We start from the raw sequence: 72089 nt of genomic DNA, 5'->3' as shown, positions 1-72089 counted from the left end.
GATATGTTCAAACGTTTTACAAGTGTCCTAATTATTTACATGATACATTGATTAGAAAAACAGAGGATCGTCTGACAAGTTATATAATTAACCGTTAACAGTTTGTACAAATAATCCGTACTCAAGGATCAATTTTAGGTCCAAAAATATTCTTTCTGTATAATAATGACATTTGAAAAGTATCTAATATGTTATTATATATTTTGTTCATGTGTGAATTTGCAGGTGATCAAGAGGAACTGAATATATTTAAAAACTGTACAAAATAAATAAATGGTCTTTAAGTTTGAATTAAACTCATTTTATGGTGTTTAGAAATAAGAGAATGATTGATAACATAAACGTGGGAGGAATAAACAGAAATAAATTCATCACAGAATATGTGGAAAGTATGTAGAGATCACAGAAAAATAAACTAAAATTTATAGATATGATTCAGTTTAAAACAGTAAAATTATCTGCAGAGGCAGAAATGTTTTACTTTCTGGTAAAATAAATGATTGAAAATGCAGCGTCAGAACCACTTTATAACAGGATATCAGGGGTTAATTATAGAACAATTTAACAGATAAATTAAGCAAAAGTAGAAATTTATACTACTTTAAAAGCGGGTACGAAATATCCATTTTAAATGGCTATAAGCATAAAGAACAGACGTTTAATCCAGGATGGAAATGATGGCGTTAAAGCCAGAAAGACCTGGTTTGTGGATAAATCTGTTCTTGTGTGATTAGTTAGAAAATGGGAATAAAATGAGTTGTGTTATAATAATTAGGAAGAAACATTTAGGTTCATAAAATGTTGGAAGATGTTTAAACTAAACAGTCCAACAGCATCTAATATTTTGTAGAAATAAATGATCACCTGCTTTTTATTCAGGCTTGCATCTGTTACCTGTGCTGGTTAAACGGCTTTACTTTAATCCGAGTTCTGCTGTTAATGGAGGAGACAAATAAACGAAGAACGAAATGACATCAGGCCTGACTGGATGTAAACATGTAGGAGCATGCAGACCACCATGCAGGCCATGCAGAGTGCACACGGTCACATGGTCAGCTGCCAGACCAATCAGAAGAATCCATCTTCCAAAGACACACACACACAAAACACACTACGCTGTCCATCGCCATGGAGACAGAGACAGACTGACAGACGCATGGTAGGAAAGACATGAGGGCACTGTTGGCCTGGAACTCTACTTGAGACAGGAAGTGGGCGGGACAATGTGGTGCAAATGAAATGTAGGAAGAGGTTGTTTTTTTTTTTACTAAGGGTGGACTGTGGGGGTGTGGCTTCACCCAACCTGACACACCTTCGTGGCTGGGTTGGTTGTCGAGGTGAGGTGAGGTGAGGTGAAGTGGGTGGGTGTCGGGGGCTCGGGGTGTTGCTGGTATTTGGCGAAGAGAGGACTCTCCTCAACTACGCGTATTCTTAAGCAATAACAACGTGATCCGTATTATCCACCCAAGAATACCCGTCACCGAAGAGAGTCTTTCATTTAACACAGGGAGCTAAGCCAGAAACCACGCGAGCAGCGCCACTGCCATTGCATCATCATCACCATCATCATCATCGCCACCATGGCCATCCTCCGCCATCAGCAGCCCCCCTTCATGCTCCAGAGGCAAACAGACACATACGTATAGAGAGAGGGGCGGTTGCATTGATTGAAGACACCTTGCTGCAGAGTGAGGCAAGGCTCCATCAATGGCTCCTCTGCACAGGAGAAAATTGACAACGGTGGCATTTTCAATCCCAGCCAGCAGCGTGTGTCAAAGGAGAAACAGAAAAACAACAGAAAAGAGGGGGTGTAAAAGCTTGCCTCTGTACACAAACTGTGAGGGTGACAGGGGGTGAGGGGGGGGGGGGCGTGGTGCAACTTGGAACCCCACAGCAAGCTCCTTACCTGGGCCTGGCAGCTCTGGTGCGTCTCCTTGAAGACCCGGTCCAGCGGCGACGGGCAGCTTCTCACCGCTGTCGCTGCTCCTGTTCAGATGATATGAAATCTGGGAGGGAGGGTGGGACGGGATGGGGGGTTGGCGTGCACACACAGCGAAGACAGAGGGTTAAGGAGGTCAGGTCGGTGTGACAATAGCCCTGTACACTCCATTACCGACACCACCAACTCTAGCTGCCCTCCCCACCCCTGCAACACAACCACAGACATCAACTCATAGATTATACCACAGGAGGGGGGGGTGGAGCACATGCAGACAAATCTTTTCTTTCATCATATTTATTTTAAACAAGGCGTTTGTTCTATTTTTCCAGCACATCTTCCCTCATGCATCCCTGCAGTTAATTAATCTTGAACCTTGTAAATATACGAGAAATCTCCAATTCAGAAACACAGGCTGTGGCCCATGACATTTAATCCATCTCATCTCACCTTAAAATCCGTTTTATACTCATTCCTAAATGTTAATTTAATGATTAATAGTACAAAGTTCTTTTTCGTTATTTTAAATTAAAACAAGGAGTTTAAATGCTGAGGTGAGGCCATGAATTATGCATGAAAAGTTCAGGCAAATTTATTCTGTCCTGTTCTGGTAGGACTAACCGGCTGAAACCAAGAGCACGCTCCAGCTAAGCTCATCCAAAATCACTCCATCGATTCCTCGTCTCAGATCAATATTTACAATTACTCTCTGGGTGGTTTGGTAAAAAAGGGGAAAAAATCACACACGTTCATCAAAAAGATTAACGGTGAAAAAAACTGGATTTATGATGTGAAACATTGAACAAACCAGAGAAAGAATGAAGCAGAACTAACATCCACATTCAGGGTGGAGGAAAAACAGATGAGACAGGAAGAGAAGAAGGAAGGCAGTGAGTCACAAATCTACACGTTTTCTTTTCTTCTACTCATCCATCGCTCAGCCCGTCGGCCCGGGAGACACCTCATCCAAAACCAGGAAGACCCCCACCCGTCCACCCGCCCATCCATCCCCCGAGCTGCAGAGAGCCGGGATTTACCACCCGCAGCCAAACCCCCCAACCCCCCCCACGGCCAGCTCGGCCGGCCCAGCCCAGGGAGAGAAAAGACCACCACACACACACACATCCACACACACCAGCCCAGCATCATTGATTGTTCAGTGGATTCACCCCCGAGATGCATCCCATTCCTCCCACACCTGGACTTTCCTCTGCTTTCTCCCAAACTTCCACACTGCAGGTGGTCGGGAAAGGAAAGAAATGATGAAGACTGTCTCGTTCTTTTCATTTCATTCCCAACTACAGCTGATAAATGTGACAAGGAATTTGGAAAAGAAAAGAAAGAGGAAAAGAAAGTTTAGTAATTTGGGTGAAAATGGAAATTAAAATCTTTTGGAAGTAGTAAAAGAGAGGAGAGGAAAAGCAGCCAGCGTGCCTGGTGGCTTCTTACCCTCATCTCCTCTTCCTCTCTGCTTCTCCTGTAACCCAGGGTGTTGCCTCCCTCTGCTCTAAAATTCACTCCCTTTCATTCCTTCTGCCGATGCCTCGCCGAGGGTCCGTAGCAAACTGGGAGGTGGTGATCGCCCTCCCCCTCCCACTTCCAGGAAGAGCTCCCAGAGGAGAAGGAGGAGGCAGATCCAGGCGGGAGTCAGACGATCCAGCAGTGGGAGCCGTGGTACTGATGCTGCAGTTTCTGCTGCCACGGAGACGCCGATGCTGAACAAAAGACCCCCTCCTGTGTCCTTCTCTTCTTCTTTACCCTGTCAGCCTCCACTTCTTTGTCATCTTTTACTCTTTCTCCCTCGCTCAACTTCGCCTCGCCTCTCCCGCCGCTGAAAGAAGCCAGTTGTTGCTCTGCTGCCGCAAAAGAACTGACAGCTGGCGACGAGCCGGCAGAGCGAATGAGAGAGCAGATGGATCGGAGAGAGAGATGGAGAGAGGGAGACTGTGTGGTGTGATGTAGCATCTGTGAGAGAGTGATAGAGAGGTGAGAGAGGGATACGGAGGTAGAGATGGCCAGGGGGCGGGAGGATGGACAAAGTAGGAAGAGGAGGAGAAAGATGGAGATAGAAAGGTGGGGTGAGGTGGTATGAAGAGGGATGAGAGAGAGGGAGCAGACATGAGGAAATAAAAAGAGATATAAAGAAACTGAAAGAAAGAGGGAGAGAAAGAAGGAGAGCTTCATTTACCAGCAGTGTAACGGACTCGTCCCTGCTACAAAGAAATCCAGAGAATAATTAGATTTCAGCTTCACACACACACACACACACACACACACACACGCCCTGGCACCCAGTAATGGTGGATTAATTGACGTGATGCAGCTTCACCAACATTTCCAGCAGCATCACCCGTTACGTTTGGCTTTCTGGAAAAAAGGGAAAAAGATGATGATGATGATGATGATGATGGGAGGGGAGAAAGACAAGAAAATGAGCTACCCCTTGGGACGAATAAAACACACAGTGAGGATGGAGGGAGGAGAAAAGGAAAGAAATCATATGCAGCGATACCAGGAACGCTTCATCATCGGCTGCAAACATGCTGGGAAGATGTGTGTGTGTGTGTGTGTGTGTGTGTGTGTGTGTGTGTGTGTGTGTGTGGTGTGTGTGTGTGGAAGGTTCACTGTGACCACATCTAATATTTATTTATCAAAAACAAAGAAGACAAAAATATGATAAACTGTTATGAGTTTTAACATTTTTTTTCATCTTTTTTTCAAACCAAAATCCTTTTAATTCAAAACTAATTCTGTTACAATCATTAAAGCAAATTAAAAATCCTCCAAAACCTCTGTCATGTTTCACTTCTTCAATCTATAAAAATCCTAAATGGTTCAACCTTCCCTTCAAGCTACAAGACGACGTTTTAAAGCCTTGAACGCCTCAAACCTGCAGCAAAACCAGCAGAAAGAAAGCGTTTGTCATCTGATGTGCAGAATCCTTTTAATGAAGCTTACACGGCTACAACGGTGTAAAAAACGACCACCTGTAGAATCTGTGAAGCGGGGAAAGAAGGTAGAGCTCGATGCCAGCCAGCTGTTGCTCCACCGCCCCGAGAAAAGGGAGGGAGAGGAAAAATGAGACCAATTTCCTCCGGGTCCATTTAAGGTGCTCCTAATGTCAACCGCTCTTAAATCTACTTTCCATCGGACCACATTTATCTGAGCTGGGAGAAAACCAGTCAGAACATTTTCCCTGCAGGTGAAAATCCTACATTTACCCAATATTATCTGTTATTGAAATGCCTCAAACCCGAGAAGCCACGCTGCGTTCAGGGACGCCCAGTGGCGCCTGGAAAACTGAGGGTCACCATGTGTGTGATAATGCTTTTATTATAGTTTGTTGTCCTTGTTTAAGTTCACCTTTCCTTCTCATAGCAGAGCTACGTTGACCAGGAGCTGACATAAAAACAGAAGAGCCAGTTCTTCTTTCAGAGGCGTCTCCATTTCAGTGAAGCAACGCAGCAATTGAGCAATTACTTTTACATTTCCGCAACTGTCTCTGACGCTCATGAATCTCCAGAGTCAAAGGAAATTAAAATCTCTCAAGAATTCTGCAGCGATCATTGTTGCGTTGAGGGCGAGTAGGCGGGTAAAATAATCAGAAATGGTTTTATTCAGGATGGAGATGGTTCCTTAATGTATAGTAGACAAAGTAGCCCGAGGAGCTTTGGCTGGTGGGGGGAGGATGGCTCTGTTTCATGGCGGTGTAGTGCCCCCTACTGGCAGCTGGCAGGGCATCAGCTGCTGCCATTGGCTCATTGTTCACACAGAGAGGGGGCTTCTAGATGTAAAACAGCAGGAGGAAAAGAGAAATATAAAAAAAAGAAATGGAGGAGAGGCAGACACACAACATTTAACTGCAGCAGAGAGAAAAGGATGACGGTTTGCCGACTGCTAAGCTCCAATTATTTCATGTCTTTTGTTAGAAAAGAGCTCGTCATGATGGGAGAAAACACACTCCTCTTTTAATAAAATCATTCAAATCATTCTTTATATTTACATAAAAACACTTGTCTGTGTTGAGATGTTCTGCAGCAACATTTATGAGCAAAAGCTGCGTTACTGATGGAGATGGAGAAAGAGGAAAGAGAGCAGGAAGGTCTGGCCAGCCGTACAACAGGCAGTAAAATGGATGTGAAGGGCCGCGAGGCCAAGCATCAGCAGGCTCACTGTAACACACACATGTGTTCACACACACACACACACACACACACAACACACACACACACAACACACACACACACATACAGCATCAGGAAAAAGAAAAATCCATAAGCTATTAGCAGTCAATTAATCCCATAAAGCAGTTTACAGAGGCAGGATGGAGGACGGGTTAAAGCTGCGTGTCCTGCCGCGCACATCAAATAAAGCTGCTGCAGGCAGTTCCCGCAAGAAGCGTGACGTGTGTCTCCTCTTCACGCAGCTGTTCCTGAAAGCCGCGCACACGCTGGACGCTGTTTGTTTTCAATAAGCAATCATTTTTTCTGCAAACTGAAGGCGGTTAATCAGAAATCTTCAGCTGATCTCGCCTCCATTAAAGAATGACGTCTTTTCGCTCCAGCGCCTCAGTTTCAGCGCGGTTGGGCTTTTAATGTAGCCGCTCATTTGTAAAAATAAAAGCAGCAAACAGCTGAAATTGTATGACTTTATTAGCATTTAGAGCAACATGCCACTTGTTCTGGTTCCACATCCACGCCGCTCTGAAGGCAGCCAGGTATCACCTGAAGAATGGACTCATTTGTCCAGTAAGATGTTTGTTTTCCATCCAGCTTCACTCATAGCTGTAAGTTTCATTCGTTTTCTGTGTGTTGGATTAATGAATGGGCAGGAAACACATTTTTACTCTGCTTTTTCATAAAAAAAAATAAAATAAAAAAAAGATAGTGTAGATAGTTTATTTCAGTATCAGCTGACAAGTTAATTATAATTTGTGCACCTTTTCAATAATTTATGGTCAATGCAGACGTGATGCAACGAAAACTTAAAGCTAAATGAAGATAATTCGTAATCATTGTCTCTGGAACCAAAGATCAGCGTCCAGCTTCAGTCAGCAAGGTTAAAACCAACAAATCAGTCCAGAAATCTTAACATGAGGAACCAGATCGGCATTTTCGCACCGGAAGAATAGATCTAGAATAAGGAGAATGATTTAGAAAATCTTCCTCATCATCTGTTTTCAGCAGACATTTACACGTCTCTAAAAAATCTCTAGCACACCTGGAACTGATCCAGATGTTGCTGCTCGTGTTCTCACAAAGACCAGAAACGGGGAACTCCAGTTCTTACATCTTTACACTGGTTCTGGTCCAGAATATAGATCTGATCTGCTATGAGCCACCGAGACCTCCAAGATCATGCGTGTTTGCTTTCTGCCCTGAAACGTCACGCTTAACATTTGTGATAACATGATGATGATGAAGATGATGATGTCAGTCCCATACTGTTTGTATTCTGTTCTTTGTTTCTGTTTTGTCACTTATTTCATTTAGTTGGTTTATTTTAATTTTAATCTACTTTTATGTTTCTTTTGTATTTTGCTGAATGGATGGATGGATGGATGGATGGATGGATGGATGGATGGATGGATGGACTGATGGATAGATGGATGGATGGGTGAATGGACTGATGGATGGATGCATGGATGCATTGATACATGGATGGATGGATGGATGGACAGGTGGATGGATGGACAGACAGGTGGATGGATGGATGGATGCATGGATAGATGGATGGATGGGTGGGTGGATGCATGGATACATGGACAGGTGGATGGGGAGACGGATGGATGGATGGATGGATGGATGGACTGATGAATAGATGAATGGGTGGGTGGGTGGATGCATGGATACATGGACAGGTGGATGGAGAAACGGATGGATGGATGCATGGATACATGGACAGGTGGATGGGGGACGGATGGATGGATGGATGGATGGATGGACTGATGAATAGATGAATGGGTGGGTGGATGGATGCATGGATACATGGACAGGTGGATGGGGAGACGGATGGATGGATGGATGGACTGATGAATTGATGGATGGGTGGGTGGGTGGATGCATGGATACATGGACAGGTGGATGGGGGGACGGATGGATGGATGGATGGATGGATGGACTGATGAATAGATGGATGGGTGGGTGGATGGATGCATGGATACATGGACAGGTGGATGGGGAGACGGATGGATGGATGGATGGATGGATGGACTGATGAATAGATGAATGGGTGGGTGGGTGGATGCATGGATACATGGACAGGTGGATGGAGAAACGGATGGATGGATGCATGGATGGATGGATGGATGGATGGATGGATGGATGGATGGATGGACTGATGAATAGATGAATGGGTGGGTGGATGGATGCATGGATACATGGACAGGTGGATGGAGAAACGGATGGATGGATGGATGGATGGATACATGGACAGGTGGATGTACAGACAGGTGGAGGGATGGATGTGAACACTGGCCTCCTCCAGTTTCTCTATCGGTGAATAAAAGGCCCCTTTAGACCAGGACATTTCAAACATGCGTTCTTATCCTTAACAGCTTATGTTTGACTGCATTACCATTTTTGCTGGATTGCTCATGGATTAATAGATTTATGAGATCCAGCACACCAGTCATTTCACAAACTGGTTTCCATTCTGTCCATTCCATTTTCGGAGCATGAAATAAGTCCTTCATGGAGAAAACTTTATCACAAGGAAATTTGGAATGTTGAGAGTGCAGAAAAATAAAGAAATGTTTTCTGTCCAGGTTGAATTCAGACCCTAAGCAGAATATCTCATTCAGACTGGTATATGACTAAATATTTGATCTGTTCTTCCCGATAAAACCCTGTTTGTCCCATAAGTTTCCCCATCAAGTTTGTCGTGCTTTTGTCTTTTCTTTGAAATAAAGTCTGAATACGAGGGAATATGAGGGAAGAGTTAGTTTAAAATGATCCATCTTTGTCCATGGGGAGAGTCATAAAGTAAAACCTAAAAGATCTGAACAGATGTGGACATTTAAACGCCCTCGGTCACACAGTAAATACAATACATAAAAATAGAACAAACTGAGTTTATTTCCAGTTAACACAAGAAAAAAGAAAGTAAAGGAAATCTAAGCGTATTATTAAATGGCTTCTATGTGGGCAGCAGCACGGTTTTAATGAGCTGGTGATTATCTAACTTCATATAGTGACCTTTTTATAACCTTTGACAGGTTGAGACAAAACTTTGAAAAATAACAAGTTGAATGTCAATGAGCTGGTTCCAGCCAGTAAACAGTCAACTTCGCTGCTCTAATCTCTGGATCACAAAGAGCCAACCACGAGGACACAGCGAAGGCGGCACAACAGACATAAAACTGCATATTTGTGTAAAACACACCTAACAAAGTCTTTTTTCCTTTCTCCCTGCTCCATCTCTCCACTAGTTTCTACATAAACTAGTTGACGAGACAATGATGACAATGAAAATGTTATACCTGTCATTGTTGAGCCGATCAGCCACATTAACGTTAGATCAGATTAATGCTCAGGTGAGATCAGCTTGGGATGCATCAGGTCTGTCGGATCCAGATTCAGGAAGTCACGGAGAAACCTTACAAAGTCCCTGCTGCCACAAAAACTAAAACCTCAATCTCAAAACCTCGAAAACGTCCAGAGAAAATTTCGTACATCAAGGTCAGATTGCTATTCTTTCTTCTTTTTTTTTAGGGAAGATTATTTTTTCTCACTCAGAAGTTTTTATTAAGATATTCTTCTTGCTTGTTACTAAGATTTTATACCTTTTTGTGTAACCCTATGCTTGAAATAGAAAAGTTAACAACCAACAAGTCTAAAATTGCTTTTCCTAAGTAAGAATTCTCCTCCCTGAGCTGTCACCTTACTGTGGTGGAGGGGTTTGCACGTCCTGATGATCCTAGGAACTATGTTGTTGGGACTTAATGCCCCTGGTAGGGTCACCCATGGCAACAGGTCTCTAGGGGAGGGACAAGACAAAGTGGGGCTCATAGACTCATATGATAAGTCAAATTAGTGTATCCAGGTTTTCCTTTCCCGGACATGGGTCACCAGGGCCCCCCTCTGGAGCCAGGTCTGAAGGTGGGGCACAGAAGTAAGCAACTGGTGGGCCGGTCCTTTGCCCATAGGGCTCGGTCGGTCTCAGCCCCAAAGGGTGACATGGGCTCACCACCTGCAGGAGGGGCCATAGGGGTCAGGTGCAGTGTGAGCTGGGCGGCTGCCAGAGGCGGGTACCCTGGCGGTCTGATCCTCAGCTGCAAAAGCTAGCTCTAGGGATGTGGAATGTCACCTCTCTGGCAGGGAAGGGAGCCTGAGCTGGTGCGCGAGGTTGAGGGTTCCAGCTAGATATAGTTAGACTTCCCTCAATGCATGGCTTGGGCTCTGGAAACCACAGTCCCTGAAAGGGACTGGACCCTCTTCCATTCTCAAGTTGCTCCAGTGAGAGACACCGAGCAGGTGTGAACATACTCATGCACCTATGAGTTGGGGTTTACCCAGTAGACGAAAGGGGACCCTCCTTTTCAGGTGGGGGGATGGGTCCTGACTGTTGTTTGTGCTTATGCACCAAAGAGCAGTTCAGAGTACCCACCCTTTCTGGAGTCCTTGGGAGGGGGTGTTGGAGAGCACTCCCTCGTTCTGCTGGGGGATTTCAGTGTTCACGTGGGCAATGACAGCAAGACTTGGAGGGCCATGATATGGAAGAATGGTCCTCCCTGATCTAAATCCCAGTGGTGTTTTGTTATTGAACATCTGTGCTTGTTATTGACTGTCCATAACAAACACCTTGTTCAGGCATTAGAGCAGGGCTACTCAATTCGGTCCTACGAGGGCCGCAATCCAGCAGGTTTTCCCATGTATCCCTGCACCAACACACCTGAGTCAAATTAGGTGGCTCTAACAGCCAATCAGGTTCTACACAATGACTCATTAATTTGACTCAGGTGTGTTGGTGCAGGGATACATGGAAAACCTGCTGGATTGCGGCCCTCGTAGGACCGAATTGAGTAGCCCTGCATTAGAGTGTCCACCATGTGCACTTGGTACAAGGACACTCTAGACCGCATTTCTTGGACACTCGGGTGAAGAGAGGGGCGGAGCTGTCAACTGATTACCACCTGGGGGTGCGTTGGCTCAGATGGTGGGGGAGGATGCCGGTCAGGCCTGGTAGACCCAAGCGTGTTGTGAGGGTCTGCTGGGACAATCTGGAGGAGTAGTCGCCTGTCAGAAAGAGAACTCCCAACTTCCAGCCGAGCTTCAACCATGTCCCGGGTGAGGCGGGGGACATTGAGTTTTAGTGGGCTGTGTTCCATGCCTTTATTGTGCAGCTGTGGCCGGTAAGGTTGTCGGTGTCTGTCGGAATACCAAAACTCGTTGGTGAACACCAGCAGTTAGGGATGCCGTCAAGCTGAAAAAGGAGTCCTATTGAGCCTTTTTGGCCTGTGGAACTCCGGAGGCAGCTGATGGGTCCACCATCCGACGGCTCAGGAGGGGAAAGCAATGCTCCATCAACACTGTGTACAAATGGAAGGCTGCTGACCTCGATTTGTGACGTTGTATGTCAGTGGAGGGAATACTTCGACGACCTCCTCAGAGTAAAGTCTCTGGGTTAGGGTTAGGGTTCCTCCTGGACACACATATGTGTGTGTGTGTGTGTACAAAATCTTTATTTAGAAGATTTGTTATTTGATTAGAAAGAGTATCTATCAATGTTTTTGTTGGATGTTGAATTGTCAAATGAATTCACTTCATATTTAGGAATTTTTAATCAAAACTTATTTCAAACGTTTGTCAAGGAAATTGTTTAAAAGGATTCAGCTTCTAGAGTAAGAGTGAAAGAGGATCTAATCAGCTTTATTTAGCAGGGCTGATGTGCTGGCAAGATATGGAGAACTGAAATGACTGAAAGCCACATGCAACAAATAAGCAGAAGCATTGAACATAAAAACAGTCCATGCATGTCTGGACGACCGTCTACAGAGCTACGAGCCCACCAGTTGATCCTGGATCAAGTCTGATATTCAGCATCAGTGCTCCAAAGCAGCTTCTGTAGACCTCATGTTAATAGGAATTCTCCATCCTGTACTACTAAGTAGCTCAGAATCTATGCTAACAAGCAGAAGCTCCACGTCCAGGCCAGGTTGCTCCTCCGCGGGTTGTCAACTGGGTGACCTCTGGCCTTGGATTTATGGAGCTTTGCGTAAGCCGAAGCTCCACCTGGACCTGTGATGCTGCTGGTGGTTCAACAGGTCAGAAGGATGAAGGAGGAGGAGGAGGAGGTGAGCAGAGCCTGAGGGACAGTCTGAGGGTGGAGACATGTCTTAGCATATCTGACGGACAACTAGTAATTTGGATGCTCCAAACAATGAAATCATATGAGCTGATGATATTATCTCCAGCAAATGGAATGTAAGATACAGTTATATGAATATTTTAAGAGACAATGAGAGCAGTTATGCATCATGAAGGATTGTTTCCACATGACTGTATGGATTCTATTTTCTGTATCTCTCTATTTGACCTTATTCTGTTTCGTTTCTTTTATTCTTTTTAATTCCTTTTATTCCTCTGTTTGATGTTTCTTTTGGCATCCTGCTAAGGCTTGTCTTGTGAACCTGCCTTGCTTTGCCTATTGATGCCTTGCAGCAACGTCACAGACGCGTTCCACTGCGTTCGAATGCTTGCCGCCGCCATATTGAGTACCTGCGCTGAGTACCTGAACCACACAGGTCGTCGGAGATGCCGTCAAAATGCTGTGCAGTTGGGTGTGACAAAAAGAAAGGAGATATAGCTTTTTATCGATTACCAAAGGAAGAAGAACGTCGTCAGAGATGGCTTTACAGCGTCAGGAGGGTTAACTGGACGCCGACTGCAAGTAGCCGTCTGTGCAGTGTACATTTCATATCAGGTGAGTTTCCATGCAAGCTAGGAAGAGCTAGCTTTAGCTAGCGGGGTTTGATGAACAAACTTTTTAGAGAAGGAAAGTGATTAGATTAAATCCGATTAGACCCTTTGTGCAACAAATGCATTTGATTAGCATTTCATATGAAGATCTTTCAACAGAGATAGCAGTTGTTAGCTTAGCTTACATATCGGTCTACAGCAACAAAAGTTAGCTTACACCACAACAAGCTAAGCTGCTAAAGGACGCTCCTCTGCAGTCTGTGCTGTCTTAATAATAACTGACGATCGGTAAAAACAGCAGCGGATATTTTAATCGTTTCCCTGTGTTTTATTTATGGCCACTTCTGAGCACTAGCAGCATTTACAGTTTTCAGTTTCTGTTAACTTCGGGTGAAGGTCAATGTTGATAGTTTATTGTGCTTAGATCAACTTAAGATATTTCATTCATCTGGTTACTTCATTGTAGCTGCCTGGAAAACAGGTGGAGTAATATTAACTGAAACCTCTGTCTCATCAGGAGCAGAAAGCCAGAACCCACTAAGTCCAGACTATGTGCCAACAATATTCCCTCATCTAAGTTCTCCCAACAAGCAGAAGAGGATTCATCAAATGGCACGAACTCAGGCCCTGAAAAGAAAAAGGGACAGGAAAAGCAGGAGAGGACAGACTGGAGGAGGACAACAGTGACCAGGAGGACCAAGGAGAGGACAGACAGGAGGAGGACAACAGCGACCAGCAGGACCAAGGAGAGGACAGACAGGAGGAGGACAACAGGGACCAGCAGAAGGAAGGGGGTGCGCAGCAGAGGACAGACAGGGAGGAGGCTGAATTGGAGATAGATGGTTCCTGTAGTAATGCAGCTTGTCAAACCTCACAATTAAGTTTAAATGAGGAATGTATGAGATTAAACACTGAAATCCGTTAAGATTAAAGGTCAATTAAATTTATTATCTTTCAATCAATAGAACATTTCCAAGGCAAAGATGAGAAAGTCCATGAGTTAACCGGTCTGCCTTCTTATTGTAAATTGTTTTCTCTTTATATCATCTTTCCTTAAAGTTAAGTCACGTCTATCACCTTTTCAGCAGCTGTTACTAACATTAATGCGTTTGAATATTTATTTATACCACACATCACTTTGTTATTCAGCCCCAGATGGACTCAGTCCATCTAGACAAAATGGTGAAAGTGTGTTTTCTGTAATCTTTGTCCTCCTGTTGTTCCACCAGAGTGACATGCAGAATGAATCATCCCAACCCACAAAGAACTGCAATTTCAATAAATCTGTGAATTTTGTTTTAACAATATGCTTGTTTCATTATTACAATATTTTAACATTTTTAAGGTTTCACCACAGAAGAGAAACAGAAGAGAAACAGAAGAAAAACATGAAGCCGTTTGTCAATTGTGATTTTAATACCATGACACATACAAAATCTAAAACAAGAAAAATAAGACATTATCACTCCTCTCCTCTTCCCACCTCATCCTTTCATTTCTTTTCCTCTAGCTCTCCTCTCACCTTCCTTCTTCTTTCATTTCCTCCTCTGCCTCTCTCACCATCCTTCCTCATCCTTTATCTCCTCCTCTCCCCCTCTTCTTCTTCCCTCCTCCCCCCCTCACTTATACTCTCCTCTTTCTCTCCTCAACTCAGTCTAGATTTCATGTAAAGTAGGTTCAGTAAGTCAGAATACCTTCATTAGAATGACTTCATTCATTCAGGAAGCTACTGTGGTGAACTGGAGGGAGAACAGAGGATGTCGTTATCTGTAAATCATAACAGTGCAGAAGAAACCTTCCACAGGTCCTGCTTGCATATGACAAAAGTCTCAAAAGTGTGGAGATGTTATGAATGCAGGAAGGTACAGAACAAATGAGACCTTCAGCTGTTATGCATCAGAATAGTAAAAAAAAAACATTTGAGAATCTTTATTTTTTATTATATTTAGCCAAGGTTACGTTTTCTAATGTTTTCATTCTAATGATTTTATTCTGACTCACTGAACCTACTTTACATGAAATCTAGACTGAGTTGAGGAGAGAAAGAGGAGAGTATAAGTGAGGGGAGGAGGGAAGAAGAAAGAGGTAGAGGATGGTCCCTGTCATTCCTCCGCTGCGCATCCCCTTCCTCCTGCTGGTCCCTGTTGTCCTCCTCCTGTCTGTCCTCTCCTTGGTCCTGCTGGTCCCTGTTGTCCTCCTCCTGTCTGTCCTCATCTTGGTCCTCCCTGGTCACTGTTGTCCTCCTCCTGTCTGTCCTCTCCTATGGTCCTCCTGGTCACTGTTGTCCTCCTCCAGTCTGTCCTCTCTCGCTTTTCCTGTCCCTTTTTCTTTTCAGGGCCTGAGTTCGTGCCATTTGATGAATCCTCTTCTGCTTGTTGGGAGAACTTAGATGAGGACATATTGTTGGCACATAGTCTGGACTTAGTGGGTTCTGGCTTTCTGCTCCTGATGAGACAGAGGTTTCAGTTAATATTACTCCACCTGTTTTCCAGGCAGCTACAATGAAGTAACCAGATGAATGAAATATCTTAAGTTGATCTAAGCACAATAAACTATCAACATTGACCTTCCACCCGAAGTTGCAGAAACTGAAAACTGTAAATGCTGCTAGTGCACAGAAGTGGCCATAAATAAAACAACAGGGAAACGATTAAAATATCCGCTGCTGTTTTACCGATCGTCAGTTATTATTAAGACAGCACAGACTGCAGTGGAGCGTCCTTTAGCAGCTTAGCTTGTTGTGGTGTAAGCTAACTTTTGTTGCTGTAGACCGATATGTAAGCTAAGCTAACAACTGCTATCTCTGTTGAAAGATCTTCATATGAAATGCTAATCAAATGCATTTGTTGCACAAAGGGTCTAATCGGATTTAATCTAATCACTTACTTCTCTAAAAAGTTTGTTCATCAAAACCCCCCCCTCGCTAGCTAAAGCTAGCTCTCCTCCCCCTAGCTTTTGCATTGAAACTCACCTGATATGAAATGTACACTGCACAGACGGCTACTTGCAGTCGGCGTCCAGTTAACCCTCTGATCGCTGAAAGCCATCTCTGACGAGTTCTTCTTCCTTTGGTAATCGATAAAAAGCTATATCTCCTTTCTTTTTGTCCACACCCAACTGCACAGCATTTTTGACGGCATCTCCGACGACCTGTGTGGTTCAGGTACTCAGCGCAGGTACTCAATATGGCGGCGGCAAGCATTCGAACGCAGTGGAACGCGTCTGTGACGTCAGCTGCAAGGCATCAATCCATGCTATAAGCTTCATTCCTCTGATAAATAACAAGCTTTTGTTTGTTTTCTGTCACTTAACTGATTTACAGGCAAAATGTGAGTTATTTGAGGTATCTAATATGAGTATATGAGTCATATAGTAACTATATGAGTTACTTTGTCATGTTATTACTGAGAAAGTATGTGTGGAAACCAAGTGGCAATTAAGTGAAATTAGTGTTACGGCCACTGCTGATTGCTGGCAGCTGCAGCTCATTCTGCCGCTGATTGCATGAGTCAGAACTCTGTCTGGATTGGCTGGATTCCATCACACCCCAGTCTCCTCCCCTCTGATTGGCTGAACGAACAGTCAATCAGGCTGCAGCTTAGGAGAAGCAAACATTGAAAAAGCTGCTGCAGAGTTCAGTCGGGGGGGGGGGGGGGGGGCTGGAATGGCCACAGGCGCTTCCCCTCACTTTATTCACTGTGTGTGTTTAGGTTGTAGGAGCGAGGCGGGCCAGCGCAGGTGGCCCTCGGCTCTGAGTTTGGCAGGACATTGCTGGGTGTCCGCTGCGCTAAGTGGTAGTCTGTTTGGTTGTGTGACTGTTTGAGTGAGTGCAGCAGGATAAATCCATGGCTGCTTATGTGTTCCCAGTGGGGAACGGTAGAACAGTCCTTTTAGTCTGGACTTACCTTTTTGTTTTACATTCAGTTTTAGTTGAACCTTTGCTACACCTTTGTGTTCTGCCATTGTGGTTATCTTTTGTTTAGTTTGGTGTTGGGCTAGTTTAGTATTTTGTTTGTGATGACGGTCACATTAAGTTATGGAACTGCTGCTTTTGTTTTGGTTTTTGGAGTTCTGTACATTCTTTTGGTTCACTCGGTGGGTTTTATACAGGGTTTTGTTCATTCCTTTGTATTTATTTCAGCAGTTTCTCTAACCCAAACACTTGGTTATTTGTTTTACAGGTTTTATCAGCGTTTCACTGCTGTGCCAATAAAATGAGCTGATTATAATTTTACATCTGTCCCAACATTTTCTTTTTTGATACGCCCAATCATACCCCTACTTTGGGTCGTAACATTAGACTCTCATGTTAAAATGACCAACTTCACAGCAGAAATAAAAATGTTTAACACCTGGTACAACAATCCATATTAAAAGGTCAAGTTTACCTTCATGACAACTGTGAGTGGCGTGAATTTTTTTCTAGCTCATCCATTTGGATGTTATTTAATCTTGAAAGTCAGCATAATTAGGGGCATGTCCTTTGGATTGACAGGTATCCAATATCCTTGGAAAGAAGGGAGTGTGTAGCACAACCGTGGTTTTTAGCCGGCTAACAGCACACCTTAGTTTTAGCCCACCAACCTCCGTTAGCTGGTTAACTACCATTAGCTCAGAGTTAGCTCGGCTAGCTCTTAGCTACAGGCTATGTTCTGCCTAACCACTGCTTTTTGGCCGGGAAAGAAGAAAACACAACACTGCATTATTACTATATTATTCAAAATTGAAAGTAAAAAAAACACTTAACCATTGTTAGGGGACATCTTAGAGAAGAGACGAGATGAATATGATGCTGTATTAGCCATCATTAGGGGTGCCTCAATGAGCAAATCTGCTAAAAGTCCATTAGTGGGACTTCAAAAGAACATGTTTTGCTGACGCTGAGAGGGTAAGTGATGCTGTAGATAATGTATTTCTGGTGACATAGCAGATTCAAACCAGGCACGCTCAAACATTCTTTAATTCATTTAGTTGTATTTTCGCTAGTCTAATCTAAATGTTCTTGAAAGTAGGAAAATGGTGTCTTTTTAAGGTTCATTCTGGAGCACAGGACAGATTTTATAAATCGGTGCTACGACAGAATCGTCATGGGTAAGGTCGCTGGTGGCAGGTAAGTGACGCTAATGCTGTAGGTGACGTAGTTCCGGGGGAGATGGCAGATTCAAACTAGGCGCGCCCAAACATTTCTACTTTCATTCGATTGTATTTTGTGCCAACTTAATCAAAATATTCTTTAAAGTAGGACTATAGTGTCTTTAAAAGGTACACTCTGGAGCACAGCGGGGAGGATTTGGCCAGCCTGACAGATTTTATAGATCGTTGTTATGACAGAATCGTCATGGGGAAACCAAGCTACACGTCCACCCCCTCCACCTCATCCAAGTCCAAGAGACAGCGAAATGAGGATTCACCTGGAGCTATTTCACCACCGGGGAACGACTCAACAGATGTTCTGATCTCCATAGATAAGAAACTCAGTAGTTTTGATGCGCGTTTGAGTCTGGTAGAAATTCTCCACAAGGAGTTCCAGGCGCTACGTGAATCATTAGAATTCAGCCAGAAGCAGGTGGAAAGTCTGGCTGCAGAAAATGCCGGTCTCAGAGAGACGGTAAAATCCCTCACCGAGGGCTTGACCCGTCTCTCAGGATGAAAATAAGAAGATTAAGGAAACGGGTGATCGATCTGCAGGCGCGGAGCATGAGAGAGAACCTGGTGTTTGCAGGGATTCCAGAGCAGACGGAGGAGGACCGCAGAGACCACGGTGAAAAACTTCATCAAAACCACCTGAAGCTCCCGGAGGGAAACGGTGAAAAACATCTCCTTTCACAGAGTCCATCGGCTCGGCGGGAGGAAACCCGGGTTCCAGCAGGACCAAGACCCATAGTAGCGAAGTTCGTCAGCTTCAAACAGAAGGAGCAGGTGAAGAACCAGGGCCGCGAACTGAAGGGGACCAACTTCGGAGTAAACGACCAATATCCGAGAGAGATTCTGGACCGACGGAGAGTCCTGTTTCCCATCAGAAGGAAATCTATGGCTAATGGCGCTCGCGCTGTCATCGCGGTGGATAAACTGTTTATTAATGGACAACTGTACCGCGACCCGGACATCACTCCGTGGCTCTTCTGATCCCAGGTGCTGTAAGTCAATCTCTCCAAATGATCACTCTTAACTCGCCATTATAGATCACTGACAGTAGAAACACACTGCTCGTCTCACCACAGCCTCTACACCTAGATCGATGTATTTTTTTCTGTTTCACCACTCTTCTCACTTTTCACTTTTCACTATCTTTCTATTTCACGTCTTCACTGTTAATTGTAATCCAGCTCGTAATATCAGCAGTGCACGCAACACCGTCAGGATGCACAGCCGCACCATACATGATACATATAAACACTCGCGTTTTATGTATGAGAGAACACGCATTAAGGTAGACTACATATACGGACATTTAACATACGGACAAACGCGCGCAATCAGGCTGCATGTAAACACGCGGCGAACACGCAAGAGGGGTGCACAAAGACACGCGTCAGTAACATGCATGAAGCATTAAACTGTTCACAATAACCATGTTTAAAAATCGTCTGTTGGAATGTACATGGAGCCGGTTCCAGGAGAAGAGGTTGAAGATCTTTAATAAATTACAGGAGCTGCAGGCCGACATTGTCTTACTACAAGAGACTCATCTAACAAACTCAACCATAGGACCTTCTTAAAACAGCTCAGTTTCCTCATGTTTACTCAGCTTGTTACAATTCTAGGCAGAGAGGAGTAGCTACTCTTATTAATAAGAGACTAAATTTTGACATAGATAGCACAGTAGTGGATCCGGAAGGCAGATTTCTGATAACTTTATTATCTATTTGTAATATCAAATTATGTATTACAATGTGTACGGCCCCAATGCAGATGATCCCTCCTTCTTCCACTCCCTGTTTGCTACACTCCAGAATTATTCAGATAACAGAATAGTGTTAGCTGGTGATTTTAATGTAGTCTTGACTGAACAAGATCGCTGCAGCACATCAGGCAGTCATCGAGTCTGGCAGTCGTCAGAAACTATCAAACAGTACATGAAGGATTTTGGTCTTTGCGATGCTTGGCGCTCTCACCATCCTAAACTAAGAGAATACACCTTCTTCTCTTCAGTTCACCACTCCTTCTCTAGAATAGATTATATTTTAAATAGTAACTCACTAATGGGCGACATTTCAGAGACTCAGATACATCCAATCAGCATCAGCGATCACGCACCAGTTTCATTCAGGTCTGAGAATCAAACATAATAAACCGATTGGTAAAGCTGGAGATTTAACACCCTCTTTATTGAAAGATCCTGAGTTTACTGATTATTTTAAAAAAGAATGGTCAATTTATATAGAAAAAAATGACATGCCTGAAACTTCAGCGTGTCTCCTTTGGGAAGCAGGAAAAGCAGTAATGCGAGGGAAAATAATTTCCCTTCTCCTCACATAAGAAGAAGAAGGAAACAGCAAGAGTTTTAGAATTAGAACTCAGGATTAAATCATTGGAGGAGGCTTACCGCATTTCCCCCGAAGAGCACACAATGAATAATATAAGGAAAACTAAATTGCAGCTTAAAGAAATTATAGATAAAAAAACACAGTTTTTAGTGCAAAGACTTCGCTTGGAGAACTTTGAACATAGTAACAAATCTGGAAAGTTTTTAGCAAATCAACTAAAAACAAACAAGGAGAAAACAACAATCTCCTCTGTTAAAGATCAAGACGGAAACATCAGCCATGACCCAGACAAGATAAATGACACGTTTAGAAGCTTCTATAAAACATTATATGAATCACAGATTAATCCAACAGATGAACATATTGAACAATTTTTAAACAACATTAATCTACCAAAACTAAAAAATGAAAATAAAATAAATTTAGATGCACCTATTACTGTAGATGACTCCACGAAGCTCTCCAACATATGCCCAACAATAAAGCCCCGGGTCCAGATGGTTACTCAGCAGAATTTTACAAGGAATTCTGGACAACGCTAGCTCCTACATTTTATAATATGTTGTTAGAAATACAGGAAAAACAAAAAATACCGCAAAATATGAACTTAGCTAATATAACACTATTGCTAAAACCAGGCAAAGACCCCACACTTCCATCCCGTTACCGTCCCATATCTTTAATAAATGTAGACCTGATAATTATTAGTAAAGCTCTTGCCAGAAGGATAGAAAAAATAACCCCTCTTATAATACATCCGGACCAGACAGTTTTTATAAAAGGTCGACATTCATCTACTAACACGCGTAGACTAATTAACCTCATAGATTACTCTACTTTACATAATCTAGAATCCACAATCATTTCTCTAGATGCAGAAAAAGCCTTCGACAGGGTAAACTGGAAGTTTCTATTTGCAACACTAGACAAATTTGGGTTTGGACCTGCTTTCATAGAGTGGATTAAAAATATTATATAATAACCCAAATGCATGTGTGAAAACCAACGATCAAACTTCTCCAAGCTTCCGCTTACAGAGAGGCACCAGACAGGGCTGTCCACTCTCCCCCTCACTTTTTGCCATTTTCATAGAGCCGTTAGCAGCTGCTATTAGACAAAATATAGAAATTAAAGGAATCCAGGGCAAAAATCCATCCATCCATTATCTTGACCGCTTATTCCATTTCGGGTCGCGGGTGAGCTGGAGCCTATCCCAGCATTTTAACAGGTGAGAGGCAGGGTACACCCTTTATGCAGATGATGTATTACTCTTCCTTCAGAACTCACAAACATCACTCTCTGAGACAATCACAGTTATTAATAAGTTCTCATCAATATCTGATTATTCTATTAAACTGGTCTAAGACTACAGCCATGTCCATCAACTGTGACCTACAAAACATCCCTAATATTAAAATACAGACAGGAAACATTAGATATTTAGGTATAAATATTTCCCCCAGATTATCAGATTTAACAAAATTAAACTATGTTCAGCTACTAAAAACAATAGAAGATGATCTCTTACGGTGGAGGCGCTTACCATCTCACTAATGGGGAGAGTTGCCACCATTAAGATGATGATTCTACCTAAAGTTAATTATTTATTTTCAATGATACCCACTAAACCCTCCACCAGTTGGTTTAAATCTCTGGACTCTTTCATATCTAAGTTTCTTTGGAAAAACAAGCCGTCACGTATCAGTCTTAAAACCTTACAGCAGACTAAAGATAGAGGAGGACTGGACCTACCAAACTTTAATCACTACTTTATAGCTAACAGGCTGCAGTACATCTCAAAGTGGCTCAAACCCAGTTATCTGGATGAGCCGTGGCTAGATGTGGAGCAGGCTTTGTGTGAGGACTTAGTCATCTCTGACCTGCCGTTCATCAGCTCAACCATTAAACCATATAAGTGCTTTTAAAAGCCTTAACATCCGTTTTTCCTTAATGGCTTGGTGGGAATTCTGTAAGATAACCAGATCTTCCCTCTTTCCATGTAGACTTACACCCATCTGGAACAACCCTGACATCCTGCAGAACAAAAAGATGATAAACTTCACTCAATGGAAGACTAAAGGAATACAACAGTTAGGACAGATAATAGAAAATGGAAACTTTGTATCTTTCAACACAATTGTCTCACAGTATGGAATCAACAGCAATAAATTCTTAGAGTACCACCAACTAAAATCAATTATATGTAAGAAGTATACCCCTGTACAGTTAGACTTGCAGCTTCCTGTCAGAATAGCAGAATTCTTGAATCTTAATACTCCAAAATTATTATCAAAAATATATAGATTACTTGCAAAGCTAGAAGACAGGATATCTCCTCCCAACTTCAAAAATGGGAAGATGATTTATCTAATAACTTTGATCAGAAAAGATGGTCAAATATGTTTTAAACACGTTTAAAATGACTCAGAATTCAAATATACAACTAATACAATTCAAAATTCTCCATAGAACTCATTATACAGGACACAGGATGTTCAGGATGGGCCTTTCACCATCAGATATCTGCCCACACTGCTCTGAGAACACTTCTGATAGCTACATCCATGCGCTGTGGTCCTGCACCACCTGTCCAAAGGTTCTGGATTAAGGTGTGTGAAGATCTCTCAAAATGGTTTAAAACCAGTTTTTCTGCAAACCCCACACTTTGCCCTACTGGGCGACCTGGGTGACACTAACATAGGAATACACTCCATAACTTGGTCCTCGCAGTCTTATGCATCGCAAAGAAAACTATTCTTGTGAACTGGAAAGATAAGAATAATTTGTCTATCCAGCAGTTTAGAAATCTCCTGTTAGATCACATCAGCATTGAGACAATGTCTGCCTCCTCCAGGAACCAATCAGATGACTTTCATTCCCTCTGGTCCCCTGTGACTGGCTACATCACCTAATGTAGGTGTAGGATTGCGGCTTCGCTGGGATGGGGGTGGATATGGGTGGGGGGTCCCTGGTGGCTTCGGGTCTCCGGGTGTCTCCTGGGTGGGGATCTCGGCTGCTCCGCTGCGGGGTCGGCTGGGGGTTCCGGTCTGGGCGGGCGGATTGGGGTGGGCCCCGGGGTGGGGCTGCCTCGTGGCGGTGGGGGGTGGCTGCCGGGGTGCCTGGGTTGGTGTCCGTCGGCCCCTGGCCGGGTGGCCGGTCGGGCCCGGCCAGGGGCCGGGTGGGGGCCCCGGGCTCTGGGGTGTCGGGTCTCCCCCCTCTCCTGGGGGTGGGGGGTCTGCCGCTGCTGGGGGGGCTGGGCCCGTCCGGATGTGCCGTGCCGGGGGTTGGTCCGTGCCCTGGTGCTTGGTCGCAAGCCCCGGAACCTGGTTGGGGGTGTTGTTTGTATATAGGTGGGTGTGTATGTGTGTGTGTCTGTAGGTATGCTGGTGTGTGGGTGGGTGTAGAGGGATGTGTGTGCTGTATGTGTGTGTGGGTGTGTATGAAGGTCTAGGTGTGTGCGTGTATGTGTGTGTGAGTGGTGTGTGGGTGTGTGTGTGGAGGTCTATGTGGGATGTGTGTGTGGGTGTGTGTGAAGGTGTGTATATATGAGTGTGTGCACGTGGAGGTCGAGGTGTGTGTGGAGGATGTGAAGGAGTGGGTGGAGGCGTGAGTATGTATGGAGGTGCTTGTGTGTATATGCAGGTATGTATGTGAGTGCGTGTGTAGTGGTGTATGTGTATGGAGGGGTATGAGAGTGTGTGTGTATGTGGGCACCGGTGTGTGTGTTTATAGGTATGTGCGTGAAGTGTGTGTGTGTGGAGGTACGTGCACGTATTGAGGTGTTGGTGTATAGAGGTGTGTGAGAGGGTGTGTGCGTTTGCAGGGGGGTTAGGACGTGTCCTCTGGGGGGCGCCCTGGCCGGGTGTTGGGGGCGTGGGCCTGGGGTTCCCTTCCTTTGCCTCGCCCCCCCTCCCACTCAGAAAAAGGAAAGTGGCCCCTTGGGCTGGTGGCTGGCCCCTGGGGGGGTTCGTGGCGTGCCTGGGTTGGGGTGCCTGCTCCGGGCCTGTGACGCCCTTCGGGGCCGGCGGGGGACGGGGGCGCCCTAAGCCACTGGCGGGTCGTCTTCCAGGGGGAGGCTTACTCCCCTCTGGACCTACATCTCCTGACCCCTCCCCTCCCCCACTCTTCACTACATACACAGGTAGGGCTGTGGGAGGTGTGCTTGTTGCGCTGGGCGGGGCAGGGGGGTCATCATAGTGGCCCCGTTGCTTCGCCGAGCGGCAGCATGCCTCCCAGCTTTTAATTCCACTTAGTCACTGAGCACAAATAACATTTGCAACATACAAACACGTTTTGGGGGGTGGAACATGCGAGGTCAGGTGGGTGGGACTGCTCAGGTGGCCCCGCCCCCTCCTCAATGCAGTTACTGCCCCCCAATTTTAACCCTCTTTTTTTAATTGCAAACAGCACATAATATATTCCATCACTAGTGGGGGAGGGAGGGGGGATGGGGTCTTCAAGCGCCCCTGTCTCCATGGATGGCCCGGGGGCGGGGCGGGCCGGGTGGCCTGTCGCGTTGGCCCGGGGCGTAGGCGGGCTGTCCCGGGGGGTTTTGGCTGCTGGCCCTGGGGGGAAGGTGCTGTTTTGGGGGTGGGGAGTGGGGGGCGGGGCGGGGTGGGGGGGGGGGGGCCTGGCTCGTGTCTCCTCGCCTCCTGGCTGGGGCTGTCCCCCCGCGGCGTGGGGTGGTGGGAGGATGGTGGTGGGGGGATGGTGTTTGTGTGTGTGTGTGTTGGGGAGGGGGGGGGGTGGTGTGTGGGTGGGAGAGGGGTGTGGGTGTGGGGGGATGGGTGGTGGAGGGATGGTGTGTGGGAGGGTGGGGTGTGTGGAGGTGGATGCGTGGTGTGTGGGAGGGGGGGTGGTGTGGGTGTGGGAGGATGAATGGTGGAGGGATGATGTATGTGTGGGAGGATGGGGTATGTATGGGAGAATGTATGGTGTAGGGATGAGGGAGTGTGTGGGAGGATGGATGGTGGAAGGATGGTGTGTGTGCGGGAGGATGGATGGTGTATGGGAGGGAGGATGGTGTGTGTGTGGGGGAGTGGTGTATGTTTGGGAGAGTGGGTGATGGAGGGGTGGTGTGTGTGTGTGTGGGAGGATGGGGTACGTGAAGGTGGATGTTTGGTTGTAGGAGAGGGAGGACGGTGTATGTGTAGGAGAATGATGTATGTGTGGGAGGATGGGTAGTGGAAGGATGGTGTGTGTGTGTGTGTGTGTGTGGGAGTGTGAAGGTGGATGAATGGTGTATGAGAGGGAGGATGGTGTATGTGTGGGAGGATGAGTGGTGGAGGGATGATGTGTGTGTGGGAGGATGGGGTAGGTGTGGGAGAGTGTATGGTGGAAGGATGGTGAGTGTGTGGGAGGAAGGATGGTGTGTGTGTGGAAGGATGGATGGTGGAAGGATGGTGTGTGTGTGTGGGAGGACAGAGTATGTGAGGGGTTGAATGGTGTATGCGTGGGAGGATGAATGGAGGAGTGGAAGGAGAGTGTGTGTGTTTGTGTGTGTGTGTGTTGGTCTGGGGGGGGGGCAGGACTGGTTCTCGGGGTGTGCGGCTGGGCGCTGGGGTGTGGGGCTGGCCTCTGGTGGTGGCCGTCTGGGCGGGCCGGGTCCCCCCGGGTGGCGTGCTGGCCCTCGGCCTGTGGGGGAGGAGGGTGTCCCTGCGCTCCTGGGCCCGGGCCCTCTGCCCCGTCTGTCCCGGGCGGCCGGTGCCCGGGGGGGTCGGGGACTGCTGGCCTCGGCCCGCCGGTGCCCTGTGTCCGCGGGGCGGCTCCTGCTGGGGTCTCCTGCTGCTGCCTTCCTGGGCAGGCGAGTGGTCGTCTCTGTGGACCGGTCGGGATCTGTTGCCTGCGGGGGGGCTGGTGGCCTGGGTCTCGGGACCCGCTGGCCTGACTCTGGCCTCTGTTCAAGTGAGGTGGCATCTGCATGATCAACTCTGCATGGTCACTCCTTCCCTGAACGTCTCCACACAGTCTTTGCGTCGCCGTGTGGCCGAGTTCTCCAACACATCCACACAGGTTTCTCTGCGCGTGTTCTTGAATACAGCAGTTTCACTTATATCTATTATCATATTTTTTTTTTCTTTTTTTTTATTATTTCTGTTCTTATTATTATTATTACTCTTACTCTTATTATTATTATTGTTACTATTACCAACTAGTTGTGTAATGACCTACTGGCTAGGATGATCTTAGCTATATATGTTGTAAGTAGTATGGATTACATGGTTTTCTGTATGATGTTTCAAGTCCCCACCCGCACTCCCCACACCCTTTCTGTCCCTCTCTCTCCCCTCCCTCTTCTCTCTACTTTCTTTTCTCTCTCTCTCTCTCTGTCCCCTCCGGTCGAGTCCAGCATTAAGAGTCTGATTTAATAAAGTTTTCATCAAGAGGGACTTTATACATGTAGTATAAATCCCTGCTTGATAGAGTAAAATTGCCCAGCACCAGACGGCAGCCAGACAATCATTCTGTTTGCAACGATGCTGGACAAGACAGGTTAAAAAAAAAAAAAAAAAAAAAAAAAAAAGAATCGTCATGGGGAAGCCAAACCAAACATCAACCCCTCCACCTCATCCAAGGCCAAGAGACAGCGAAACGAGGATTCACCTGGAGCTATTTCACCACCGGGGAGCAACTCAATGGATGTTCTGATCTCTGTATAAGAAACTGTGGAGAACTATAGTTAATTACTGGAAATCAGTCAGAAGCATGTGGAAACTCTGGCTGTAGAATATGCCGGCCCTAGAGTCAGTAAAATCTCTCATCGAGGGCTTGACCCGTCTCTCGGAGGAAAATAAGAAGATAAGAGAAACGGTGATCGATCTGCAGGCGCGGAGCATGAGAGAGAACCTGGTATTTGCAGGAATTCTAGAGCGGACGGAGGAGGACCCCGAGACCACGGTGAAAAATTTCATCAGAAACTCACCTGAAGCTCCCGGAGGAAACGGTGAAAACCATCTCTGTTCACAGAGGCTATCGTCTGGGTGGGAGGAAACCCAGGACCAGCAGACCACGACCCATTGTTGCGAAGTTCGTCAGCTTCAAACAGAAGGAGCAGGTGAAGAACCAGGGCCGCGAACTGAAGGGAACGAACTTCAGTGTAAATGACCAATATCAGAGAGATCATGGATTGGCAAACAGTCCTGTTTCCCATCAGAAGAAAAGCCATCACCGAAGGAGCTTGCGCAGTCATTGCAGTGGATAAATGATTTATTAATAGACAGCTGTTGCGCGACCCGAACATCACTCCGTGGCTCTACTGACTTGTTGGTATGAGCTTTAATTTGCATGTATTCTCACTTCATCGTGTCAATGCATCAAACTGCCATAAAGATCATGTAGTTAACAGTTAATCCATCCACTGCCGTCTCCACCACGCTGCTCTCACCACGGATGTGTTTTTAATTATTGTTTCCTCATTTCACTTCTCACTCTTTTTCTTTCCGACCCTTTCATGGTTAACAGTAATCCCATCATTATTATATTAACACGATTAACAGCGCACACACACTCTCGAACATCAGGCCCAGTTTGCTAGTACACATTAACACTTTGCATGATTCATACAAATGCACAAACACAATGTTTGAGGGAACAACACACGCATGCATGCAGACATTTAATACACAGATCCATGCCACACACTCAGCTGACAGACACACATGTGCACAAAGGAGTGGGACGCACACACACACTTCAGTAATATGCATGTAGCCTCATTTCTGTGGTCGGACCATGAACACACTGAGGTTTGTCACTTGGAACGTGTGTGGAGTTGGTACAAGGAAAAAGAGGTAAAAGATTTTCAGTCGGCTGCAGGAGATGAAGGCAGACATCATCCTCTTCCAGGAAACTTATTTATCAAACTCAACAACAGATCTTCTTCCAACAGTCCAGTTTCCACATGTGTTATAATTTTAGGCAGAGAGGAGCAGCAACTCTTATTAATAGAAGGTTAAACTCTGACATTGATAACACATTATTAAAGGAGGTGATTTTAACATTATACTGGACAAACACAGAACCACAGGAGCTCATCGAGTCTGGATCCTCACAAACTGTAAAACATGACATCCGAAATAACATTATCTGGTTACAATAGTGTTGAGGAATCTGACCTCTGATGCTGATTTTTTGCCTAATTGACCACTGCAGGGCTTCGGTCTGAAAGCACTTAAGCTATCAGTAAAGTGTGTGTGTAAGTCTTGTAAATTAAATACAGTGTCCTAAAGAAACACTTCATGGTAAATAAAATACTGCTGCTATAACACTTAAACATATAGCATGCACATGTTAGCTTAAAGTAAGCTGAAGTTAACAGTCATACAGTTAGCTAAACGATGCTAAATCGCGATCATGCTAACGGGCAGAAATGGGCATTTTAAAGAGTGCAAACATACACAGGAGCGGGACAACACTAGCAGAAAGAGTAAGTTACATTTAAAGATTAATCTTGTCTCAGAATAAACACAACTTACATCGTCAATGACCGCTGTACCGCTGGAAACATGTCGAAGGTAGAACGTGAAGAAAAGGAAGAGGAAGTGCATAAGCCGTCTTCAAAATAAAATGCCTACTTCAAATTAAAGGTATGAATACATGAACATTTATAATTGGAAGAATTCATAACAAATTGGATAAAGCTGTTTAATACTCTAAGCAATAAGATTTTTTTTTTTTAAGATCTTGGGCCTCATGTCTTGTAAAGAGGCAACCATAGGAAAACGTAATGGAACCATTCAAGAAAGTGGGTTAAACTCAGGTTTTTTTTATTTTAGAAAGAGATTAAATAATTTTTAGACTACATTCACACAGCAGGTCTTAAAGCTCAAGTGCAATTTGTTTCAGTCGTATTTCATATTATTTACATGTGGCCTCTATTAGACTTCAATATGAACCGTACACTTCCCTGAAGCTACCCACATACACAGAGGAACATGTGACGTCACATGCAGCACACTGTGTCCATCGAAATCCTACATCACACACTGCGGACAAGTAGTAACATCACATCACATTTATATACTTGTTAAATTTGTAAATGACTATTTTTTGGGACGTTTTGATCATGATCATTCTGAATGTTAAAACTGAAAAGTCAATTTTTCAAAAGTGATGTGTTTGATTTACTGTTCAGGGATATTTCTATTGAAATACATATTCCGAAGATTAATAAAACAGCTGGTAGAGTCCTGACTAATTACAGGTGAGAACTTTGATAGTGGTCATGGGTGTAATGGCAACCACTGAAAGATTATGGAAGAAAATATTTATTTGAGTGGTCAACATGACTGGAAAAGTGCTATACATGTAAAGTATATTTACCAAAAAGTATTTTTAATTGAGGGGAAAAAAAGCTAACTTTTTAAATTATTGACCATACTGGGTGGAAAAAGAAAATATCTTAAGAAATGGGCTTGTAAAAATGTTGGAATTCTTAAGTGCCCTGTAGCCAATGATCATGAAGGTACACAAAAGTAGTAGTTACTGATCAGGTACTGATTAGTTAATGATGCGTTCCTCAGTAAGTACTTGGTATGATGTTTGACTTTTTTAGGAAGTAAACAATATAACAGATAATGACCAGTCAATGATTAAGTAATGACTTATTACTTAGTAAGTGATGAACAAGTAAAGGTAAGATGACACAGCAGAACAAAAATACATAAATGGTACTGCTTTTCATCCTTACAAAGGCTTCCAAAACCACCAGGAAACAGGTTTTTGACTAAATGAGCTGTTCACTCAACGAGTCAGAGTAATCCAGTACTCACATGAAGAATTTCTCTTTTGTTCCTTAATAAGCCTGGTTTTTGTGGTCACCAGTAAGTACTGGTTAACTACCGATTACTTCCTGATTCGCCCCCAAGGTGTTCCCTAGTAACGAAGCAAATTTTGCGTCCAGTATTGTAAAGTGTTACCCACCTTTCCTATTCTAGATTAGATTATTTCTTAACTAGCAGCTCGCTGATGAATGACATGTCAGAAATCAGAATCCATCCTATTAGCATTAAGAATCACGCACCAGTATCATTCACTCTGAGAAGTAAGAGCAATAAACCAGCAACTAGAAACTGGAGATTTAATACGTCACTACTTAAAGATCCTGAGTTTATCAGCTACTTTAAAAGAGAATGGTGCTTATATCTAGAAAATAACGACTTGCCAGAAACTTCAGCGTGTGTTCTTTGGGAAGCAGGAAAAGCAGTAATGAGAGGGAAAATAATTTCCTTTTCTTCTCATAAGAAAAAGAAGGAAACTTTGAATTTCAGAGTTAGAACTCAGAATTAAATCCTTAGAGGAGCTTACCATGTCTCCCCAGAAGAACACATACTAAATGCTATAAGGAAAGCTAAACTTGAATTTAATGAAATAATAGATAAAAAGACGCAATTCTTGGTGCAAAGACTTCGCTTGGAGAATTTTGAGCATGGCAACAAATCTGGAAGGTTCCTGGCTAATCAGTTAAAAACAAACAAGGAGAAAACAACCATCTCCTCTGTCAGAGATCCAGAAGGAAACATCAGCCACGACCCTGACAAGATAAATAACACTTTCAAAGAATTCTATAAAACATTATATACATCACAACTAACTACAACAGATGACAATATTGATAAATTTCTTAGTAACATCAATCTTCCACAATTAAAACATGAAAATAAAATGGTCTTGGATTCCCCCCTTTCAGTCGGCGAACTCCAAGAAGCTCTCCAGCATATGTCCAACAATAAAGCTCCAGGTCCAGATGGTCCAGGTCCAGATGACTCAGGTCCAGATGGTCCACGTCCAGGTGGTCCAAGTCCAGATCTTGGTCCAGATGGTCCAGGTCCAGATGATCTAGGTCCAGATGGTCCAGTTCCAGATGGTCCAGGTGCAGATGGTCCAGGTCCAGGTCTAGATGTTAGCAGAATTCTACAAAGACTTCTGGACAACGCTGGCATCCACTTTCTACAACATGATATTAGAAATAAGGAAAAACAAAAATACCCTCAAATATGAACCGAGCTAATATTACTCTATTTAAACCAGGAAAAGACCCGATACTTCCATTAATGAATGTAGATCTTAAAATAATCAGCAGCTGGCCAGGATAGAATAGAAAAAATAACCCCTCTAATAATACATCCTGACCAAACAGGCTTTATTAAAGGCGGACATTCCTCTACTAACATGCGTAGATTAATTAACATCATAGATTATTCTACTCTACATAATCTGGAATCCACAGTCATTAAGATGCAGAAAAAGTATTTGACCGAGTAAACTGCAAATTTTTATTTGCAACATCAAACAAATGTGGGTTTGGGTCATCTTTCATAGATTGGATAAAAATATTATATAACAACCCAAATGCAAGTGTGAAGACCAATGATCAAACTTCTCCAAGCTTCTGTTTGCAGAGAGGAACCAGACAGGGCTGCCCGCTTTCTCCTTCACTCTTTGCTATTTTTATTGAACCCCTTCCCTGCCATAAGGTCTTCATGGTGGGTGTCTTGGGTTCATGCTCCAGGATTGCTGCTGATGGCCCAGGTCTCTGGGCTGCCCTAGTCTGCCTCCCTCTTCATTCCTGTTCCTCTGCATGCTGACACAGCACTGAGGTGTCCAGTGGGTTTATACACTATGAGTGTGTCTCAAACCGCGCACTTACATGAGTGCACTGGAAGGTAGTGTGTAGTGCGCACTAAGCACTACCTTCTGTAGTGCACACTATCGTGGGTAAGTCCTGATCCAAATTGAGCACTAACGTTTTGCACTTACCGGTAGTGACGTACCAGCTTAGCAGCGCCGCTCTGTTAATATACTTGTTTATCTTCCAAAATCACGTTAACATACGTGTTTGCATGTCATCATACTTTATGCTATTAAATGCCTTTTAAAAGGCCTCATTAGTGAAACAAAGAACCGTGGCCTCCACTGTATTAATCTATCTCAGTAGATAACAATAGAAACCATCAGCACACGTTCATGTGCCTTTGCATGTCTCCACCATACTTGTTAGTATAAAGTGCAATTTAAAACACTAATAAAACAGCTTTTAAATAAACAAAGATACCTTAACTGAATGAAAGTACTTTACATTATACATGTGTTTTATTGGTGTTTACACTGATACCTTCAGCATTAATCATTTTTAACACTTATAGCCCATCTACATCCGCGAAATCGGCTATAAAACTGCTAACATTTACGTTGCTAACTCTACTGCAACCTCCAACAAATGATCAGATCCATAACTGTCATCAGGGATAGAAGAGATAAGAAGCATGCTGCAGTTTATATTAGAATTATGATCAAATATCTTCATACTTACAACAGTAGAAAACAGCCTCTGCCTGCATCGGTACCGCTGAGTCGGTGGCTGCCAGCTCTGAAAAACTGGTTGAAAGTCCCTCCCCTTCCGCTACGTCAGCAAGATGGCGTCCGTTTAGTGCGTGTAGTGTCCATCGTTTCGCACTAGATTTTTTGCCGAGTTTAGGGCAGCATCCGGGTACTTTCAGTGCACTGAGTTTTTACTGAAATTTCTGTGTCAGCGCACTAAGCACTTAAATGTAGTGTTCGAAGTATAGAAGTGCGCGGTTTGGGACACACCTTAAGAGATGCTTTGGTTCAGGTGTGTGTTTCTGGTTCTTTGGTTGTTGTTGTGACACATGTTGTTGTTGTTGTCTTGGTTATTTTTTAGGAACTCCTGATGATTGTCAGCTTAGTTTACCTGTAAAAGCTGTAGGAAATTCTCTGTTGCGTTTCTGTGCAGGTGTAGCAGCTGGTTGTCTGGTGTTAGGTTGGACTGAAGCTTGTTGCTTTTATCTACTGGATCTTTGTCTCCTCTTTCTACTTTCCCTTTTACTTCACTTCATTATTTTCCTTTTTTTTCCTGTCCCCTCCAGTCAGGTCCAGCAAGATTACATAAATTCCACAATTCAAAATCAAGAAATAAATAAAAAACAGATTATCAAGAGGAGCCTTATACCCATAAAGCTCCTCTTGGCAAAGCAAATTTGTTTGACACAGTACAGCCAGACCATCATTCTGCCGCCACCATGCTGGACAGGACAAGTGAAAACAAAGAGAAAAAGATAAAAGAACATGTTTCAGCCACCCTGAATGATAATAATTAATGACTAAATTCACATGAAACTGTATTCATGGTAAAAATGTGTTAACATTAAACATGTAATTCAGCAAATTTTGGCTTGTACAGTAGTAGCGGTTTAAAAGTTCCCATCCAAGCTGAAAGCCAGCCGAATACCTGCCGGCTTCCAGCCAGTTCCATTCCAGTTCCAGCCAGCTGCCTTCCAACTTCCAGCCGCCAGAGAGGCCCCCTCCTTCTCCTGGGAGTGTCGATGTTTTAATCAAACTCCACCCATTCCTTGTAATATAGGGTAGACCCAGAAGATGGCGCTTCTCTCACAGACTTCTCATCGCCCGTAGTCTGTCAGATTTTATCTGAATTTACACTGACCGGCAGAGGCGCCACTCAAAGCACCTCTGATGGCCAGTCACAATTCATAAAAATGCATAAAACTTAATACATAATCATCGTTTGACGTGGAATGTGAAATTGTAACATGCTTGTGCGCTGCCAATTGTTTTATTCAGAAATGAATGCTAGTAGGTTAATAAAACCTTTCAAATACTGGATCACAGCCCCTAGCTCTATTCTCAATAGGATGTATTTATCATACTGATTAATCTTTTAATATTAGCATTATTAACATAGACAAATCAGATTTGGATCAAGCAACACAGAATCTGTTTGAGGTAGCTAGGAAGGGTTATTTTATTCTCATATTATTTATTTCACCTCCATAAGAAGACAGGGCGACAGATAAAGCCCCACGCAGGATCGGAGATAATTTCTTCCACTTCAATGTGTCTAATCGCGGGGGGACATCCAACACTCGCTGTGCTGCGACTTCCTGCTCGCCGGGAATCCCGATTACGTCACCCCTCCAGGTGGGCTATTCCCCGACACGCTCTGATTACCATTCCAAAAGGTACTGTATGCAGCCCCCAACTTGAACATGCGCCTTCTTCAACATTCCACACTGCTCCAGAAAATTACCATCTCTTAGGCTCCTCCACCACCACTTTGACTGTGGATTGATACGTAAATGAGCCGCAATGAGGCAGCTGAACAAGTGACCCAGTTTTGTGATTGTTGCACATTGGGTAAGAGTGGTCAAACGAGTCCAGTTTGTGTTGTCATGCTACCAGAAATTCAGTAGGCTAGTCGGTCCTAATGCAGTGAATTTCCATGTTAATGTTGCCAAATTCAATAGCATAGCAAGAGATGAAAAAAGAAACAACGATATTTCTTCAACATGTTAACCAAAATATTTACCTCTTAAAGCATAAACCAAGTATTTACAACAAGCAGTGTGCTTTTTAACGTTAACGTGTGCCATAGCCTACTGCACCGCTGTTCCTCCTTCCAAGTCTTCTTTTTTATTATATTGTTGTTTTATCATCTGAATATACTACAACAACACAGAGAAAATATATGAAAGTTTATTTTACGCTGGTATTTGCGCAGCAGAGTTTTCTGCCGCCGGATTTGTAGTCCAGGAACGGAGAACACAGCTGCTGCCAGGAAAGGTGGATTACATTTTGTTAAAGCACAGCAATCTCCGAGTAGCCTATTATAAATCTCAGTGGCAAAATAAAACACACTGGTCTGGTTTAGTCTTCACTCTGAAATGGTTCAGTCAGAGGAATATAAAGCTGTTTTAAAAATGTTGAACAAGCTTAAAATAAACATTCATAGGCTATCTATGTGTTTTAGATTAACACAATGATAAAACAACAATAGGCTATAATAATGGAAAAGAAGCGGTGCAGCATGGCAATGATGCGTTAATGGCTCGGGTTGCGGGTTAAACATCAGTCTGGTTCGGATTTAAATGGAATAAATACATTGGTGACGAGTCGGGTTCGGGAGTCATTCTAACGGGTTAGGGCAGGTATGCGTAGCAAAACGGAACCGTGCAGGACTCTGCTCTAAGCAGTTCGGACTTGGTTGACCTGGAACCATTTGACAATAAAATCTGGAGCCATCCTGCAACGCGCTCGCTTAGGCGTCCAGTTAAACCGTGTTTATTCAACCAGTCCCTACTTCATTGCATTCATTCTTTCCTCATAGCCTACGTGCACATTTTTTTCAAGATTGTTTATGTCAGTTTTGTTTTGGAAAATGAAAAAGGAGTCTTTGCGCAGAACTTATAACATTATTCTAATCTTGCCACTTGCCTATTTTATTATTGTGTATTTTTGTAATAACATGTAAATTCACTGCATAGGAACCAACTAGTCTACTGAATTTTGTGTGACAACACTAACAGAACTGTTTTGACAATGCAACAATTACAAAACTGCGGCTCATTTACTTATCAATCCATAGTCAAAGTGGTGGTGGAGGAGCCTTGGAGATGGTAATTTTATGGAGCAAGTGCGAATGTTGAGGAATTTAGCCTTTGTTCAAGTTGTGGGCTGCATATATGCAGCCCACAACTTGGTATACCTTTCAGAATGATAATAAACACAACAAGACACACCAAACCAGGAGCTAAGACCACGAAGTTCAGCATCATGCTTATCTATCTTTGGCGTTTTTACACCAACATTTTTATACACTGGATAATGATAATAATTATCGATTAAAGTCACGGATAAAACTGCTGTTGTTAAAACACACCCATCTCTTACAAAATCTAAAATGTAAAACAAAAAAAACAACAAACAAAAAATCTGGATCACTGTAGAAATATCTTTATTCATTGCTGATCATCTGGCCATTGAAGCGTTTTTATTTGGAATTGGGAACAAATATTTTCCACCCTGTTATATTCTGTTCCACTCTGTTATGTTCCATTCCACCCTGTTAGTAAGGTGTTTTTTAATTTTTTTTTTTTTTTACTAAAAACATTGAGGACTGTGAACCTTGTTGCACCATATTAGGAAGTGAGGAACATTAAATTGATTTTGCTTTTCTGTTCCCAGGTCAAAAGGAATGTAATTATCTCTCATTTGAAATACTTGATTATGCTTTCCTTCTTGCCTTTGTGGAAACAGAAACGTGATAATCTCTCACTTGAAAGCAAGCTGGGCGTACAATAGTGTGATGACGATGAAAACTCACATGACCAATGCTCAATAAAGGGTACATGAAAATGTGAGAAATGGTCAAAAGCACAAGTACCGTTTGTGGTGAGTGAAACTATACAGCACAGTCCCTAGCTCTTTTCAAGCACACTCCTCCCCCCAAGGAGTATGCTTGAACAGCTAACGGCAGGTAATGGCTGTGTTTACAAATGTAAAGGTGCCAATTGTTGGCCATTGAATTGTTAATTTCAAACCGGGCAGCCTTTTGGTTGTACTCTGGGCATGGTAGAGGGATAAGAAATCTCTGGGTTTTCTAGTGTTAAACACTGGAAGCGTCGCCAGCGGTCTTTTGATGACCGCCAGTCACGCTACCATGCCTATAGTGTATTAAAAACTAAACGGCTGAACCTGGTATTTTAGGACTTTTATTAGATAGTTGTTGTCTATAGTTTTACCTGCTTACTTGTTTGGAAAAGTAAACACATCAATATTTACGAGCAGTTTAGCACGTCTAAACTTCCACAGAGCCGCTCAGGGAGACTCTTTCTCAGCCAAACTGTCGTATATCACGGCTATGGAGTTGTAATAAATGGCCGCCCTACTCTGCTTCTGATTGGCTGTAAGATCACAAACCCTGTGTGATGATAGGCTGCTGGTTCCTGTCATTCCTACCAGCCTTTGCGCATGTGCCTGCTTCAGACAGCGGGCAGGCAGCTGTCCCACCACTGAGACACAGTTGTATGACGTTTTATCACGTTTTATCACTAGATCGCTATGAATAAAATCCAGGGACACTTCATTTCACAGTATAAACCATTTATTTACTTATCTACTTAGGATAATAGCACTTTGAGGCCTAATTCAGAATATAGGTTGGGCTGGGTCCGGACTTTTGTGATCCCTGCTTTACACATTATCAGTATTATGTTATTTTTACCTGCCGATATTACGTTATGATTTGGTCAATATTCAGTTATGCAGCAGCTGTATCAACCCCCACTGTGAATAACTTACGTTGCAGTCAAATGACCGCTGGCAGCGCTCCTCGGGATGTTTAGAAAGCTCGCTGCTAGTGACATTCACCACTTAGCCGACTTGAGGAGGTTGTGCTTTGCCTCATAACACCATTAGCTACACATGTCGGCTTTTTTGATACATTTATTTGACGCCATTTTCAAATCAAATCATTTTTTTAAATGTTGGCAAAAATGCAACAAATGAGCGACACAGCTCATTATAAACTGTTTAGAGAGCAGCAAGATCAAATCACTGCTCCTCCCCGTGGACAAAAGAGGGATTGCAGCTGTTTTTTTACTTGGGCTGCTTAGGGGCAGAGCCTCGCTGACGACGTCATTGCGGGGGATTACATTACCCCCACAGACCTGTGAAGGATCGGCCAAGGATCAGTCAAGGACCAGTCAAGGACCAGTCAAGAACCAGTCAAGGACCCATCATGGAAACAGGGGAACTTTTAAACCGCTACTACTGTAAATGAGCTCAGGTGGTACATGTCCCAACATGACAGGCGTGGTTTGTGACGAAACGCTGCTGGAGCTGCTCTGGCTTCATGCTGATGTCAGCTAGCCATGAGGCCTTGGGTGAGTCGCAGTCTGTGGACATAAACGCAACATATTCACCGACATACGGACACAGTGCTTCTGGACTTTCTGTGTTTTATGTTTCCAAGTTGATACGTGATTGACACGTGATCATTATATGTTTTATTACAATCAAATAAATTGAATATAAATTCTAGTTCATAAATTCACTTTTATATTTTATTTAAAATTTATAGATGATTGCTGTAAATTTTACATGGTTGCTATTTTTGTTTATATATATATATATATATATATATGTATATATATATATATATATATTAATTATGTACTTCCTGTAGTGTTTCCCCCATGAGAGAAGCACAGGTGTAGATAATACTTTGTTGTCAGTATATTCATAACACTGCAAAAGAAAAAGAAAATAGCTAAATTCTCAGACCATGGAAGAATAAGGGGCAAACGGTGTAAAAAGGAAACTTGTCTTCAGTGATGTTCAATAAAAAAAGAAACACACAAATCAAGCCTTCCTCCCTCCCATCTGCAGATATCGCCTGGAGAGTTTGACCATCACTATTTATGGCTGGAACTGGGAGAGTGGGCGGACAGCTGGGGATTGTTCTGCGCTTATATGTGTCCAAGCTGTTCATATATTGACCAGGATGACTGACCTCTACCAGCTGCCGTAGGTCCTGCCTGCCTGGCCATATTTCTCTCTCTAAGACCGTCAGGGCGGGTCAGGGTCAGTCATCATTAGAGACAGTAGTGTGTATACATGTGTGTGTTAGTGTCTGTAAACCAAAAAATCAAATAAAAGACTGTGACCAGGAGCGATCCTTGGAGGAGGCAGCCAGACCTGCAGCAAACAGTCGGAGTCAGAGAAGACTCATTACCAAGTCGGCCTGCTTTCCCTGCATCACTTATGGAATCAGAATTGCTTGTTTTTACTGCAAGCCAACGCAGTAAAATGACCAGCTCTTGGATAAACATCAGATGTCCAAAGGTCAGTAAATGCAGCATGTATATGTTTTCTGCATCATCTCTTCCATGTTCCAGATCATAATGCAGAATTCATACAGCATTATCTCACAAACCATCTACACAGGATCACATTCCAGTTCTTGAACTGACTTACTGACAACTGAAGTTAAACAGCTGATAGACGAAAAAACTCTGATAAAACTGATGATCTGGCTAAAAACACAAAGGCCTCATTTGTGCCCCCCTTTTCCTGGCTAATACTCCTGCCTGGTCCCCCTTCAAAAGTTTTTGCGCCTGCATAGCTGAAGTATGAATCCTTTCTGAGAAGGGTCCTAACAAAAACAACACTTTGAGGTAAATATGTGCTGATATAAACCATGAACTGCTAGTTTCCTCCTTCTGACCTGAACAATAAATAAACGCAACACAGACAGTGCTACTGATAGAAAAACTGATCAGCTGTTTGCTGTCAGCTGTCATGATGACCCTGGTACTACTACTGTAAAAATGATCCTTGTACTACTGCTGTAATAATGATCTTGGTACTACAGCTGTAATAATGACCCTGGTACTACTACTGTAAAAATGATCCTTGTACTACTGCTGTAATAATGATCTTGGTACTACAGCTGTAATAATGATCCTGGTACTACAGCTGTAATAATACCACTGGTACTACTGCTGTAATAATGACCCTGGTACTACATCTGTAATAATTACACTGGTACTACTACTGTAATAATGACCCTGGTACTACTGCTGTAATAATGACCCTGGTACTACAGCTGTAATAATGATCCTTGTACTACAGCTGTAATAATGATCCTGGTACTACAGCTGTAATAATACCACTGGTACTACTGCTGTAATAATGACCCTGGTACTACTGCTGTAATAATGACCCTGGTACTACAGCTGTAATAATTACACTGGTACTACTGCTGTAATAATGATCCTTGTACTACTGCTGAAATAATGACCCTGGTACTACAGCTGTAATAATGACCCTGGTACTACTGCTGTAATAATGACCCTGGTACTACAGCTGTAATAATGACCCTGGTACTACTGCTGTAATAATGACCCTGGTACTACTGCTGTAATAATGACCCTGGTACTACTGCTGTAATAATGACCCTGGTACTACAGCTGTAATAATTACACTGGTACTACTGCTGTAATAATGATCCTGGTACTACATCTGTAATAATGATCCTGGTACTACAGCTGTAATAATAACCCTGGTACTACAGCTATAATAATTACCATGGTACTACAGCTGTAATAATGACCCTTGTACTACAGCTATAATAATAACCCTGGTACTACAGCTGTAATGATTACCCTGGTACTACAGCTGTAATAATGACCCTTGTACTACAGCTATAATAATAACCCTGGTACTACAGCTGTAATAATTGCCATGGTACTACAGCTGTAATAATGATCCTGGTACTACTGCTGTAATAATGATCCTGGTACTACTGCTGTAATAATGACCCTTGTACTACAGCTATAATAATAACCCTGGTGCTACGGCTGTAATAATGATCCTGGTACTACAGCTGTAATAATAATCCTGGTACTACAGCTATGATAATGACCCTGGTACTACAGCTGTAATAATTACCATGGTACTACAGCTGTAATAATGACCCTGGTACTACAGCTGTAAAAATAACCCTGGTAATACAGCTGTAATAAACACCCTGGTACTTCTGCTGTAATAATGGCCCTGGTACTACTGCTGTAATATTGATCCTTGTACTACTGCTGAAATAATATCCCTAGTACTACTCCTGTAGTACTGACGCTGCTACTACAGCTGTAATAATGACCGTGATACTACTGCTGTAATAATTATCCTGGTACTACTGCCGTAATAATGACCCTGGTAGTACAGCTGTAATAATCACCCTGGTACTACAGGTGTGATAATAACCCTGGTACTACAGCTGTAATAATTACCCTGGTACTACAGCTGTAATAATGACCCTGGTACTACTGCTGTAATTTTTTTGACCTGGTACTACTGCTGTAATAATGATCCTGGTACTACTGCTGTAATTATGATCCTGGTACTACAGCTGTAATAATGACCGTGGTACTACAACTGTATTAATGACCCTGGTACTACTGCTGTAATAATGATTCTGGTACTACAGCTGTACTAATGATCCTGGTACTACAGCTGTAATAATGATCCTGGTACTTCTGCTGTAATAATGATCCTGGTACTACTGCTGTATTAATGACCCTGATACTACTGCTGTAATTATGACCCTGGTACTACTGCTGTAATAATGACCCTGATACTACTGCTGAAATAATGTCCCTGGTACTACTGCTGTGGTACTGATTCTGGTACTACAGCTGTAATAATGACCGTGATACTACAGGTGTCATAATGACCCTGGTACTACAGCTGTAATAATGACACTGTTACTACAGGTGTCATAATGACCCTGGTACTACAGCTGTAATAATGACCCTCTTACTACTGCTGTAATAATGACCCTGGTACTATTACTGTAATAATGACCCTGGTACTACTGCTGTAATAATGATCCTGTTACTACAGCTGTAATAATAATCCTGGTACTACAGCTGTAATAATTACCCTGGTAGTACAGCTGTAATAATGACGCTGGTACTACAGCTGTGATAATGACCCTGGTACTACAGCTGTAATAATTACCCTGGTAGTACAGCTGTAATAATGACGCTGGCACTACAGCTGTAATAATTACCCTGGTAGTACAGCTGTAATAATGACGCTGGTACTACAGCTGTAATAATTACCCTGGTACTACAGCTGTAATAATTACCCCGGTACTACAGCTGTAATAATGAGCCTAGTACTACATCTGTGATAAAGATCCAGGTACTACTGCTGTAAAAATGACCCTGCTACTACTGCTGTAATAATGATCCTTGTAGTACTGCTGAAATAATGACCCTGCTACTACTGCTGTAGTACTGACTCTCATACTACAGCTGTAATAATGACCGTGATTCTACTGCTGTAATTATGAACCTGGTATTACAGCTGTAATAATGATCCTGGTTCTACAGCTGTAATAAACACCCTGGTACTTCTGCTGTAATAATGGCCCTGGTACTACAGCTGTAATAATGATCCTGGTACTACAGCTGTAATAATGGCCCTGGTAATACAGCTGTAATAATGACCCTCTTACTACTGCTTTAATAATGACCCTGGTACTATTACTGTCATAATGACCCTGGTACTACAGCTGTAATAATGATCCTGTTACTACAGCAGTAATAATGACCCTGGTACTACTGCTGTAATAATGATCCTGTTACTACAGCTGTAATAATGACCCTGGTACTACAGCTTTAATAATTACCCTGGTACTACAGCTGTAATAATGACCCTCTTACTACTGCTGTAATAATGACCCTGGTACTATTACTGTCATAATGACCCTGGTACTACTGCTGTAATAATGATCCTGTTACTACAGCTGTAATAATGACCCTGGTACTACTGCTGTAATAATGATCCTGTTACTACAGCTGTAATAATGACCCTGGTACTACAGCTGTAATAATGACCCTGGTACTACAGCTTTAATAATTACCCTGGTACTACAGCTGTAATAATGACCCTCTTACTACTGCTGCAATAATGACCCTGGTACTATTACTGTCATAATGACCCTGGTGCTACAGCTGTAATAATGACCCTGGTACTACAGCTGTAATAATGACCCTGGTACTACTGCTGTAATAATGATCCTGGTACTACAGCTGTAATAATGACCCTGGTACTACTGCTGTAATAATGATCCTGGTACTACTGCTGTAATTATGAACCTGGTATTACAGCTGTAATAATTATCCTGGTTCTACAGCTGTAATAAACACCCTGGTACTACTGTTGTAATAATGATCCTTGTACTACTGCTGAAATAATATCCCTGGTACTACTGCTGTAGTACTGACGCTGGTACTACAGCTGTAATAGTGACCGTGATACTACTGCTGTAATAATGACCCTGGTACTTCTGCTGTAATAATGACCCTGTTACTACTGCTGTAATATTGATCCTTGTACTACTGCTGAAATAATATCCCTGGTACTACTACTGTAGTACTGACGCTGCTACTACAGCTGTAATAATGACTGTGATACTACTGCCGTAATAATGACCCTGGTACTACTGCTGTAATTATGAACCTGGTAGTACAGCTGTAATAATCACCCTGGTACTACAGGTGTGATAATAACCCTGGTACTACAGCTGTAATAATGACCCTGGTACTACTGCTGTAATAATGATCCTGGTACTACTGCTGTAATTTTGACCTGGTACTACTGCTGTAATAATGATCCTGGTACTACTGCTGTAATTATGACCCTGGTACTACAGCTGTAATAATGACCCTGGTACTACAGCTGTAATAATGATCCTGATACTACTGCTGTAATTATGATCCTGGTACTACAGCTGTAATAATGACCCTGGTACTACAACTGTATTAATGACCCTGGTACTACTGCTGTAATAATGATCCTGGTACTACAGCTGTAATAATGATCCTGGTACTACTGCTGTATTAATGACCCTGATACTACTGCTGTAATTATGACCCTGGTACTACTGCTGTAATAATGACCCTGATACTACTGCTGTAATAATGATCCTGGTACTACTGCTGTAATAATTATCCTGGTACTACAGCTGTTATATTGACCCTGGTATTACTGTTGTAATAATGATCCTGGTACTACTGCTGTAATAATTATCCTGGTACTACAGCTGTTATATTGACCCTGGTATTACTGCTGTAATAATGACCCTGATACTACTGCTGTAATAATGATCCCTGGTACTACTGCTGTAATAATGATCCCTGGTACTACTGCTGTAATAATGACCCTGGTACTACTGCTGTAATAATGATCCCTGGTACTACTGCTGTAATAATGATCCCTGGTACTACTGCTGTAATAATGATCCTGGTACTACAGCTGTAATAATGATCCTGGTACTACTGTTGTAATAATGACCCTGGTACTACTGCTGTAATAATGATCCTGGTACTACAGGTGTAATAATGATCCTGGTACTACAGCTGTAATAATGATCCTGGTACTAGTGCTGTAATAATGACCCTGGTACTACTGCTGTAATAATGATCCTGGTACTACTGCTGTAATAATGATCCTGGTACTACTGCTGTAATAATTATCCTGGTACTACAGCTGTTATATTGACCCTGGTATTACTGTTGTAATAATGACCCTGGTGCTACTGCTGTAGTACTGACTCTGGTACTGCAGTAGTACCAGGGTCATTATTCCATTTACACAGAGAATCTCATCATGTTATGCTTAGATATTTTGCAGCTTGTACCACCCCAGCTGTCTGTCCTCCATGTCCCATTACTTAAAAGTGAAGTCACGTGATGCTGCTGGTGATTAGAAAATATCCAAAGTTTTCCGACATTTCCCGCTTCCTCCTTATGTGTCTGCCCTTGTTCATCTTTTTATTCTGAGTTCTTTTTTTTCGCCACCTTTCTCAGCATCCCAGGTGTTCAGCCTCTGCAAGCTTTGCTCATGTTGGTCATTTAAAAAGTATCACCGTCGTTTTGACCAGTCGCCATTACTAGTGGCAACTGGTGAGCACAAATGATTTTGTCTGTGATTTTGTCAGGTGTCTGCAGGCAGACCAATCAGCCACAATGATGTACCGCACCGTGATATTTTTATTTATTTATTGTTTTGACAATAGGCCAGTGAGGCCCCTTACGGGTCCATACCACCAGGAATCGTCCTGCCTCCCCCGTGGGCCCGTCTGGGCCTGGATCTCCTGTTTACCCTGCTCTTCTGTATTACTGTCATCATCGTTGTTAATTTCCTTAAAAATACACGAAATACAATGAACCATTCTGTTTTGATCACTTCCATAAAAAAAAATCCATGTACATGCTGAAAATCCATCTAAACCATTATGAGACTACTTATTATATGAGTGTTTGGACCAGCGTAACATCACTGTAAAATGGTACAAAACAAAGACAAAGATTGTTGTCAAGCTGAGACCTGACCGGTGACCCTGCCTCTCCAGCTGCTTCTCCACCTGTTTCTCCATCTCTGGTCCTCTTATTACTGCCTGTCAGCTTCTGTCACCAGTGCCTGAGAATTTTTTTTTTTGTGATTAAAACTTTTACATGGACTTGTTCTAAAATTCTTCTTATGTCCTCCTTTTCTTTGTTCTGACATCTGAACTCTGCCTCTAGCTAGCAGTGGGGACAGCCAATCACATTAGCCAAAAAATACTTAAAAGTAGAACCAGTCAGATCAGTTTAAATGCGTTATGAGGCGGGACTTATAATAGCAATAAATCACTCTAAACTCTTAGCTGTTTGTGGGATGAGGATGGTAGGGACAACTCGGGATACATTCCCTATCATACCACCCATTTCTACACCATCATCCAATCAGATTGAAAGACTGGGCCAAAAATCCACATCTGTAACTTCTGAGTCTTTTTTATTTATTTTTTTTTTTTTTTTTTTTTTTGCTGGATGATAAAACTTGATTTCCAAACACAAACTCTGAAAAAAATTGCAAACATTCTTTTATAACTGCAACATCTTGATGGCTTCATATTGAATCCATAAGATGCCACAATGCACCAGTAATCACATCATCAGCTGAGCATTGTTCTTGTACCTGCTTCTTTAATAAGAGTGAGACATCTCTGAACACAATCATTTCTATGTGCATCTCATAACAGGAAGTATTGTTGTTCATATCAGATCTAGCCATAAAGACATTATATAAACAGAGAATAAAATCTAACTCAACATTCCCTTTCCAAAGTTGACTACAAACTGCTTTTTATTTCTTTTTAGCTAACCAATTAATTTGATTCATTCATGCATTTCTAATTACTATTATTTAGGTATTCATTTAATTTTATTTTTATTTTGTATTATTATGTAATATTTTCTATTCAGAGACCAGCAACAAGATCATGCCAGAACAGGGCCGCTGCAAACCGTTTGGGTGCCCTAAGCCCAACTTCTTTGTGCTGCCCCAGAGTTCTTTCTTACTATTAACCTTCAGGCATCAGTTTCATTGTCTACCCTCTGAAGTCATTACAGACAAAAATGTTCACTACCAAGAGCTGTTTCAAAATTGTACAAATTCACTTTTTTTTCTATTCTTTTCAGCATGAATATCTTGAAAACCTGCTCAGGGACGGACTGGCATTTTGGCCCAGATGTTCATGAACACCACTAATCTTTGCATACAAATGAATGTGAATATCAGCTGTTGCGTAATAGCCTTGATATTAATATGAAATATTAATATTCAAAATTAATGAATCTCATTTGGATAAAATTTCAGCCTTTGTGGAGTACCACCCTTCTTTTAGGTTACTTACACGGTAAAGAAGGGAATAGCGTAAGTTGATATTCAAACAAGAACATATTTAATCAGTCGCTTAACTACTAAAGCGTTTTGAATTCTATTTGAAGGAACAAATTCACTTCCAAATCACCATGAAGAAAAATGCCAAGAACAATGTTGAGCATCACTTTATGATCACCGACGGAACTTCCGGGGAAGCAGAAAAAACAGAGCAGAATTACGATAGAAATAGAGTCAGGGAAAATAATTAAAATAACCTGAATAAATGCTTTGTAGGCAATTGTTATCTCATACAATATAAGGTTGGAAAATATAGGAAAGTTGAAATACAGTATCTCACAGAAGTAAGTACACCCTTCACATTTTTGCCAATATTTTATTATATCTTTTTATGAGACAACACTATAGAAAAAGAAGAAAGGAGACAAAAACATCACAGACAAAAGGAAATGACCCTCCAATCCACACCAGACAACAAACTGTTAGACCTGTACATGAACACACCAGAAAATTTCCTACAACTTTTACAAAAACAAAAAAACAAAAACAGAGCTGCTAGTCATTAAGAGTTTTTAAATAATAACCAAACCAAAAAGACATAACAGCGACCAGATACTAACTCACAGGAAAAATAAAAAGAAGAATTACCTCTTAGTATATAAACCCACTGGACACCTCAGTGACTGTGTCAGCATGCAGAGCATGAGGAAGAGGGGTGATCAGTCATGAAAAGTGGTGAGTGAGATCGTGCAAATGCGACCACGCCTCCACGGAGGCCAGAGACAGACCAGGGCAGCCCAGAGACCCGGGCCCCCAGCAGCAGCCCCGGAGCACTAACCCAAGCTACCCCGCCCCGAAGACGACTCCAGCCCCACCCGAAGGGCAGCAGAAGAGAGCCCCAGCAAGAGCCCCCCGCGGTCTTGGGGCACAGGTCCTAGTGGGCCAAGATCGGCAGCTGCCGGCCCTGCCAGGGACCGGCCACCCAGGGCAGCCCAAACGAAGGGCCCAGGAGCCCAGAGGTGGCCCCGCCACCCCCCAAAGGCAGAGGGCCCGCACCATGCCTAGGAGGACCAGGCCCCCCCAGACAACCGGCATAGGCCAGCACACACCCCGATGTTCCAGCCACACACCCTGGTAACCAGGGCGCCATCGCCTCCCCCTCCCCCCCTCAACCTACTCCAATCTGCACCCCATATAACCCCACATCCATCCATTTTCTGCCGCTTATCCGGAGTCAGGTCACGAGGCGTTCCCAGGCCAGCTGAGAGATGTAGTCCGTCCAGCGTGTCCTGGGTCTTCCCCAGGGCCCCTTTCCGGTGGGATGTGCCCGGAACACCTCACCAGGAGGCGTCCTAACCAGATGCCCGAGGGTAAACCCCAATGTACAAGCGCCAAGTCGGGGGGCAATGAGCATGCCCACACCTGCTTGGCGCCTCTCACCGGGAGCAACTCTAGAATGGAAGAGGGTCCAGCCCCTCTCAAGGACAGTGGTTCGAGAGCCCAAGCCATGCGTTAAGGTGTGTCCAATTGTATCTAGCCGGAACAGCTCAGCCTTGCGCACCAGCTCAGGCTCCTTCCCTGCCAGAGAGGTGACATTCCACATCCCTAGAGCTAGCTTTTGTAGCCGAGGATCAGACCTCCAGGGTCCCCGCCTCTGGCAGCCACCCAGCTCACACTGCACCCGACCTCTATGGCCCCTCATGCAGGTAGTGAGCCCACGGGAGGGGAGGCCCATGTCACCTTTTCGGGCAGAGCTCGACCGGGCCCCATGGGCAGAGGCCCGGCCACCAAGCGCTCGCCTCCATGCCCCACCTCCAGGCCTGACTCCAGAGGGGGCCCCAGGTGACCCACATCCGGGCAAGGGAAACCCTGGTCCTTGCTTTGTCATCATCATAGGGGTGATTTGAGCCGCACTTTATCTGGTCCCTCCCCTAGACACCTGTTGCCATGGGTGACCCCACCAGGGGCATGAAGCCCCCGACAACATAGCCGCTAGGACTGTCAGGACGCACAAACTCCTCCACCATGATAAGGTGGCGGCTCAGGGAGGAGATACTGTAAATTATTCTGTAGAATTTAGTTTAACTGTTATCAACACTAATGTGAAGCTAACTGAATTTATTCCAGGGATTTATGTGTAGCAAAAATTGGATTTACTTAGATCAGATGGGACTCTAAGAAAAAGAAAAGGGTAGTCATGGATGAAAATGATGGCACCATAGACTGTATATAAAAGATGGACAGAAGAAGAGCTGAAGAGCAAAAAGTGAAGCTCGTTGGGCGGTTCCTACCATCGCCATCTTGGCAGTGTCACGTGTGTCGTTATTCCCAGAAAATCCAAAAGTAGGCAAAGTGGTGGAGCTGAGAGGGGGACTGTGAGTGTGGGGGTGGATGATTGATGTGTATCAAGCTCTGAGCTGCCTGTAGCTAAAAGCTAACTGAGCAAACTCGGATCTAATGTGAACTAACAGGCTAATGAAGGTAGGCTGGCTAAAGCTAAGGTGCACTGTTAGCCAGCTAAAAACCGCAGTTGTGCAGCACTCTCCCTTCTTGGGACATTGGATACCTGTCAATCAAAAGAACGGATGAGTCAGAAAAAAATTCACCCCCTTCACAGTTGTCATGAAGGTAAACTTGACCTATTATTCCTAAAATAGATTTTTGTACCAGGCTTTAAACATATTTATTTCTGCTGTGAAGTTGGTCCTTTTAACATGGGAGTCTAAGGGGATTTGCTCTGTTTTGGAGCCCCTAGTGGATAAGGGAGGAAATTCAACTTTTGCACTTTAGCACAGGCTTCACATTTCACCACTGGAGGTTGCCGCTTTCTTGGCACACAGGATAGGGAAGCAGTTGCTGGTAGTTAGCGGAGTCTACAGGTGGAGGTACCCAGGTGGGGGTTTCCCAAAGTCCTTCCGTTAACCCGCAGGAAAAAGCAGCCCGTTAGTTACGACCTTGGTTCAGTGTCCAAAGCAGACCGGTGGCCTCTTCTCTTTCCACATATGAGAAGATTACTGGTGTAGAAAGCAATGATTCCAGATGGATTTTCTTTTGACCAGAGCCGTGGGATGGTTCTTGGAGAGTTTGTCAATAAAGCTGTGTTGCTGGTCAAATGCTTCTGGCTTTTCCAGGCTCTATAGACAAACTTTGGGCTTGCTTTCCGAAGTTTGCCAAAAATGGTAAAAAGTGATAAAAATCAGACAATGGGATATCTCTAGCGCTGAATGAAGAAGTTTATATTCATTGCTTGGCAACGCTTCCGGGTTTAACCCTCTGAGGCCGAAGATCACGCCGGCGTGATCAGAACACGTGACGTGTTTAAAGCCCCATGACAACGTGAGCGCTGCTGTCAACTGTGCTCGACAGAGCGGACTTGAAACTCTCTCCCACTTGTTATTTGGTGCCAATAGACCCCGGAAAACTGGAGAAATGTTTGTTTTCATTTGATAGTAAAAAAATATGTTTATCCTTGCGTAAATGCGCACTTGCAGATGTGGAATGGGACGGCGGGCGTTGCATTTCTGCCCATATATTCGCCACTTTACACACAGGGAGAAGTGGTCGAATCAGCTGATACTCTGCGTGATAACGTCACCTCAGCGTCGTGACAACATCAGAGGGAGCCGCCCAAATCGCGGTCTCGAGAGCCAGTCGCGAGAGTTAGAGGCGGGAGTTAGCAGCGCGTAAACGGAGAGCATTGGACAGAGAGATCGAAAGTAAGAACTTTTGGAAGACGGAGTGTTTGTGGAGATAATGAGGAGAACTTTGAATGTACAATCAGTAGATTGGAAGGATTACTATTGCAACAACACATCATCAGTAGGGTAAAACTAACCTGTCTCACGACGGTCTAAACCCAGCTCACTTTCCCTATTAGTGGGTGAACAATCCAACGCTTGGTGAATTCTGCTTCACAATGATAGGAAGAGCCGACATCGAAGGATCAAAAAGCGACGCCGCTATGAACGCCTAGAGCTATTTTATGGTGAGGAAGATGAAGACGTTATTTCATCGTCTGAAGAGGGGGAGGAGAGCGACGAAGATGACGAGGTTACAGACCCGTCATTTGTGAGTGACGTCGCCATTGATGAGAGGTAAGTCAAACTAAAGATGAATATTTACAGCTTTTCTTTTGTTTATGCCCGTATTTTCACATTATAAATCCGCTTTATATGCATATTACATTATATATTTACGTAGGTTTTTATATATAGAAGATCAGGGCTGAAATGATATTTAGATTGATTGCTAAATGTTTAGGAAAGTCATTACAAAGAGATGGACATATGGATTTTCCTGATTTTTATTTTGTGTCATATATTCTTTATTACTTGTAAGGTTTTCTTTTGTAAACTATTCACATTGTTGTGGGAAGCCAGAATTTTAGCGCCCACATTTGAATTCACTATCCATCATGTGCATATGAACAACAATCTAAAATCTAAAATATTATTTTCATGTGTCTGTATACAGATGTGAGGATAGTGGACCCTCTAGGCAGAGGCCTACACAGAAAGGGCGTGGGAGGAGCAGTCAAGCGAGGTCCAGATCTCCACAGCCACACCATCGCTTGGAGCCCTGGAGAACTGGACAGCACCCTGACGCTGCCCCAGAAATCAGCAGATTCATGCCGCGGCGACCACCAGGAGCCCAGGGGGACAGCCATGCAGTCTTTTCATCGCTGGACCTATTTCAGCTATATTTTTCCCCCACCACTGTGCACACATTGTGTGCTAACACAAACAAAAAAGCAGCACACAGTAAAGAGATCGGGAACAAATATAGATGGGCTGATGTCGACAATGAGGAGCTCTATAAGTTCCTGGGCCTCCTCATCTACACATCCCTGGTGTCACTGCCCAGCATCAGGGATTACTGGAAACAGGATGCGATCACATCTGTGCCATTTCCAGCCACTATAATGGCAAGGGACCGCTTCAGGGCTCTGCTGTCAAACATCCACCCCAGTGACCCGGAGGAGGATAAAAAAAATGATGACAGGAAGGGAACTCCTTCATACGACAAGCTCTGTAAGATGAAGCCCCTCATAAACGACATCCTCAGTGCCTGCCAGGCTCATTATCATCCGAGGAGGGAACTGGCTGTGGATGAAAGAATGGTGGCCACAAAGGCAAAAACTGGGATGACACAATACCTGAGGGACAAACCAACAAAATGGGGAATTAAATTGTTTGTTTTGGCCGACTCCAGCAATGGCTACATGGTCAACTTCAATGTTTATGTGGGAAAGAACCACACACAGATAGTGCATGGGGTGGCATATGATGCTGTAATTGACCTTATCCAGCCATCATATCTTGGAACAGGTTACCATGTTTACATGGACAATTTTTATTCAAGCCCTGAGTTGTTCCTGAAGCTGGCGGGGATGAAGTTTGGAGCCTGTGGTACTTACAGGGACAACAGGAGAGGGTGCCCAGGAAAGAGAGACAACGCTCTCTCAAAGAAATCAGAGAGAGGTGAAGTACGGTGGATCAGGGAGGGCTCCCTGGTTTTTGTAAAGTGGATGGACACAAGGGAGGTGTCAATGTGCTCCACAATTCATCCAGCATTTTCTGGGGAGACGGTCAAGAGGAGGGTGAAGGGCAAGGATGGACGCTGGACAGAAAAACAGATCTCCTGCCCTACCCCAATCATCGCTTACAACAAGCACATGGGTGGTGTTGACCTGTCCGAGCAGCTGCTGCAGTACTATTCCACCCACCGCAAATCTGCACGCTGGTACTGCACCCTCTTCTTACACCTCGTGGACATTGCCACCACCAATGCCTACCTTCTCCACTGTGACATCAAAACTGCAAACCAGGAGAAGCCCATGTCACACAAGGACTTCCAAACTGAGCTGGTGGCCCAGCTGTGTGGGGTGGACAGGAGCGGCAGACCAGCCAAGAGAAGCGCAGACCACATTCCCGTTCCCACTGCTGTGGTAACAGACACCAGCCAAAAAGCCACACAAGGACGTAGGAGTTGCCAACGCTGCCACCAAGTGGACAAAAAGAGAAACCTAACTCCTTGGAAATGCAAATCTCTGTGTAATTGTGGATAGAGTGGCATGTGTAAATAAAAAAAGAACTACAGCCCATTGCATATAGTGTAAAATATTTGTATATAGTTTGATTACATCTCAATTGTCTACAGTTGACTGCACTATTATTTTACAATTTGTTTGTTTTTTGAAGAATTGCAGCTGAAGTTTGTGTGTTTGTTTTGAAGAGTTTCAGCTAAAAACACCTATGAATTTACATGTTTTTCTTGTAAATATTTGTATATAGTATTACTTTATTTCAATTTTACATTTAGATATTCATATTAGAAACCTATATTTAGTTTTTCCAAGTTCCAAAACAGTTGAGTTAGCAAGTTTGTGGTTTTTATTGTAATAAATACCACTTTTTTTCAATTTGAATTTGATGATTTTTGTGTATTTTTTGGTCCAATATGTTGATGAAGTAGGTTGTAGTGAAATAATAACTATCTCTTCATATAGATGAAGTTGTGCTGAAAAAAAGAGACCAAGCATGGGCATGTGAAACATTTTTTTATGTGGTATATAGAGACAAAATCAAAAGTATTAAAAAACGGCCAAAATAGGCTCAGGATTCAAAGGGTTAATGTGAGCAAAAATATTAAAACTCACAAATAAAACAGAAGACAAATGGACAAAGACACAGTGCCAAAAAACAAACAAAATTCAGTTCGAACATTCTAATGGTACATTCTTTGTTCTCCAATTCTCTTTCTTTTTTTTTTCTTTTTTTTTGTTTTTTTCTGGGTTTTTTTTCCAACCCTGTCCTGTCCAGCATCCTAAAGCACAGAACGGTGATCTGTGTGCCATATTTTGCTTGACAGATTTGCTCTACCAAGGAAGATATGTTATTATTATTGTAATCTTATTTTATTTAGTCTTTATATGTCAGTGCAGAACCTGACAGTGAGATAGAGGATGAGGAGGAAAAAAGGGAGAAAAGGACAGCATTAAAATGTGTAAATAAGAGTTGTCTAGGCTGACTAAAACATACCACAGAAAAACAATATAAACTACCACAGTACTACATGATACATAAAAAAATTAGGTTGATGATGATATGAAAAAGTACAGTAGTCATCAAATGTACCTGCAGAGAAATGTACCAACACACAACCATCAGTAACATCTAGTCAGAAGCGGATGGAGAAACGAGCACGTTTTTGAGCATGCATGTGTGAACTTGTGGCCATGCAACAAGGAAGAAATGTGTGGTTGCAAGGGGGCTGTGATCATGCTGCACCCCGAAGCGTCAGTGGACCGCACGGAGGGCAGGCACCCCAGAGGCCCAAGGGCCACCCATTCCCCCCAGCAGAGCCCCGCCTAGGAACCCGACGGGGCCCGACCACCCCCATGCAAAACCATCGCTGGCCACCCAAACCCAACACCAAGGCTAGGCACCCCAGGGACAAGAACATGTCCGCAGGTGCCGCTGTGGGCACCCCTGCCTCCCCAAGACCACCTGAGGGCAGAAGGGCAAAGGCCCAGAGCCCAATGGATCAGCACTTCAGTTGCCCACCCACCCCTGGTAGCCCACGCCACCAAGGCCCCGGATCCGGTCAGACACACAGTCTCCCACCTAATGACCCTCCCGACCACCGACCCAGAGAAACGGCCAGGGCCGATGGACCCCCAAGGGCCCCCAGCCAGCCCCACCCCCAACCCCCACAGAACAACTAGACCCCAGCACCCCTTCCCACTACGTGAATGACTAATCAGCGGGGTCCAGGGAGACTGAGAGTTAACTGATGTTTAATGGATGCCGATGCAGTCTCTAGACTGATGTGATCCAACAGGAGATTTCTGTACTGGTTAATATTTAGATTGTTTTTTCAGACTTCCAGTTCACTAGAATAGTTTTCTTTGCGATACATAAGGCCGTGAGGACCATGTGTGCTTTGTTAGTGTCTATATTAATGTCACTTAGGTCACCCAGTAAACAAAGTTTAGGACATGCAGGAATGTTACATCTAACCCATGTTGATAAATCCTCACAAACCTTATTCCAGAACTTCTGGACAGGTGCACAAAGCCATAAAGCGTGTAAGTAATCATCTGCTGTGTTACCTGTGCACTGTGTGCAGATATCGGAGTGATTAAGACCCATCTTGAACATCCTTTGTCCTGTATAATGCGTTCTATGGAAGACTTTGTTTTGTATGAGTTGTAAATTTGGGCTGTCTGTCATATTAAAGGCATTAAGACATATTTGTAGCCAAGATGGTTGACTAGGATTGATGTATAAATCTATCGCCTATTTTGAAGTAGGTAGGGAATTTGAATTATCTATTTTTAGCATTAATCTGTATATTTTTGAAAGTAATTTTGGGGTACATAAAATCTGGTACCATTGGAGGAAATTCCAGGTCTGTTTGGTGAAGGGGGGATTTTGTGTGTATTATGGTTTTGAGTTGTTGATATTCTAAGAATCTGTTGCTGTTAATCCCATATTGTGATGATAGTGTATTAAAAGATAAAATGTTTTTGTTATGGATAATATGATGTAAGTATTTAATGCCGTTGTTAATCCATTCGTTAAAATTTAGCATATTTTTATTTAGTAGAATATCAGGATTGTTCCAGATGGGTGTGAGTTTACATGGTTTTATTGAGGAGTTGGGTTTTTTGGGAAATTCCCACCAGGCTGTCAGAGAAGCGCTGATGTTGACACTTTTGAAGCACTTTAGCTTTTTTATACTTAAGCTGAAAAAAGGAAGATTAGAAATTTCCAAATTGTCACAAAATGTTTGTTCTATGTCTATCCACAGGTCATCTAGTGGACTAGGTTTGAGCCATTTTAGGACGTATTGCAAGCTATTACCTTTCTTCTTTTTATCCTTTTTTGTATGTGATGCAAAAGAGATTATTTTGCCTCGCATTACCGCTTTCCCTGCTTCCCACAGAACACATGCTGGGACTCCTGGTTTGTCATTGCTTTCTAAGTATATAGCCCATTCTTATGGTCATGCTTGTGGTGAAAAAGTGAGCGTTGGATGCTTCTTGTTGATATAAATGTGTATGTGTGTGTGTGTGTAAGTGTATGAATATGTATGCGTAATGTTGTGTGCCTGTGTTGAATGCTATTAAATGTACTTGAATTAACAAATGTGAGTTTATGGTTATATATGCAGGTATTACTAAATGTACTGTGCAGCTTAGCATTAGCATTATGTGGTTTTGTGAGGTGGCAAATAGAAAAAAGAAAAACAAGAGTGCAGAAAGAGAGCAAAAGAAGAATAAAGTGGGAGGAAAATGGCAAAAAAAAGGGGGGGAGTGGGTTAAAAAAAAAAAAAATGAACCCATAAAAAAATAAGTCAATTTTTGTGAACACTAGAAACTGGCAGTATTATTGTCTAATGTGAACAAACATTAAACTCTGTGACTTAAGTCCAGTGAGTCTGATCAGCGTTTATATCACCTGTAAAAGTGCAGCGTGTGGCTACATATCTGAGGTCAGTAGAGCCAGGGAGTGGTGTTATTGTCACGATGTAACTGTCCATTGACGTAAAGTTTGTCCACCGAGATGACAGCGCGGGCTCCTCCGTCCAGGAATTTCCTCCTGATGGGGAACAAGCTCTTGCGATGCTCCAGGATTTCTCTGGGAAACTGATCACTCATGCTAAGGTCAGTCCCACGAAGCTGTCTGCTGCAACGCTTCACCTACTCTTTTTCTTTGTGGAGAACGAATTTAGCTACTATCGGCCTGGGTCTACCCTCCAGTTTTTTTTCCCCCTATGCAGTGAACTCGATGAAAGAAGATGGCTTTTACCTTTTCCTCTGGAAGTTTCAAGCTGGTTCTGATAAATGCTTTAACAGCTGCCTCTGTATCTTCCTTCAGCTCCTCAGGGATCCCTTAAATAACTAAGTTATCTCTCATGCTATGGGCCTGAAGGTCTAGGACTAATTCTTTCATTTTTTTCATTTTTCTCCGATAGTCGGCTTACCCCTTCCGTAAGACTTTCAACTATATTTCAAATTTTCTTTTAGAGAGTGAAACTCACGATGAAGAACTTCCAGCAGGGAGAGCCAGGCATCAAGACTGTATAGCTTCCCGTCGATGGAGATTAGGATATCCGTCGTATCCCTACCAGTTGGAGAAACTGGGCTGGTTGCTTCAGGGGAATCTGCCGGGCGAACCCTTTTGGAGCCGGTTTTCGAGCACGTTGTAGCAGCGTTGGACTTCCCCATCATGATCCGCTGGAAGCTTTCTTCGATGAAATCCGTCGGGCTGGTGAGATCTTCACTGTGATCCAGGGTGACCGGGTTGGTGTGGATTGGAATATCAACCCTTTTTTAATATATATATTATTATGATTATTATTTTAATTTTTCTCTGTTAGCTTGGGGCGTTTGTTTTCAGTAGCGCGCCATGTTGATCCTGCCATTGTCTCGCCGAGTCTCGTGTTACAGCATACTCCTGCGTCTACAGCCTCCTTCAATTCTCTTTCTCAACCCTCAACAAATATTTTTTCAACTAACTTTGACTTTATAAGTTTTTGATAGTATATTACTGGGTTAAGGCAGACCTTACACTGTTGTCCAATCAAAGCGCAGGGATTTTGGCACAGAGGTGGGATTGACATACAAAGAGTGGAGATTTATCAAATTTCATCTGCAAGTTTTAAAGATTATCTTTCCCAATAATCCAGCCCTAAAGAAACACATTATAACACAGTTTATAACGAAAGATTCATAACTCTTAACACTGAATTGTTACCAAAGCAGATTAATTAGTTCTTTAAGCAGGAATAAAACATTTGATTCATTTTCACAGCTAAAAAGATGTGTTTTGTCGTCCTGGACATGAAAAGGAAATCAAAATTTAAACCAAGATGTTCTCAGTTTGGTTAGGGTATTTCTTGATGTCAGAAGAAATGCACATTTCTGTAAATGCATCTAAAAAGTTAAGAGTTTGTTTAACAAAAGAAACCAAAAATCCTTGAAAAATGTCCACTGGGTGGTGCTCTAACTCCATGGTAGAATTAGCTTATGTATGCGATAAAGAGTCATGGCTGAAATTACTATTTGTGTTTTATCAATAACTGGGATCATTTTAACCAATTACTATGAAAAATCACAACATTTAGTACAGTTAAGCATTCAGTATCAAACCAATTCTTCACAGAAATACTTTCCTTTTTGACACTTTGACAAAGTCCAGCCTGGTTCCAGGAAGTCATTGCTATCTCTCTGGCGAAAGTCAGCTAGAGGCCAGACAGCTGAGGTGATTTACACTTGTTAAAACCTGGAAGAAAAACCTTTTGGGATTTAGGAAATGAGTCTGGGGCCCGGTCAGGCTCAGCCCGAAAGGGTGAAATTGGCCTCTCCTCCCGTGGGCTCACCACCTGCAGGAGGGGCCATAGGGGTCGGGTGCAGTGTGAGCTGAGAGGCTGCCAGAGGCGGGGACCCTGGCGGTCTGATCCTCGGCTGCAAAAGCTAGCTCTAGGGACGTGGAATGTCACCTCTCTGGCAAGGAAGGAGCTTGAGCTGGTGCGCGAGGTGGAGCGGTTCCGGCTTGATATAGTGAGTATAGACTCACCTCAGTGCATGGCTTGGGCTCTGGAACCACTGTCCTTGAGAGAGGCTGGACCCTCTTCCATTCTGGAGTTGCTCCCGGTGAGAGGCGGCGAGCAGGTGTGGGCATGCTCATTTCCCCCCGACTTGGCGCCTGTACATTGGGGTTACCTCGGTGGACGAAAGGGTAGGTGGGGGGACGGGTCCTGACTGTTGTTTGTGCTTGTGCACCAAATAGCAGTTCAGAGTACCCACCCTTTTTGGAGTCCTTGGAGGGGGTGTTAGAGAGCACTCCTTCCAGGTACTCCCTTGTTCTGCTGGGGGCCTTCAGTGCTCACGTGGGCAATGACAGCGAGACCTGGAGGGGCGTGATTGGGAGGAACGGCCTCCCTAATCTAAATCCGAGTACTGTTTTTTTGTTGGGCTTCTGTGCTCGTCATGGACTGTCTATAACGAACACTTTGTTCAGACATAAGAGTGTCCACATGTGCACTTGGCACCAGGACACTCTAGGCTGCAGTTCGATGATCGACTTTGTAGTCGTGTCATTTGCGGCCACATGTTCTGGACACTCGGGTGAGGAGAGGGGCAGAGCTGTCAACTGATCACCACCTGGTGGTGAGTTGGCTCAGATGGGGGGAGGATGCCAGTCAGGCCTGGCAGACCCAAGCGTGTTGTGAGGGTCTGCTGGGAACGTCTGGCGGAGTCCCCTGTCAGAAAGAGTTTCAATTCCCATCTCCGGCAGAGCTTCAACCATGTCCCCAGGTGAGGCGGGGGACATTGAGTCCGAATGGGCTGTGTTCCGTGCCTCTATTGTCGAGGCGGCCAGCCACAGCTGTGGCCGTAAGGTCGTTGGTGCCTGTCGTGGCGGTAACCCTGAACTCGTTGGTGGACACCGGCAGTGAGGGATGCCGTCAAGCTGAAGATTGGCTGACTGGAGTCCTATCAGGCGTTTTTGGCCTGTGGGACTCCAGAGGCAGATGGGCTGATGGGTATTTGCGGGCTAAGCGGAGCGCAGCTTCGGTGGTCGCTAAGGCAAAAACTCGGGCATGGGAGGAGTTTGGAGAGGCCATGGAGAATGACTTCCAGACGGCTTCGAGGAGATTCTGGTCCACCATCCGGCGGCTCAGGAGGGGAAAGCAGTGCTCTGTCAACACTTTGTACAGTGGGGATGGGGGGCTGCTGACCTCGACTCAGGACGTTGTGAGGCGGTGGAAGGAATACTTCGAAGACCTTCTCAATCCCACCAACACGTCATCCGATGAGGAAGCAGAGTCTGGGGTAGCTGGTGCTGGCTCTCCTATCTCTGGGGCTGAGCTCTCTGAGGTGGTTAAAAAGCTCCTCGGTGGCAAGGCCCGGGGGGTGGATGAGGTCCGCCCAGAGTTCCTTAAGGCTCTGGATGCTGTAGGGCTGTCTTGGCTGACACGCCTCTGCAGCATCGCGTGGACATCAGGGACAGTTCCCCTGGACTGGCAGACTGGAGTGGTGGTCCCCTTCTTCAAAAAGAGGGACCGGAGGCTGTGCTCCAACTACAGGGGGATCACACTCCTCAGCCTCCCCGGTAAGGTCTATTCAGGGGTGCTTGAGAGGAGGGTCCATCGGATAGTCGAACCTCAGATTGAGGTGGAGCAGTGTGGTTTTTCTCCCGGTCGTGGAACAGTGGACCAGCTCTACACCCTCTTCAGGGTCTTGGAGGGGGCATGGGACTTTGCCCAACCAATCTACATGTGCTTTGTGGATTTGGAGAAGGCATTCGACCGTGTCCCCCGGGGACTCCTGTGGAGGGTACTCTGGGAGTATGAAGTGCTGGACTCCCTTGTACGAGCTGTCCAGCCCCGTGTAGGACCGGTGTCAGAGCTTGGTCCGCATTGCCGGTAGTAAATCAGAATCGTTTCCAGTGCGGGTTGGACTCCGCCAAGGCTGCCCTTTGCCACCGATTCTGTTTATAACCTTTATGGACAGAATTTCTAGGCACAGCTGAGGTGTTGAGGGGATACAGTTCGGTGGCCTCAGTATTGGGTCTTTGCTCTTTGCAAATGATGTGGTTCTGTTGGCTTCATCGGGCCGTGATCTTCAGCTCTCACTGGAGCGATTCGCAGCCAAGTGTGAAACGGCTGGGATGGGAATCAGCACCTCCAAATCTGAGACCATGGTCCTCAACCGGAAAAGGGTGGAGTGCTCTCTTCGGGTCTGCAATAGGGTCCTGCCCCAAGTGGAGGAGTTCACGTATCTCAGGGTCTTGTTCACGAATGAGGGAGGGATGGAGCAGGAGCTCAACAGGCGGATCGGTGCAGCGTCTGCAGTGATGCGGACTCTGCATCGGTCTGTCGTGGTGAAGAGGGAGCTGAGCCAAAAGGCAAAGCTCTCGATTTACCGGTCGACCTACGTTCCTACCCTCACCTTTGGCCATGAGCTGTGGGTAGTGACCGAAAGAACAAGATCGCGAGTGCAAGCGGCACTGAGTTTTCTCCACAGGGTGGCCGGGCTCTCCCTTAGAGATAGGGTGAGGAGCTCGGTGATCCGGGAGGGGCTCAGAGTAGAGTCGCTGCTCCTTCACATTGAGAGGAGCCAGGTGAGGTGGCTCGGGCATCTGGTTAGGATGCCTCCTGGATGCCTCCCTGGTGAGGTGTTCCAGGCACGTCCCACTGAAAGAGGCCCCAGGGAAGACCTAGGACACGCTGGATGGACTACATCTCTCGGCTGGCCTGGGAACGCCTCAGGATCCCTCTGGATGAGCTGGTGAATGTGGCCAGGGAGAAGGAAGTCTGGGTTTCCCTGCTTAGGCAGCTGCCCCTGCAACCCGACTCCGGATAAGTGGCAGAAAATGGATGGATGGATGGATGGATGGATGGATGGATGGATGGATGGACGGGATCCACTGATCACAAAAGCTCTTTGTGTATTCGGGTGGAGTCTGACACCTAGTCTGGATTCAATCCAATTTTGGTGGGTGACTCTTTTCAAGTTCCTTTTGAAGATGGTGGGCAATAGTTTAGATAAACATTTTACCATCTGTTGGAGAAAAAAAAGGGGTTTGCCTCTAGGTCGTAAAAATCTGGTTGAGATGAAGAAGGGAATTTTCTCTGGTTGTTCTGAGTCTTGGAGAGGGTCACGCTACACAGCCGTGCAATTCCTTAAAGCCACTAAAACCATGCAGTGAGTTAGCAGGAATCTGTGGGGAAAGACACAATAAATACTTTCAAAAGTGTAATGTCTTACTGAAGTATAAATCTAAACTCCAGCATTTATCCTACGGTGTGTTTGATGGAGAAAGAAAAGAGAACAGATGTGAGAATTAATGGATGAGATGAAAACTGTTCCTAGACAAAGTGTAGAAACAGTGTCTCTCTGTCTGCTGCCTGGAGCTGTTTGTCTCAACCAGGTTCAACTAAAGATTGGATTGGATTTCCTCTTTTTTCATCAGGTCCAAAATTATTAGATTCTCCGACAGAAACAAGAAACTGCATCAGTAAAATGTCTGGACAAAAGTGTAACTAAATAAACAATCTTAAAATGTGTTTTATTTCTGTAATCTGTCCATCAACACCTCCACAGAAGCTCGCTCAAATGCATTTAGACCCCAAAGTATCTATCAGCCCACAGCAATAATCAATAATAAACCAGTCTGCTTAATTACTGTTAATGTTGATGAATGATCGATAAAAATGATCTTCTCACTTTCAATAAGATGATTTAATTCAGGAAGATATAAAAGAATGAAATTTAAGATCTGGCATTTTAACCAGCGAACACAACCAGGTAACCAGCTGTTGTCCTGGTTCATCAACTAACATCATAAATTTGAGGATCCAAACTAAGGTTTTATTGACGTGTTTTCATGACTTCATCTTAACTTTCTAAAAAGCTAGCATGTTCACCACTAACTTTTAGTGTGTTCACCACTAACAGCTAGCGTTTTCACCGCAGTCAGCATGTTCACCACTAACTGTTAGCATGTTCACCACTAACAGCTAGCGTTTTCACCGCAGTCAGCATGTTCACCACTAACTGTTAGCATGTTCACCACTAACAGCTAGCGTTTTCACCGCAGTCAGCATGTTCACCACTAACAGCTAGAGTTTTCACCGCAGTCAGCATGTTCACCACTAACTGTTAGCATGTTCACCACTAACAGCTAGCGTTTTCACCGCAGTCAGCATGTTCACCACTAACTGTTAGCATGTTCACCACTAACAGCTAGCGTTTTCACCGCAGTCAGCATGTTCACCACTAACAGCTAGCGTTTTCACCGCAGTCAGCATGTTCACCACTAACTGTTAGCATGTTCACCACTAACAGCTAGCGTTTTCACCGCAGTCAGCATGTTCACCACTAACTGTTAGCATGTTCACCACTGAATGACAGTGTGTTCACTGCTAACTGTAACAAATTTACCACTAACAGCTTGACTGTTTACTGCTGTCAGTGTGTTCACCATAGTATTAATTTCGTTAACAATATCAGCATCAATAAAAACTGGGACATTTTAGTTCACGAAAATTATATTATTAAATTATATGATTTTGCAGCAGTTAAATCCTGTCTCCTCCTCCTTCTCAGCTCTTCCACCACACACACACATACCTTTTCAAACCTGCAACAGGCAGGTGAACAAACACATGGGACAGACAGGAGGTGGATTCACGGTGAAAGGTTCAAACTAAAACATTAACCCCTTAAGCCCGACGGACCCACCGGTGGGTCCAGCAGGTGTAAACACAAGTTCATGTGTGTAAAACAGTTACTTTAGTGATGTAAGGATATTTTATTTATGTGTCTCAAAGAAGAATACCTAATGCCACTAAATCAACTCTTCAAGTGCATTTGGTCAACAAAGTATTTGTTAATAACAACTTTAAAATACGTATGCCACAAACAACAGCGCCACCATAACGAGTAACACCCGAAACAAAATGCAACAAAACACGTGATCCGTTCACTCCACCCCAACAGATTGGGTATCAAATGAAACTAGAAAAGCTGCACTTTCATATGATACCAAGCATAAAAAGATATTCGCCAAGCACCTCATGTCAGTCTCAAATCACAAAGCTAAACTTCGCATATCACAGCAGCCTTATCAGATAGCATGTTTATCACCAAATTCAGCACCAAATCCCAAAGCTATTCTCACAAACAGCAATATTTTTTATTTTCTTACCTTTTTGTGGTCATTTTCAGTCTATCTACACTGTTCTCGACCAAAACTCACAGCGTAGTAATCCATAATCGTGAAACTGCTCCCATTCACAGCCATTTTGTTGTCTTGTTGTGGGTCTTGGCAGTGTAAATAAAGTTTGGTCTTACAAGCTGTCCAACGATATCTTACACTTGAACGAGACTTTATCTGTCAGGTATAAATGGTTGCGCGTAAACAAAGGAGCATCATTGCCATTTTGCTGCAGTTACGCACGTGGGCGCACCGGAAAGAGCGAAAATCGAACAGCGTTCATTTCTTTGCTTCATTATAACTTTTTATCCATTTAGAACGAAGGATAAAAGCCATGAACATGTCCAAGAAATTACAAAGAACCAAATACACCATGTTAGAAGCTCTGGAGAAAATACAGACACTGTACATTTGGCACAGTTTGCGTATCCAAGTGGACAAATGGAGAGTCCGCCTGGTCCTATCCACACTAAAACCTGCATAAAAGCTATCAGCTTTGTTCTATTCTCAGGAAACTTTGTACAGTTGTAGTCAAGGAGTTGCTGAATGCATGCAGTGGTATTTTTATGTACAGAATGATTTCTATCGTGATGTTTTCATCTGTGTAAAAAAAAACTATTAGGCAAGGATTATTTTTTTATTTTTACCTATGGTTTATCACAATTTACACAGGCATATGAACATTCACAATATTTCTGACACTGGATTTATATTCCATAGGGTTTTACCTATCCGTTGAGACCAAGGTTATGTATATTGACCTGAAAATTACAGAATTATTGTTGATTTAATTCGGGTAGGTCTGCTCAGGTGAACTACACCTACAAAAACCCTAGGGTTCAAGAGGTTAATGGCCATGCTTTGCATGGGTGTAACCAGCTCTTCTGACGTAAGGTGGATTACAATATGTTTGAATGAGAATTAATAAGTTTTCATAGGCCTAGCAATCAGAAGTCTAAATTCGGGTTGGGAGCCAGAGAAGTGAGCAACAACAACAGGCAATGAAACATGTAGTTGAATAGCTACTCATGTATTTAGTGAGAACAACAATGACTGGTAACAAGAACAACACACTTGAACCCCACCCCCCCCAAAGAAACAAACACAGCTGGCAAATAAGATAAAATAAAAGGAGATGTTCAGTCTGGGCCCTTATTCCCCCGAATCAGTCTCAGAGTTTCCTGGTTTGATAATCCGTCAAGTCGGAATGTGCTGCGTGTGTGAGTGAACACGTGCTTATCTCTTTCCTTGCAACTTCTGGCTCGCCTCCAGAATCCAATCCTGTCTTTAGGCAGTGTGCTCCCGCTGAGTACTAGGACATTGAGTTCTCTTTCCAAACGCGACGTCTGGTTTCTCCAACCCGGATCCTGGATTTACAACCGGACGAAGGATGATTGCTACCCTTCTTCCAGGAATATTCAGGTATTTCTGACCCTTACCAAAAACCTGACCTATGAATAAGGCCATACATTCAGGTTTCTAGGTTCTATCAGGCAAAATACAATTAATGCATTAAGGCATATTTTAAGTCAAATAAAGTTTCATTCTCATCACTTTGATTGTACAACCTTTCTAGGATCAAAATTCAAAGGTAAATAAACATTTAAGAATTCACATTTCTCTTCACCTGAATACATAACATTCAATACCTTTTGTTCCACAAAACGTGAATTACATTACCATCTCATATTAGGATGACCTATAACTGCATAACATAAAATGTAACAGAACAAACTGTACCTTTCAGTACATCCAGAGATATTGCAGAGCATGCTAAACTGTGCTTGCAGCATTTTAGTCACTCAATATTACAAAGAAATTTCCTAACATTAGTCTCTGAACTATCTTCAGTAATCATATTTTAAAATAAAATTAACCGTCATCATATATTGTATGACGTACTCATTTTTGCTTCCAGTTTAGCAGCACACACAAAGAAATAACGCCAAAGCAATACAAACACATTTCTCACCGTTGCTCTGAGCTCAAGCTGCACGCATTGACTCACGTGCTTGCCGCAATTCCCAGGATGGTAGCCGCGAGACTAACCTGTGAAACATTGAACTAGCATTAGCACTCAACAATACTGGACTCGTCTTACAGGCGTAGCTTGTCTTCTGCTGTTTAACAGCTCGGCCCCGCGTTCCCAACCAAAACAGATGCTAATAGTGTATCCTTAATTTTGTGTTTAACACGGGAATTTCGTCTTTCTGAGCTCTCTTAAGCGTGGTTGCTCCTCTCTCGGCAACTGAATCCAAAAAAGACCGGAAAAAGGGAAACGCTCCTAGACTTCTCGCCTGATCTGATGTTAGACGTAGTTAAGTAGCTTCTGATTGGCTACTAAAAGATCAATACCCCGCGTGGGGTTGAACACGCTAGTGTTGCCTTCAAGTGTTATAGGATATTCTCCTTGCCACTAAAGCGAATGAACTCAGGAAAAGAGTTTCTGTCTCTCTTTACTCCTAATTTAACCAGGTTTTCTCCACCAGGTTACACAGGGCCCAAGAGAAAGAGAAGACGTGATATATGGACCCATTTTTCACTACACTGAAGTGGAGAAAAAAAACCTTATGCTTGATTTTATTCGAAGGGAAGGAACGGGGTCTGGAAATGTAGCTGGAAAAAACACAAACCTGAAGAGACACGTCGCAGTTCACCACAAAGACACTGTGGTAAGTTAACAAAAAGTTTGGTGGTGGTTGTTTATAACTTAACATTAAACCACTGGCTGTAATGTTCCAAAAATAACATTAAACCGACCACAAACTAATGCTGGCTAACTTACTAGCTTCATAGCTTGTAGCAATAGTAGCCACTTGTTGATATTGTATGTGGCTCACTAACTTACATTAGCTTAATAGCATGTAGCGACCATAGCCACTTGTTTATATAATTGTGTGTGAAGTTGAATTTTTGCAAACTTAGATACATTATATTTGTCGGGCAACTATGTTTTCAGTTGGATTGCGAGTTTAATTAAAGCAGGCAGAAGTATGAGCTAATCTAGGAGCTGCAAGCGAACTATAGTTAACACAAAACACCTGGATAGCTACACGTGGATGGAAACTAAAAACTAAAACGTACTAAAACAAATCCTCTAGACAAAATAAAATAATATGCCACACTTAATTCAAAACATGTTTAACCTACATTTTCTTATATGAAATAGCCTAATTGTGGTATAAAAGTAAGTAAAATTGTGTTTTGAATGTCTGGGATCGCCAGAGTTTTGTGATATCAAAATGGGGTTCCAAGCTAAAAAAGGTTGGGAACCACAGCTCTAGGAGTTTGTATCCCAATGTATTTATTTGGTGACATAAAATCTGTTCTGTTTGTCTTCAGGTTACCATCACAAGGACATTTGATCTGAATTGGCATCAATATTAATATAAATAAATGCATGTAAACATAAAAATGCCTGCAATTGTTTCTGCATAAAATAGGATAGTTATGTTTTAAGTATGAGTTTTTAAATGTAGTTTAACAATGTTAAACTACATTTAACAATGTTCTACTAGGGCTGGACAATTAATCGGTAAAATCGATAAATTGAATTTTCCATTTATTTGAATGAAAATCAGGATTTTTTTTCCATAGTCAGTTAGCAGCAGACTTAGCCCTTCCTCCACACAACAACGGTGTTTGTCTGACAGATTTTCAGTGAAGTGGTCCTTCACTCACGCCTGGGATTTAGCTGTTTGTATACCTGCAGTGAGAAATGCTGCTCTTTATGAGATGCAGAAGTCAACTTAACCCACAAACCCTAGTTAAGAGACAACCTTCATCACCGGAATTATTCCTGCAGTGGATCCTGTATGATAAGGATCCAGATGGAAGAGATCACGGATGCATTGTGTCGCATATTTCTATGTAAGATATGAAGTCGTTGATATGATGGAAAAGCTATGACATTATATGCTTTATTTTTGCTGGCATTCATTTATATGAACAATTAAATGTTTTTAATTAATTTTATTATGTTTTGTAAAACAAAAAAAATCGGAAATCGGATTTGGTTATAAAAATATATATCGCCCAGCTCTATGTTCTACTACCCACAATGTAATACACTACTAACAATGTTCAATATTATCTGCTGACAGAAAAGTAAAAGGGTAAAATGATTGTTCTGACTAAAACTAGACTAAAATGTTAACAGATTTTGTTGACTAAAACTAGAAAAATAAAATGTTTTCTTGGACTAAAATAAAGAATAAAATGCTCAACTTATAGTCGACTAAAATTTGACTAAATAAAAACGGGATGAGGTTGACTAAATGTGATAAAAACTAACAAGAGCAATTGAAACTGGACTAAAACGGAGACTAAATTTTAAAATGACTGATAAAATTAACACTAGTTCACCACTAACTGTTAGCATGTTCACCACTAACAGCTAGCGTTTCCACTGCTAACTGTTAGCATGTTTACTAATAACAGCTAGCCTGTTCACCCTTGTCAGCATATTTACCACTGATAGTGTGCTATTGCATTGCTAACAACTAGCATGTATACTGCTAACTGTTAAGGTGTTCACCGCTAACTGTTAGCAAGTTCACTGCTAATAGCTATCGTATTCACCGCTAACACCTAGCATATTCACCACAAATAGTGAGCATGTTAAGCTCTAACTGTTAGCCTCTTAGAAGATAATTAAAAGATTCAAAACATTTATTGTCCTTTGCACAGTAGGGAAACAAGTTTCCCTGAACAATGAAATTCTTACTTTTCCATCCATAATGAATGCCATAAAAGATTATAAAATAAACATAAATAAAACACTTTAAAATCTAGATAGAAGATAACAATAGGATTAAAAATTCAAAGTAAATAATCTATGTACATAAATGTGAAGTGTGCTACGTATACTGTTGTGCCACATTCAACAATTAATGACTAACTATGCAAAAAACTGTCATGAGGTAGACAATAAGATGCATGTGCAATATCTGTTAAATGTATTAAGACACATAGAACAGTAAACAATACTGCAGTTACTGTGCTTTCATTGGTAACCATTGTGACCTAAAGTCAGGCCTCAGGAGGTCAGTTAATGACAAATGGCTCTCCCTTGGTTCACCAGTCTCCATCATCCACTCTGTTATCTGTTATAGATAGAAGAAACAAAATCAACAGTCCAGTATTTCTTAATGAAACAAGGTTTATTAATCCCAGTTGCATCCACAAGCATTCTCCGGTTCCTTACTCCCCTCTCGAGAGCTTCCCAAACAAACTGATTATAAACCCCTGTACAAAAACACCTGCTCTGATTTAGGCTAAACCATTTCCTTAAATCACCCACACCTGTAGCTCTGAAGCGCTGGGTTAGCCACGTCCAAACTCCTAGACTGTAATATGGGTTCAAACACAGAACAATGTTAAACATGAGTATAACAGATGCCAGAAGAAATAAAGTCCAAATAATAGGGACAAGTGGTGAACTACAGGCTCACCCACGTTGTCACACTCTCACTTTGATGCAGACAAGGGGACTCTCATCAGCACCGAGACACCAACCAACCCTATGATGTCACATGTTATAGTACTGCAAGATTTTTCATTTATATGTCTATATTTGTCGCGTTTGTTATATAATTGTTGATAAGAATAAGACTCAACCTGTCCCATTTCATGTGAGTTCATCTATTTTAGTTGTTTGGTTATTCTGACATTACTACATAAACTAGTGTGGGAAGAAAATAGATAAAACAAGCATATATCATGCTAGCAGATGTTAAGCTAGCTTAATGTAGCTCCTTTTCTTGAACTTTTGAATGTAAATTAAAAGGAAAATTCTTACAAATGTATTTGGATTTTCTTAGAAGTTATTTTGAATGTGTTTAGCTTACTTGTTAATTATAAACACAAAAAGCATGAATATAATAAGCATGTGTTATGCTAGCAGCCATTCAGCAGTTGCCTTGTGTTCGTGTTCCAACATCCTTTCTCTGCATTCTAAAGCCCACATTTGAACGAAAACATTTAGATTCAAGAAGGATTTCATTGTTTCCATGTAGTGCCACTTCATGTGAGTTCATGTATTAATGTTGTTCGGTTATTCTGACACTACTATATAAACTAGTGTGGGAAGAAAATGCATAAAACAAGCATATATCATGCTAGCAGATGTTAAGCTGTTGCTAGCTTTTATGCTCTGTTAAGCTAGCTTAATGTAGCTCCTTTTCTTGAACTTTTAAATGTAAACTTCTAAGAAAATTCCTACATTTTAAAAGTTTTTGGCTTTTCTTAGAAGTTCTTATTCATGTGTTTAGTTAACTTGATATTAATAAAGCAAAAAGCATGAATATAATAAGCATGTATTATGCTAGCAGCTGTTCAGCAGTTGCTATTTGTTCGTGTTCCAACATCCTTTCTCTGAATTTCAAAGCCCACATTTGATAGAAAAGACTCAAGTTTAGGAAGGATTTTTCTCCCATGTAGTGCCACTTCATGTGAGTTCATGTATTAAAGTTGTTTGGTTATTCTGACACTACTACATAAACTAGTGTGGGAAGAAAATACATAAAACAAGCATATATCATGCTAGCAGAAGTTAAGCTCCTGCTAGCTTTTATGCTCTGTTAAGCTAGCTTAATGTAGCTCCTTTTCTTGAACTTTAAAAAATGTAAACTAAAATGAAAATTCCCCGAGACCACGGTGAAAAACTTCATCAAAACCCACCTGAAGCTCCAGGAGGAAACGGTGAAATACATCTCCTTTCACAGAGTACATCGGCTCGGTGGGAGGAAACCCGGGTCCATCAGACCAGGACCTATTGTAGTGAAGTTCGTCAGCTTCAAAAAGAAGGAGCAGGTGAAGAACCAGGGCCGCGAACTGAAGGGAACAAACTTTGGAGTAAACGACCAATATCCCAGAGAGATTCTGGACCGACGGAGAGTCCTGTTCCCATCAGGAGGAAATCCATCACTGAAGGAGCTCGCGCTGTCATCGCGGTGGATAAATTATTTATTAATGGACAGCTGTACCGCGACCCGGACATCACTCCGTGGCTCTACTGACTTGGTATGTGGTTTAATTTTCCTGTTTTCTCACTAGATCATGTTATATCCATTAAACTGCCATAAAAGATCATTTAGTTAACAGTAAATCCACTGCCCGTCTCCACTACACTGCTCTCAGCACAGATGCGTTTTTTAAATGACTTTTTTCATTTGGCACTGTCGCTCTTTTCACTCTTTACACTTCTTCTCTCCGATCCTTTAACGGTTAACGGTAACACTTGTCATTATATTATATACACATCAGCACTTTTCATGATTCACAGGAACACACACAGAACATCACAAGCGCACATACATCTCTGTCACAACCAGCTGGCAGATACACATGCACGCAGAGAAGCAGTGGGATGCACGCACACACGCTTCAGTAATATGCATATAGCTCTCATCTCTGTGGTTGGTTCATGAATGAACTCACATTTGTCACTTGGAATGTGCGTGGAGCTGGCACAAGGGAAAAGAGGTTAAAAATTTTTAATCGTTTGCAAGAAATGAAAGCAGATATAATATTACTCCAAGAGACTCATTTATCAAACTCAACAATAGATCTTCTCTCAACAACCCAGTTTCCACACGTGTATTCAGCTTGTTATAATTCTAGGCAGAGAGGAGTAACAACTCTTATTAATAGAAGGTTAAATTTTGATATAGATAATACAATCATAGATCCAGAAGGCAGATTTATAATAGTTACATTATCTATTAAAAATGTTAAGTTATGTATCGCAAATATATCTGGTCCAAATGTAGATGATCCTCCTTCTTTCACTCCCTCTTCGCCTCTATGGTCACTCAGATAACACACTAATTATAGGAGGTGATTTTAACATTATACTGGACAAACAAAGTACCACAGGAGCTCATTGAGTCTGGAAATCCTCAGAAACTGTAAAACATGAAGGATTTTGGTCTCTGTGATGTTTGGCGCTCTCACCATCCCACACTAAGAGAATACACCTTCTTCTCTTCAGCCCACCATTCCTATTCTAGATTAGATTATTTCTTAACTAGCAGCTCGCTGATGAATGACATGTCAGAAATCAGAATCCATCCTATTAGCATTAGTGATCACGCACCAGTATCATTCACTCTGAGAAGTAAGAGCAATAAACCAGCAACTAGAAACTGGAGATTTAATACGTCATTACTTAAAGATCCTGAGTTTATCAGCTACTTCAAAAGAGAATGGTCCTTATATCTAGAAAATAACGACGTGCCAGAAACTTCAGCGTGTGTTCTTTGGGAAGCAGGAAAAGCAGTAATGAGAGGGAAAATAATTTCCTTTTCTTCTCATAAGAAAAAGAAGGAAACTTTGAGAATTTCAGAGTTAGAACTCAGAATTAAATCCTTAGAGGAGCTTACCATGTCTCCCCAGAAGAACACACACTAAATGCTATAAGGAAAGCTAAACTTGAACTTAATGAAATAATAGATAAAAAGACGCAATTCTTGGTGCAAAGACTTCGCTTGGAGAATTTTGAGCATGGCAACAAATCTGAAAGGTTCTTGGCTAATCAGTTAAAAACAAACAAGGAGAAAACAACCATCTCCTCTGTCAGAGATCCAGAAGGAAACATCAGCCACGACCCTGACAAGATAAATAACACTTTCAAAGAATTCTATAAAACATTATATACATCACAACTAACTACAACAGATGACAGTATTGATAAATTTCTTAGTAACATCAATCTTCCACAATTAAAACATGAAAATAAAATGGTCTTGGATTCCCCCCTTTCAGTCGGCGAACTCCATGAAGCTCTCCAGCATATGCCCAACAATAAAGCTCCAGGTCCAGATGGTTACCCAGCAGAATTCTACAAAGAATTCTGGACAATGCTGGCACCCACTTTCTACAATATGATATTAGAAATAAGGGAAAAACAAAAAATACCTTCAAATATGAACCTAGCCAATATTACTCTACTATTAAAACCAGG

The 72089-nt window shown here is 43.0% G+C and overlaps 2 long non-coding RNA genes across 2 annotated transcripts; both read left to right on the top strand.

Annotated features, from left to right (window-relative positions):
- Positions 1-44813: 44813 nt before the first annotated feature.
- LOC121628861 lies at positions 44814-64605 on the top strand. Its single transcript, XR_006008290.1, has 3 exons — positions 44814-44825; positions 51180-51189; positions 64514-64605. It is a non-coding gene; the product is annotated as an uncharacterized LOC121628861 (long non-coding RNA).
- Positions 53288-60054, top strand: LOC121628858. Its single transcript, XR_006008287.1, has 3 exons — positions 53288-53299; positions 59572-59577; positions 59945-60054. It is a non-coding gene; the product is annotated as an uncharacterized LOC121628858 (long non-coding RNA).
- Positions 64606-72089: the final 7484 nt, after the last annotated feature.

The sequence above is a fragment of the Melanotaenia boesemani genome, chromosome 18, assembly GCF_017639745.1.
Source record: "Melanotaenia boesemani isolate fMelBoe1 chromosome 18, fMelBoe1.pri, whole genome shotgun sequence".
Lineage (NCBI taxonomy): Eukaryota > Metazoa > Chordata > Actinopteri > Atheriniformes > Melanotaeniidae > Melanotaenia > Melanotaenia boesemani.
Note: the sequence above shows the minus strand (reverse complement) of the source record. Positions and strands in the feature narration are given on the sequence as shown.